This window comes from Garra rufa, chromosome 5, assembly GCF_049309525.1.
Source record: "Garra rufa chromosome 5, GarRuf1.0, whole genome shotgun sequence".
Classification (NCBI taxonomy): domain Eukaryota; kingdom Metazoa; phylum Chordata; class Actinopteri; order Cypriniformes; family Cyprinidae; genus Garra; species Garra rufa.
Window position 1 is genome coordinate 37,388,427 of NC_133365.1, and position 72,089 is coordinate 37,460,515.

A 72,089-nucleotide genomic window follows, 5' to 3' on the forward strand; every position below is an offset into this window, starting at 1 on the left:
GGTTTCTGTAAAAACGAAACCAACAGTGCATTCACTCTATGCAGGCGAACGTTGTTTGGAGTGTTAAATGTGCCCGCTTCACAGTGCTCACAGACACCTCATTATGCACGTCAACCGGTTTCTGTAAAAACGAAACCAAGAGTGCGCTGTTTGGAGTGTTAAACGCCGGTGCGCGAGTCCCGCGGCTGCCAGACTCCCACCGAAAGTATTTGCTCGCTCAGCTCCAAGAAATGTGGCTGTTCCAGCATTATCTGCAGTCATCAAGCCGGCGCTGCAGCCTGCTTGTCTGCACTCAAAAGCCGTTCTCACGGCTACCCAATTAAATCCTCAAAGGAGTGTATTTTCGGGTGTTCCGGCCATAGCCGAAGGTGTTTTGTGTGTAGCTCGCATGCCCACTGCCCAGTGCCCATCACTACACATAAGCACATCCTGTCATACAAACCCAGCGCACATAAAGTCGACCCGAATCGGCTGCGCTTCACATGTGATAAATGTGCCCACCCCAGAGTGCCCACACATATCACATCAGGCAGGTCTTACGGTTTCTGTAAAAACGAAACCGGACGACGCCCCGTCTACGCGGCTAAAGGCTGCGCTGAGTGTGTTGAATGTGCCCGTTACTACGCAACCACATATACACACAAAGATAGCAGTCCCCGCGGTCAGTGTACCCCGAGCCTCGAATGTCACAGACACTCGTGCGTCACTACGCACCGAAGCGACCCCGTTATTGACAGATCGGAGCGCGCTTCGCACCTACCCCCTTGCGTTACATGTAAATGCATGGGAAAAGCTCCCAGGGGTTTCACAATGGGTGCTGGACATTATTAAAGGAGGCTATTCGCTACAGTTTCACCGACGCCTGCGCCTCTATACAGCGCGCGTCGAGACCACAATGCAGACAGAGGCAGCACACCTGCTTCGAGCCGAAGTGGCGAAACTATTGAGCAAAGGGCTCATAGAGCCCCTTTCTCAAGCTCAAAGCGAAGGAGGGCTGTACAGCAGATAGTTCCTGGTACAGAAAAAAGGACGGTGGTCTCAGACCCATATTAGATCTAAGGCAGCTGAACAAAGCGCTGGTGAAGCGTCGGTTCAGGATGCTTACGACCAGAAAATTCCTCGCGCAGGTTCGCCAAGGAGACTGGTTCGTGTCAGTGGATCTGAAAGACGCGTATTTTCAAATACAGGCGATTTTTGAGATTCGCCTTCGTGGGCCAGGCATATCAGTACACAGTCCTGCCGTTCGGTTTGTCCCAGGCACCCCGTACATTTACGAAGTGCCTGGACGCAGCGCTCGTTCCTCTCAGACTGAAAGGCGTGCGCATACTGAACTATTTGGACGATTGGCTGATTCTAGCGCAGTCTTGCTCAATGCTTGTACAGCATACGACCATGTTACTCGATCACCTCGAGAATATGGGTCTCAGAGTCAATTGGGCGAAGAGCTCCCTGTCCCCCAGTCTGAAAACTTTCTTTCCTGGGCACAGAATTGGACTCGCTGTCAATGATAGCGCGGCTGTCACCACAGCGCGCAACAGACATTCAGCGCACAGCGGGCTCGTTCCGCTGCGGCGCGTCCGTTCCGCTCAAAAAAAAAAAAAAAAAAAATTCAGAAGATGCTGGGTCTCATGGCCTCAGCGTCATCAGTTCTTCAGCTGGGTCTGCTATGTATGCGCCCACTGCAGTTCTGGCTGAAAGCGCGCGTCCCGCGTCAAGCGTGGGCGCCCGGTCGGCTTCGTATCACGGTCAATCAGAAATGTGTCACAGCCCTGAAACCGTGGAGAGCAATCGACTGGTACCAGTTAGGTGTAAGCCTGGGGACTTCCTCGGGAATAAAAGTGGTGTCTACGGACGCGTCCACCTCGGGATGGGGGGCTCTGCTCGAGGGCAGACCGTTTTTTGGCCAGTGGTCAGAACGGGAAAAGCTCCTGCATATCAACTGCCTCGAAATGCTGGCAGTACAGAACGCGCTGATGCGCTTCTGTCCCCAAATAAAAAGAAAACCATGTACTAGTCCGCTCGGACAACATGTCAGTGGTTTCCTATATAAATCGCCAGGGCGGTCTCAGGTCCAAAAACCTATACAGACTTGCAGAACGCCTCCTGGTATGGGCTCAGCACAACCTGCACTCGCTGAAAGCAGCGCATGTGCCGGGGCTTCTAAACATAGGGCCAGACAGACTGTCCAGGAACGATGTTCCAGCAGGCGAATGGTCTCTACACCCACAGACAGTACAACTACTGTGAGAAAAAAAAAAAAAAAAAAAAAAAAAATCGGCAGAGCGGAAGTAGACCTGTTTGCGTCTCCGAACAACGCTCACTGTCTGGAATTTTACTCAAAAAGCAGAGACGCGCTGGCCCACGAATGGCCCAGCCGTCATCTCTATGCCTTTCCCCCCGTCTCTCTCCTACCTCAGGTGATAGAGAGGGTCAGGGAAAAAGGATGTTCAATACTGCTAATAGCGCCGTTTTGGGAAAACCAGCCCTGGTTCCCAGCGCTGATGCAGATGACGAGCATCGCACCGTGGCCAATACCAGTGAGGAGAGACCTCCTCTCGCAGGCGGGCGGCTCGATTTGGCACCCTCACCCCGAGCTGTGGTCCCTTCATGTATGGGTCACCGGGGAATATATGATGAACTCCCCACAGGAGTGATAACAACGATCACACAGGCTAGAGCTCCATCTACTAGACGGCTCTATTCCTCGAAATGGTCGATATTTTCGGGCTGGTGCACAGCCCGCGGATCTTCACCCACCGACTGTGGAGTGACAGATGTACTTTCCTTCCTACAAGAGCTACTGGACAAGGGCAGGTCCCCGTCCGCGCTCAAAGTTTATGTGGCGGCTATAGCAGCGTTCTCGAGGACAACGCTAGGTCAGTCAATAGGAAGGAACGATTTAATCATCCGCTTCCTTAGAGGAGCTAAGAGATTAAATCCACCCAGACCGCCTTCAGTCCCAACGTGGGACCTTTCTGTGGTGTTGGACGCTATGAAGAGCGGACCATTCGAACCACTACAGGCGGCTGACTTAAAATACCTGTCTTTTAAGACTATATTCCTCCTAGCGCTCGCTTCAGTGAAGCGCGTGGGAGACCTGCACGCACTCTCCGTGGGCGCGACGTGTGGAGTTTGGACCTAATGACTCTAAAGTTATACTCAAACCCAAGCATGGATATGTGCCAAAATCTATTAACACACCGTTTCGAGCACAGGTCATCGCCCTGTCAACTTTACCGGTTGTGAATGAAGAGGCTGACGCGAGACTCTTATGCCCAGTTAGAGCGCTAAGAGTCTATGTGTCTCGCTCGTCTGCTTTTAGGCAGACAGAGCAGCTGTTTGTCTCATTTTACGGGCATTCTAAAGGAATGGCTGCGTCAAAACAGAGTTTATCCAGATGGATAGTGGATGCTATTGCACTGGCATACGAGTCCAAGGGCATGCAATGCCCGCTGGGTGTCAGAGCACATTCCACGAGGGGCGTGGCCTCGTAGTGGGCCTGGTCGAGTGGGATCAACCTACAAGACATTTGTACGGCGGAGGGCTGGGCCTCTCCGTCTACATTTATAAGGTTTTACAACCTGGAGGTTCCCGCCTTGCAGGCCAGATTGCTGTCAGTCTAGATGTTCAGTGTTGTCTGACCTGATGTTATCAGCTCGGAATGCTGCGTCTACTGAGCACAGCTCTAGGGTCGACAGTGAAAGTAATAGCACAAGATGTGTCTGGGCAAACTGTGTGAAGACCCTTATTCTTACGTCAGCTCAGGCCGTAACCCCGCCCTGTATGTACGTTTAATTAGCGTTTGAGTGACGCTGCACTATGTGGAAGAGTGCGGCGTTGCCCCTCCCTCTTCCCCGGACTCCCTGTGAGTTCTTAGGTGATTATGAACTGTATGAACCCCGGGCTATTGCCCTTGGGTCTATGGTATCAGATCCTGGCATGCACGGCGTTTTACATGGGGTCCCCAAGCGTAAGATACTTACGCAGTACGAGAGACCTCTCGTAAGAGAACGTACTCGGTTACTAACGTAACCTCGGTTCTCTCAGAGAGGGAACGAGTACTGCGTATCTTGCCGTGCAAGCGCATGCTCTGGGCGCTTTTATGATGAAAAAACCAGTGTGTAGCTACCTTCGAGCGATATTTATAGGCTTGAGTCACGCCACTTTGGGCGGGAGATGACGTATTAGGCGCGAAATGCCCTCATTGGAGCTGGCACCGCGCCAAGCCTCACTCGATAGGTGCTGCAGTTGCAGCAGAGCAGCCAATAGGCACGCGAGCCGCCTCGCCTATGTCTGCACACTGCGGCAACGCGTTTTACATGAATACAAAATTAAGGATAATTTTTTGGCTTCAATATCTCTCGCGGAAAGGATTTTCCCCAAGCGTAAGATACTTACGCAGTACTCGTTCCCTCTCTGAGAGAACCGAGGTTACGTTAGTAACTGAGTACGTTTTTCAAACTGTTTAGAAACTGCTTAGAAACTTGAACTTACAAATCTTAAATTTTGGTGTCCATTTGACCAAGAATTTTCCTATCTAGACCAGGGGTGCCCAAGCTAGGTCCTGGAGGGCCGGTGTCCTGCAGAGTTTAGTTCCAACCCCAATTAAACTCACCTGAACCAGCTAATTAAGCTGTCAGGCATACTAGAAACTTCCCGGCAGGTGTGTTGAGGCAAGTTGGATCTAAACTCTGCAGGACACCGGCCCTCCAGGACCTAGTTTGGGCACCCCTGGTCTAGATAGAAAAATTATTTTTGAGACTGTGAGACGGCTGTGTGCCAAATGTCATAACTTTCCAGCAAGCAGTTCTATGAACCCCAACGGATACAATAGGTGCTTCGGTAATAAGAACACCACCTAATAAGAACACCATTTCCTGTAGATAAAAATATAAATCTATCGTAACTTAATAAATGTCTTTATAACTGTCACTTTTGATCAATTTAATGCTCCCTTGCTGAAAAAGCAGTATTATTTTCTTAAATAAAAAAACTTTTGAACGATAAATGCAATTAAATGCAACTTTTTTATGAAAAAGTACTATGGTGTCCAAAAATGTATCAGAAGTGTGTTTTTAATACAAGCCAACAGAGGTAAGCTGCATATTTTTATTAGCCAAAGCGGATAAATGTGGAGGGGGCTACAACCCTCCAATTTACAGCACCTCTGGCCAGCTATAAACAGACAGGGAAACCTTGAAATAACATAAAAGACACAATACAAAATCAACGACACATAACACTGAGTGCATGACATGAAATCAATTTGGTGCAAACATGGAGTCACGAGTATTAGCTCCCAGCCAAGTTTCAGCAGAGTAAATCAGACTTCAATATCACTATTCCCATTGGTTTACAGCAGCAAGAACTCATTCATTCTATTAGCCTGTGTGCTTGCATAGAACATAATGACTAAAGGAAGGCAAATCCATATCTAGTCCTTTTTTCTTTCTACAGTATGTGCTTTGAATAAGTAAAATTTATAAGAACATCAGAGTATTCAAGGTTATATGAGTGAACACTACAAAGTATAATTTGTACATTTCTACACTCCCAACAATTAGTAAAATGTGTAATTCTGTTTTTATAGCCGCCATTGGTGCTGATCAAGATTTGATTGCTTGAAAACGTTGCCCTTAATATTGCTATAAATAAGCCATCACATAAACCAACTTTTGCAGCCCTTATTTACAATGTAACTTGTCAAACCTGTGTCATCTGAATAAGTGCTGAGGATATGAAAACGTCAGTATGATTTCCCGTGGCTCTCTAATGTTAGACTCGTTCATTTCAAAAACTAACCTTGATCATCATAAGCCTTTAGAAATGCTTGTGGAATCTGGAATTTGTTTTGTGTTCCAGGGCCAAACATGAGTAGTTTTCTCTAGATCTACATATTGATTTATTTTAGTGGAGAGTGGGTTAATTAAATGTGAATTGTAAGCCTGAAACAAAATATTGAGCATGCTGGACAGAGGAGAGGAATCTGTCCTTTAGATGTTAAAACAGCAATCAATACAGCATAACCTGGGAATATCCGTCAACACACTGCAAACGAACGGTATTGAGAAAGATCTGGAGCAGGATTAAGTAGCTGGCTTCAGACACCGCAGCTCAATCTGAGGCACTGCTGAGCATTTTTAATGAGGTGTGTGTATCGTCTAAACATTCAGGGTGCAAATCAGATTCCCGATCAGGTGAGTGTACAGAGCATTTCAATAAAACACTAACAAAAATAGTACATTTCTTATTGATGAAATGCATTCTAGGAGGTTTCAGTCACTAGAATGATGCTTTCTGTAAATACAAAGTGCTTATAATTCTCAAATCTACATAGTTAGATGAGGCTAATTAAAGCAAAGCAGAGAAATGAGACTCATTATGAAGGTCACATAAAAATGGTGACATGGTGAGTGGAAATTTGTAAGGTTTCCCTGGTAACCTGAACTGAAAACTAACATAAAGTAATCACAAGATGTTTATCCCTATGCAAATACAGCGAAGCACACACTTAAAAAATACACTCTTTTAAGGACACTTATAACAGAGTACATCCCTTGGGCAATAAATTATGTTTATGTGTAATGACAAAACCAATACTGACATTTTTTTTCCTTTCATACAGCATCTATTATCCATGAAGGACATTCTGGGGAAAAACAACTCTAATTCAGACCGTGTCACTTTGAAACTTGCGCGCAGTTGCATGCTTACGGAAATTTACAAACCGAACACTGAGCTATATAGTGGCCTCCTGAGGATAGGAAATCAGTAGTGAAGGCGCTGAAAAACTACCATGTGACGTGTAATTTGCAAAATGTGGCATATCAACCAGCCGAGATGGTGTCTGTGGTAATGGAGAGATGCTGCCATGTCACCCAAGGCTATATATGACAAGACAAAATGCCACCATTCTGGCAGCTGGATTTAGCAATGGATTTGTGTCTCCAAAAGGTACAAGATCCTATAAGTCTTCCTCATTAGTTGCGGACATAGTCTTATTACTCCGGCGAGAAATATATTCGGTGTGATTCACCTGTGAAGATTCACTAGCAAATTCTATTGATCCTCATGCAAGTCTGATTTGTGCCTGATATAATTTCCTGCATCAAGAGTCTGTGAAGCAACTCAGGGGTGGCCAGACTACATTAAAGCAGGAATATTTTGATTACAAAAGAATAAACCTTTGAGACGGGAGGAATTACATTTTGATGGAAAGCGTGGTACCTTCAGTTCCAGGGAATTGAATGGTGCACCATTTTTTTAGACAAACATGGTATTTATTATGTTCAAACAAACCCAACGCCCTGGGCAGCTGTTGAATATTAAAAGACAGAAAGATGAAGCTGTGCTGTTTGCTTTGTGGTTGATCAGGGAAGAAAACACGTCCAGTTGCTTTAAGAAAAAAGTTAAATAACAGTAAATTAGGTTTCCTGCTGAATGAAAAAAAAATAAGTGTGTGACTGTTTTCCATCGCACAATATAATTTATGCCAAAGAAAACATGAAGACACAAAGAATGGATGCACATTTAGATATTCATTATGGATGCACAAAAATAAAACACTAAGACGAAAATCAATTGTTTAAAGTCGGCATGAAATCAAAATTGACAATTCTTACTTTTTAATGGAATACTGTAGTGTTTATTATGAATAATTTGTCTGTGCACTTCATTATTTTCTTACCTCATAATCAAAAATGTTAACCATCCCTCCCTCTCAAAACAACTCCTCTTGTCTTCCTGTCGTGAGCTATGGCTTGAGGGCGGAGCTATCTGGAACTGCCAGTTACGTGAGGGGTAAACAACAAGCCAATGCTTCACTTTATAGAGATCAATGCATTGACCTGCACTACATCAGTCATGGGGGATTATATTACCCTTAAACATTCAAAGAATATTAGCATATAACGACAACATTACTCTTAGGACATTGCAAGCTATTTTTTTTTTCCATGACTTAACCTGACGGAGGATACGTTCAGTCATTCAGGCACTCTCTCTCTCTGTGTACGCGCTGTTTAGGCATGTTTAGTGCCGTTGATCATCCTCGTCATCTTCAATAAAATAAAAAAAATCTTAATGCTAGGGTGTCGGCGGCGAGTCCGGTTAATGAGAAATCCCCCACAACTCACTGTGCAATACTGTCATTCAAATCTGCCTCCATTTTGTTAGCAACGCCCATCTTCCAACGATCCAATCAATCCCTGAAGGATGAAATCATGTGCACAACACACATACACTTGCAAATCGCTTTTTTAGTTTCACTTTCGCTTTCGAAAATGATTACGTTCAGCAAGGAGGAGAGAGGATGGAAAGGGGGTGCACAGTAAATCATCTGGGGGGCATGGTCCACAAATGCCCCCCTTGGCACCGGCCCTGCTCTCTAGAGAAGTGTTATGTCTTTGTTCTTGCAAAAATTTGTGGTGTAAATAGCGCAACTGGCTCTTAAAGGGAATGGGAGATGAGACTCTGATTAGTTTATTGCATGTTATGCCCAAAACACACCCATGAGTCATTAAGAGAAAAGGGACAACCCTTAGACTATGCGCCGGGGCCCATTATATTAGAAGTTTAAACTAATATGTTTTAAACAAATGATTTCAGCACGATAGACATGATAATCAAAACCAAACAGATGATTTATGGCAGAGTATCTGAGATACGATCTATAAAGGCACAGCTCTATTCTCGAAAAGTGGGCGGGGAGCAGCAGCTCATTTGCATTTAAAGAGGCATCCATGAAAACAGCATGTTTCTGCTTCCACTCAAAACAGGCATTTTCAAAATGATATAATAAGTAATCTGTGGGGTATTTGAGCTGAAACTTCACAGGCATATTTTGGGGACATCCGAGATGCATATTACATCTTAAAAAAGGAACATAATAGGTCTCCTTTAAAAGATTAATTTTAAAAAGAATCAGATAATCTAAATGTAAAAGTACCATTATATTGTGCATGCCTATTGTGCATTCATTGAACATAATGGTAAAAATGTAAACTTTAATGTAAAAATTTATACTGTATATACAACATGAGTCTTCTCTTTGAAGTTCCAAGAAAATGCTCTCACCTTTACAGAGTTAATTTGAACATAAGGCCTTTATTACTACCACATGCTGGTAAATTCTTCCTCAAGTGCAGCGAGTGGAGAAGAACAGCAGAGGAATTGAAGGTCAAGGGTAAATGCGGCAGGGTCCTTTAAGTACCCAGCTGTCTTTCAATGTTCTATTGATTGAGTTCAGTGAGGGATTCTTGGAAACAACTGGACTAAAATAAAAGAACAGTAAGGATGACAGTACAAAAGCCAACATATATCAGACATAAATATTTAAAAAACAAAATTGAACAGACGCGGATGTGAATTATCCTGCAACTAACATGTGAAGACTGTTTTATTTACTCTAACAAAAAAGTGAATTTGATTTGCAAAAATAATTATAATAGATTTTTTCACTGTTATGTTATGTCAAAGTGATCATCTTTGGAAATACAGAACAGGTGTGACATTAGGATACCCACATGCTTGTTAAAGCTTGTGATATTTTTTGTTGCAATTTTTTCTTTCCAAACATTTCACAAAAAAGTAAGGAAAACAATTACCTAGGGAAAAAAATAAGTACACCGTCAATTTGGTGAAAATAACATCTTGTAGGCATTGCTTATAATTGTCAATCAGTCTCCTTAACTGTATTTGGAGACATTTCTGTCCACTCTTATTTACAGAACTTCACTACATGTGTGATTTTTGAAAGCTTGTGTGTCTGTACAGCATGTTTTCCTTACAGCAATTTAGTGTCTAGGGTTATTCTTGTTACAAGGTCCACCTGGGACTCAACTTTCAGATTTTCCTTTAAAAAACACCCTCTAACGCTTTTGAACAGTGTGAAATTTCTAATTGAATACATTATGAAAGTTACAAAAAAGCCCTGAGGTTCTTTGGTCAAAGAGTTTTGGTTTTTTGTTAAATGTGATGCTGCTGTGGCCATTAGTTTTGTCTTTGTCTTATCCATCCTGAACAACACTGACAACAGCAACTTTTCTGAGCACATCCAAAAGCAACTTTTCCAACAGCATCTCAACATCTTACATTTTGTTAGAAGCTTCAAAAGGTGCCTTAGAACACACACCCTCAAATGTAAATCTCTGTGATTTACACACCACAAAAAAATAAAAATCTTTCACATTATTTTCTGTTCCTTCCTTTACTGTTCGTCACTCTTTTATATCTTTTATATCCAATCTTTTATATAATATAAGATATGCAGCACATCAGAGGTGAATATGCACAAAAGGGCCAAAACATGGAGCTAGTTAAAATGCCTTTTTTTAAATCCCTGTGGAGTAAAATTCAAAATGTTCAAAGCAAAACCACAGTCAGAAAAATTCCTCTTCAAGTTTTATTCCATTCATCTACAGCATACCAGAGAGCGGGATCATACTTTGGACGTTTGCACCCTTCGCTTCATAAAATATTAAAGCCTAAACACACCAGACAATAACTAGTATTCTATGCACTGTCCTTTTCAAAGTGCAACATCATAGACACGTCTCACAGGAAACCAAACACGCTATGACATGACAGAGTCACTAAAGCCATTTACATCCGATTAATGTCTTCATCACAGTAGAATAAAAATTAGATCAATATGCAATTACAGTTAAATGAGACAATAACACAGTTAGCTCTTACAAATGCCTCTTATACTAATTAAATTGATAGAAAGGGGCAGTTAAGACATTAATAATATTACAAAAGATTTCTTTTTTTAAATAAATGCTGTTTCTTTCAACTGTTACTCTATTCTTCTATCTGTTTTGAACACTGATAATAACAATGTTTCTTGAGCACCAAATCAGCATATAAGAATGATTTCTGAAGGAACACGTAACACTGAAGACTGGGGAGTAATGACTGCTAAAAATTCATTTGAATAAAAATAACATTTTAAAATATACAGTTGAAGTCAAAAGTTTACATACACTTTGCAGAATCTGTAAAATGTTAATTATCTGACCAAAATAAGAGGAATCATGCAAAATGCATCTTATTTTTTATTTGTTATTGACCTGAATAAGATATTTCACATAAAGAAAGTTAAATTTATAAAAATGACCCTGTTCAAAAGTTTACATACACTTGATTTTTAATACTTTGTTGTTACCTGAATGGTCCACAGTTATGTTTTTTTGTTTGTTTGTTTGTTTTGTGTTAGTCGTTCATGAGTCCCCCGTTTGTCCTGAACTGTTAAACTGCCTGCTGTTTTTCAGAAAAATCCTTCAGGTCCCACAAATTCTTTGGTTTTTCAGCATTTTTGTGTATATGAACCCTTTCTAAGAATAACACTATGGATTGAAATCCATCTTTTCACACTGAGGACAACTGAGAGACTCATATGCAACTATTAAAAACGCTCCCTGATGCTTCAGAAGGAAAAACGATGTCCCTCAGATGTCCTCAGTGTGAAAAGATGGATCTCAAAATCATACAGTCATTGTTAGAAAGGGTTAAAATAAAAAAGAAAAACAAAGAATCTTTGGGACCTCAATGACTTTTCTGAAGAACATCAGGCAGTTTAACGGTTCAGGACAAACAAGAGACTCATAAACAACTATCACTAAACAAGAAAAGACACAGCTGTGGATCATTCAGGTAAAAACACAGTATTAATAATCAAGTGTATGTAAACTTTTAAACGGGGTCATTTTTATAAATTCAACTATTATTTTCTCTTGTGAACTCTATGTAAACATCTTTTATGTGAAATATATTCAGGTCAGTACTAAATAAAAAATAACATGCATTTGGTATGATCCCTGTTATTTTGGTAAAATAATTAACATTTAGCAGATTCTGCAAAGTGTATGTAAACTTTTGACTTCAACTGTATATTAAAATACAAAATATATATAAAAAAAAAGATATTTTAAACTGTAATAATATTTCATAATATCAGAGTTTTAACTGTATTTTGACCAAATAAATGCAGCCTTGGTGAATTTAACAAGAACAAAAAATCTTTCCAACCCTTAACTTTTGAAAGATAGTGTATTAAAATAGTTTATGATTATTGCACTCATTGATCGTATCTTTAAATATATAATAATTCACATTTTATGATGCAATTTCATATTTTAAGACTGAATGTCTGGTTCTAAAATCTGTTAATTTTAATCAACCCCTGGGGCATAAAAGTGCCAGAAGTTAAAGAAACACCCATCAATAAGAATCCACATTCTGGCTATAAAAATCTATAATTCCTTGCCTGAATGGTCCAATTCAGCAGACCCACGCTTTGACTGAATGCCATAAGCACGTTCAGAGAAAACTACAGCAAATATTCCAAGGCACAGAGAAAGACATATGATGACTGTAAGATGGCTGTATTAAACTATCAGAGTCACTGTGCCAACCCGAACACATTTTTGCTTATCAGTCTAATTAACCTATCCTGAGTGAGCCACCAACTCCAAATCACTTCCCATCTGTCAACGCTATGAAAGTGTCATCTTTGCTCCCCCACCTCTGTTTCCACTGACATGCCAGCAATCAGTCTGATTCATGAATGTGTGCAAGTGACTGTCGCCGTTCGCATATTAGCACAGCCGAGCTGAAACCAAATAAGATCCCCGCGAGTGTGCACAGCCATTAGCATGATACACTTCCTGTTCTAGGTCTATTGTTGTCTTGTTTCATCACTCCAAGGAAGGTGAACCACAAAGTACTTTGTAAGGTCAGAATTGTTAAAGCTGAATTATGAATGTGCTGGAAGATGTTTCTAAGGGCAAAGATATTCATCAATAAAAAGTGTCTTTATGAGAACACTGTGAACAAAAAGAGATGACCCACAATCACCCTCTTGGCCCACTATGGCTGATAATTTGTTTTAAATGAGAGTTGGGTGGGCATTTCTTTATCTAACAGGAGCCAGAGCCAAGCTGTCCACACACACACCAGCCATGCTGGCCAACTGCACATGCTTAAACACACTAACACTGCTATGAGAACAGCACTGGAATTATATTATTTTAACGTATATTATTTTTAATAATAATTTAATTTTGGTACTTTTAGAAACTTTAGTGCAATGGAACACTCTTAGAAACAACAGTTCCAAAAGTTGTCAACAATGCCATAAAAGAACCATTTTTTGATTCCTGAGAGAACCTTTCAGTGAACAGTTCTTAAAGGGATAGTTCACCCAAAAATGAAAATTAACCCATTATTTGTGGGGCAGCCGTGGCCTAATGGTTAGAGAGTCGGACTTGTAACCCAAAGGTTGCGGGTTCGAGTCTCAGGTCCGGCAGGGATTGTAGGTGGAGGGAGTGAATGTACAGCACTCTCTCCACCCTCAATACCACGACTGAGGTGAGTCCCTTGAGCAAGGCACCGAACCCCCAACTGCTCCCCGGGCGCCGCAGCAATGGCTGCCCACTGCTCCGGGTGTGTGTGTTCACAACTGTGTGTGTGCACTTGGATGGGTTAAATGCAGAGCACAAGTTCCTAGTATGACAATGACTGTATAACAATGACTGTATGATTTTGAGATCCATCTTTTCACACTGAGGACATCTGAAGCATCAGGGAGCGTTTTTAATAGTTGCATATGAGTCTCTCAGTTGTCCTCAGTGTGAAAAGATGGATTTCAATCCATAGTCTTATTCTTAGGGTTCATATACACAAAAATGCTGAAAAACCAAAGAATTTGTGGGACCTGAACCATACTTGGCCTCACGTCTCCTCCTTTCCATTCCTTTCCTTGTGTATATGCTATTCTTCTTTCAGACAAATACAATTGGAGTTTTATTAAAAAATGTCCTGGCTATTCCAAGCTTTATAATGGAAGTGAATGGGTGTTTAAATTTTTAAGTCCAATAAAGTGCTCCATCCATCATAAAAAGTACTCCACCTGAATCTGGGGTGTTAATAAAGGCGTTCTGAAGGGAATCGATGCATATGTGTAGGGAAAATACCCATATTTAAAACCTTAAAATCAGTATAATAACTGTTAACTGTTATACGCATGTTCATGAGAGAGTGGCATTCAGGTGAGAATGTGCTAGAGAACCAAGTTTTGTTTACAGCAAAGGAAAACTAGTCTCCTCTTGGCTTATACTGAAATCCTCTAAGATCTTTCTTTGCATATCATCGATTTGTACTTCTAATTTGTTTTTGTTTCGCTAGAATGCCAATCTCTCATGAACATGAGTACAGCAGTTAGCGGAAGCTTGAATTTACGGTTTATAAAGGTTTAAATATTTAGATTTTTCTTACACAAATGCATCAATTCACCGTCGTTACATCGCTTGTGAGAAATGTCACAGTTAATCGCAAAGCAGCGCAAACAATAATAGCGCTGAGATGTAAGATGAGAGAGTTGGCGAAATAGAGTATGTGCTTTCTGTACATAAAACATCATTTTTTGACTAAAACACGGAAATAATTTTTATCCTATTGTTTACCGTATTTAGTTTGGCCAGTGTAGCTGTGGGTTTTTGGTTATTTTGCTTATTTAGGCTGTAAGGATCTTTAAAATAACTGAAATTATGTGGCAAAGTGATATGGACATGTTAATGCTGTCAAGACCTGCCTGGAACTACGTTTGCCATGCGCGTTACCCAGGAAATAATTGCACACCTTGGGCATAAACCCAATTTTGAAGGCATATTAAAATGTTTACTGTATAATGAGTGGTTTTTATTACTCTGTTTAGACAATAGTTACATTAAATTACATATATTACATAATTACTGTAAAAATGTAACAAAATATAACAAAAGCAACATCTATAGTAATACTTTATCTGTTGATCAGAGAGATTACATATCAGTTATATAAAGCTCAAAGCATCGAATCGGCAATGGTATTGGTAGATCACCATGACATGAAATCGGGACTCTGTATTGGATGCAAAAATCCTGATCGGAGTATTCCTACTTTTTATGATAGATGTATGCACTTTATTGGACTTCAAAATATCAACACCCATTCACTGCCATTACAAAGCTAGGAAGAGCCCGGACTTTTTTAATAGAACTCCAAATGTATTAGTCTAAAAGAACATATACACCTATATAGAATATATACCTAGGATGGCTTGAGGGTAAGTAAACTATGGGGGTAATTTTAATTTTAATTTTTGGGTGAACTATTTCTTTAAAAGAACCATTTTTTTTCTTAGTGTGAAGAACATTTTAAGAGATTTTAAGGAAGGGAACATGGATGCTGAATGTTCTTTATAGATACTAATATTTTTTTTAAGAAGTGTAATAAGAAGGATTCGTGTGGCAACTAAGAACATTATAGACTAAGCAACCATCTAAATGAACAACATTCATCAAATTCTAAACATATTTGCCAGATCCATCCAAAGGTTGAGATTTGAAAAAACCTGGATTGAAGGGTTGAACTCAAAAGAAGAAAAAAAAAAGCAGAGTGTGACAACAGATGTATATCTTTCAAATCCATCACACATAGGGACATACGCTGGCAAATCATGAAAAAGCAACATTCTGTCATGCCAGATTTGTGTTCCCCTTGCAGATGGTTTCGATGTTACAACTTGTACCCTTAGTCTTGAGTCCTGCTTACATCCTCATCCATATTCATCATGTACACAATGAAATGCAAAGCAATTAGAGCTGCACTTCCTTGCAAGATTATAAAAAATAATAATATTGCGTTTTCAGGAGTTTTAATTAATCTCCATAAAGGTGAATGTCATCCTTCATTTCAAGGGTGCTAAATAATAATTGGTTAAATCACAGAGGAAGGCGCTATTTGGGATTTAGGCTGCTGTTTCCTTACAAAGACTGGCCTTTGTGGCTAAGTCTCAGGTTCCATTGATATTGCACAGGGAAAGTGGGACACCCTTGTCCTTTAAACAGAGCACTTCGAGTGTTGTCAAGCAACTTCAGCTTCAGATCATTGTTGCTAGGAAAAAGATGATTCAATTAAACCATGACAACCAAACAAGCATCTAATACTGTCAATGATCTCTCCAAAGTTGCCATGTGCTATAAATAGAAACATCTGTATCCACTTCAGAAGTGCATCACCAACATCTGATCCCCAATTTCTATAACAAAATGTTCCAAAATAAAATCTGGAAGGCACCTCATTTTTTTTCTGGGATTATCAGAATGTATGACATACAGATTAAACCAGCACTGTTAGTAAAGTACATGACTCAGCTTGTTTCTCATAATGTCTCTTTTGACAGCTGATGCAAAGTGCACAAAAGTGCTTTACTTGTTTCCCACCACATTCCACAGCCACCTAATATCATCTCTATAACCCACCTTCCTACAATTTCATGTAACAAGCATCATGTGGATACCTCAGGGAACCAGTATGACAATAATGGCATTGGGTCAACTATATTTTCATGTTGACGCTTAAGGCGTCAGGTTGATCCTCTGAGGACCACCAACACAAGGTGATAAAGAACAAGGTAATATCAACAGCAGAGCACCGGTCTATGCTATTAACATACTGTAGGTGTATGCAGATACGAAACACTGTGCAGGGCGTCTCTCTATTACCAATGCGCTCATCTAATAGAGAGCACAGATCACCACTGCCCCCTATTGGTGCAATGGCAACACCAAGAGACACTGTGAACAGAGATTTTAAGGCTTCTCATGCATGCTTTCAAAATTCTGTTGTAGGACACAGCAAACTACTACAAAATATCATTAGTAGTAATAACGTGAAATTACATTACTACCCTGCTATTAAAAAAAATAGCCTGGTCGTAGCTAGTTTAAATGATAATCTGTCAAAAAATGGAAATTCTGTCATCAATTACTCACCTTCATGTCGTTCTAATCCTGCATGACTTTCTTTCTTCTGTGAAACACAAAAGAAGATTGCTAATAACTAAGTAGTTTCTGTTATCTTTGACTTCCATTGTATGGACAAAAATACAATGGAAATCAATTGGAACCAAAACTGGTTGGTTATTAACATTCTTCAAAATATCTTTTGTGTACAGCAGAAAAAAAATAACGCATATAGCTTTGGAATGACATGAGGAAGAGTAAATGATCACAGAATATACCTGGAGCAGGTATTCTTCATTTTACATTATTCTGCTAATGTTACTGAAATTTTTTTTTTTTTCACTGTAAATATATGCAATAGTTCTTTAACATGCCATCAGTATATACACAGACAACCTGCTAACTTATCCAGCCCTGTTGGACAAAAAAAAACAGCATATTCTGGTTAGGTATGTTTTGAAGCATGGCAGCTGGTTTAAGATGGTCTTTATGTGGTAATTAGATGGTTTAAGCTGGTCCTGAGCTGGATATGAGCGGATTCTGAGCAGGAGCTTGTTGCTTAGGACCAGCTTATAACCATTTTAAACTAGCTTAGGACTAGCTTAAACCATCTCAAACCAGCTGCCATGATTCAAAACATACCTAAACAACTTATGCTGTTTTTTTAATAGGGAGTTCACAGACCATCCTAGCACTTCTACTTTTTACAGTTTAAGAAAACCACACCAAAGCCATGAAGAAATCTGAACCAGAAAAAAAAAACTTTCTTTCAGACAGTTTGTGACTTCTAAAACGGTCACACTGCCAGTTAGAAAACTGACCCAAGGCTTATTTGCGGTCTTTCTAAAAGGCTTATGAATTATAAGTATTCCATTTAAAATGCTGTGGATTTGTACAAGGCAGAATGAAATAGTTCGAAGAATGAAAAAAAGACTGCCAGATTTATGATTAAAAAACGTGTCTGAAGTCAGTCAATCATTATCATTGTCAGGCTGATTTATTTGTATTAAATAAGATTCACATCTTAAAACCAGGTAGTTTAGATGTTACCCAGGAAGAATGTTTTAGCCTATGTGACTACCTTTTTCATAGTGTAAGATCATACCTGTATCTCTAAGGTTTTAGCGGACAGGTTCTCTGGAGACTGTCAGTATTCATGTGCAAAATTCTTTTGATGTATAAAACATTCACATCAAATCTGGAGTCAGCACAATTCACACACCCTTTCGACAGAGCAAGAGAGAGGCAAAGTGAAATGCTGCTGTAAACACAAGATCAGAGGCAGGAGTTTGTTGCTGCTGTAGGACACATCTCTCTGCGCTCATTTACAGTGCAGTTGTTTAGATGTCAGCAGGAGTTAAGCGAACACGCCAAAGTTTTCTTCAGGAATACTGCCAAAAAGAGGGTTCATGAAGAATAAACTTTCAGGTAGCACAGAAGGACGAAACAAGCACACCTATATGTCTGAATTATTTGCATATACAGAGTGGCATTACACAATCAATTCTGCTTGCTTTCTTCTATGAAAATAAATAAATAAATGTTTCACAGTTTCCACAAAAATTGCATGTTATAAGGTAAGAATTGCAAGATATAAAAGTCACAATTCTGACTTTTTTCTCAGAATTGCATTATATAATTGCTAGAAATAAAGTCATAATTGCAAGATAAAAACTTTATACCTCGCTTTTCTGGCTTTTTTTTTTTGCAATTCTGACTATTTTTCTCAGAACTGTAAAATATAAACTCACAATTGCGAGTTATTCGGTCAAAGTTGCGAGATATAAAGTCACAATTCTGACTTTTTTTCTACGAATTGCATGATATAAACTCAACTGTGAGAAATATAGTCAGAATTGCGAGAAAGAAACATATCTCTCAATTCTGTTGTTGTTTTTTAGAACTGTGGGATATAAACTAGCAATTGTGAGTTATGAAATCAGAATTGAGTGATATAAACTCGCAATTGCGAGTTATAAGGTCAGAATTGCAAGATATGAAGTAACAATTCTGACTTTTTTATCAGAATTGCATGAAATAAACTGAAAGAATTGCAAGATATTTTTATCTCACAATTCTGACTTTTTTCCTCGCAATTCTTTTTTTCTTGGAATTGTAAGATATAAACTCAAATTGTGAGGGGGGAAAAGACTGATATGTTTATATCTCACATTTCTGACTAAATAACTGAGAAATGAAGTCAGAATTGTGTGATATAAATTCGCAATTGTGAGTTTTAAAGTCAGAATTGCGAGATATTAACTTGCAATTTTGACTTTATAAATCGCAATTTGCGAATTTATATCATGCAATTCTAACTTTATAACTTGCAATTGCAATTCTGAGGAAAAAAAGTCACAACTGTGAGATAAACTCACAATTCTAAAAAAAAAAATCTGAATTGTTTATATCTCGGAATTGTGACTTTTTCTCGGAATTGCCAGTTTATATCTCACATTTCTTACTTTATAACAATTGTGGGTTTATCTCCCAATTCTGAGAAAAAAGTCAGAATTATGAGTTTGCATCATGCAATTCTGAGAAAAAAAAGTGAGAACTGTGAGACAAACTTTTACTTTTTTTTTATTTTATTCAGTGGCGGAAGCTTTTTGTTTTTGTTGAAGTAACAAGCAAGAGAGGTGAACTTTGAGCTCCTCCCTTAATTCCTCTCCTGAAGACCCCAAACTATACCCAAATGCAGAAGAGCTGCGTTCCAGCATGTTGTCTGTTCATAAAGAGGTGTTACGTACAACGAGCCACAACTTGAGCAATATTTAAGCAATATGCAAATCGTGTTTTTGAACTTGAAAATTTTCAGTGTGGAGTTAGACAAGGGGACATCTGTTGATATTGTCAAATCGAAGTTTACTTGAAATTTAATTCCATCCGTACTTACTATACATCGATTCGTGAGAGTGTTTTTCATCATGTGGAGACTGGTGGCCTGTGTTCTCATGGCCTCTGCATTGCAGGCGCGTGACCTCCGGACGAGACGAACTATATGCCCGAATGTGTGCGACCTGTCCCGCTGCTCATCTTCTCTAGAGTCTTGTTATTTCGGCGTGGTGAATGACAGATGTGACTGCTGCACGGTGTGTGCGGCGGGAGAGGGCGAGTATTGTGGCGAGCGCGGACATGGAGTTTGCGGTCAGGGGATGACCTGTGAATATCGCACTAGCGCGCGCGGCACGTGCGTGTGCGACTCCCATGAGCCAGTGTGCGGCAGCGATGGGAGAACTTATCCTAGTATCTGTCGACTGAAAGCTGAGAACAGACGGGCTGAGATGAAGGGCATACCTGCTGTCATTTTCATCCAGAGAGGCCCCTGCGAGACCGGTGAGAAAATAAAAACTTTGTTTTGGTGCTCAAAACACATTACAACTCTTAACACCAACTTGACAGAAGTTAATCACAATCTAAACGATGTTTTGTTTTTTGCAGCGTATGCAACAATTTATGAGCTGACATCAAGAGTCTTAAAACAATGCATACATACAGCTGGGTAGATTACTTACAAATTGTAATCCGTTACTAATTCCAAATTACATGACAAATTGCACAAATTGCATTACAAAGTGTAGTTAGTAATGTAATCCATTACACATTTTAGGTAATCTGACTACTTTTAGATTACTTTTGACCTAACTCAGTATCACTTTGATTTCAAATAGGATAATATTGTACCATATTGACATCAGTGTATTAATCAAATGTGACCCTGGACCACAAAACCAGTCATAAGGTTAAATTTTACAAAACTGAGATGTATGCATCATATGAAAGCTCAATAAATAAGCTTTCTGTTGATATATAGTTTGTTAGGATTGGACAATATTTGGCCGAGATACATCTATTTGAAAATCTGGAATCTGAGGGTGCAAAAAAATCAAAATATTGAGAAAATCACCTTTAAAGTTGTCCAAATTAAGTTCTTAAAAATGCATATTACTAATCAAAAATTACATTTTGATATATTTATAGTAGAAATCTTACAAAAAATCTTCATGTAACATGATTTTTACTTAATTTCCTAATGATTTTTGGCATAAAAGAAAAATCAATAATTTTGACCCATACAATGTATTTTTGGCTATTGCTACAAATATACCCCAGCGACTTAAGACTGGTTTTGTGGTCCAGGGTCACAAATGGGCACAATCATGTACTGCATCATTTACGTTATGCAGTACATTATGTCGCCATCATCGTGTTAATTTTTTCTTTCCCTACTCAAAATATCTGAAACAAATGATTGATTGCTCATAAATTCACTGTGGTCTCAGTTTCTAATTTCCTTACTGATATGATTAATTATTTACCAAAAGTCAGGTTTTTAAGATGTAACTCACAAATCCTCACAACACCAGAATATTTTGGGTTGCTGCTTTACAGAAATGACCCATTTTTATCCAGATTTTTGCATATTTTGCATATCTCATGTCTAGTACAGATATCACTGAAATACTCCAGTTACTTTTGCAAAACTGTGCTAAAAATCAAAAAGTCATTGAAGGGGCATATCATATCAGATATGAGTGAGTACAGCTTGACTTTAAAGCTTCATGCAAAATTCAACCCAATCCCCTCATAAAAAAGTAAGAAGAGGCATTTATGTGATAATAGATTTATGGTTTAAGCCACACACCTCTGCAGTAAAAGGGGTGCAGCGTTTCAATTCTATTTCAATGTGAAGGGAACGTTGATAGCATTCATTTTGGCACATGCCAGTGCTGGCATCCAGCAGTTTTGCACATTGCAAAAGCAGAGGAGTTGTTAATGTCAACTCTGTCTTTGTCACTTGTTGTTACAAGCCAAATCATGGAGCACCTTTTGAGCATCAGTATCGTTGTAGCATGTTGATTGTAAATGAACTGAAACCTTGGAATGGTATTGCTATAGCTACCGAAATGTTACCATATTAGTACAAGAGATTGCTATTGACATTTCTTAAATGCCTTCTTTATATCATGCCATAATACCTGCGGGGTGATTTCCGACACTTCTACATTTGTAGCACTAATGTAGGTTATGATATTGTGTTCTTCTCTCATTCTCACAGCTTGAGATAGGATTTGACACACAAATGTTTGTATCAAATGGTCCCCTTACAGTGTTTGTACAAATAGTCCAGCACTGAGAAACCATTTTTATTGTTTTCTATATGAAGGTGGTGCTAGCGGCAATGATCAATGTTTGATTTCTACACAATCCCACAATCCTACTGACACCAGAAGCTGATATGAGAACAGTGAGAGGAGAGAACTTTTTGTTTTGTTTTTCAGAGAAGGCAAGTAGTATATACATTACAGCCTGCTTTTTAAAGGGATAGTTCACCCAAAAATAAAAAGTCTGCTCTCATTTATGAAGCTGTCAAGCTTCATAAAGGACATGACTCATGCACCATATTGTTGAAGTCTTCAGAAGTCATATGATAGATGTAAAGGAAGAAGCTTAAATTTAAGTTATTCCTTCAAAAATTTACCTTAAAACTCTTCCTTGACAGCCATGGTCATTTTTAAAAAAACAACTTTGACTGTAAATAATTAATTTTATCTTACACAGACGAAATTAAATAATCTGAGTTATCCAAAGACATCAGTACATAATTTATAATGCAACACTGAACTATTGATTGAAAAATATTTAAATTATTGTTAGTTAAGCTGAGGTCAAAAGTTTACTTACACCTTGCAGAATCTGCAAAAAATTTATTTTTATTTAGTACTATTTTTTTATTTAGTTCCAACAATGACTGTATGATTTTGAGATCCATCTTTTACCACAACTAAGGGACTCATATGCAACTATTACAGAAGTTTCAAATGGGGAATGCTTCAGAGGGAAACACAATGCATTAAGATCCGGGGGGTGAAAACTTTTTGAATTTGAAGATCAGGGTAAATTTAACTTACTTTGTCTCCTGGGAAACTTGTAGTTTAAAAAGTATCCTCTGTAGCTTCTGATGGGCAGTACTAAATTAAAAAAAAAAATGATATTTAGGCAAAATAAGAAAAATGTGCACATTTTCATTCTGTTCAAAGGTTTACACTCCTGGCTCTTAATGCATTGTTTTTCATTCTGGAGCATCATTAGCGTTTGAACCTTCTGTAATAGGTGCATTTGAGTCCCTCAGTTGACCTCAGTGTGTAAAGATGGATCTTAAAATCATGTAGTCATTGTTGGAAAGGGTTCAAAAACACAAAAATGCTGAAACACCAAAGAAATTGTGGGATTTTTTCTGAGGAACAGTGGGCAGTTTAGGACAAACCAGGGGCTCGTGAACAACTAAAAACAAAACAAAACCACATCGGTGGATCATTCAGGCAACAACACAGTATTAAGAATCATAATTAAGAAACTTTCAAAAAGGGTAATTTTTCTCTTGTAGATTATATGTAAATGTCTGTTATGTGAAATATCTTATTCAGGTCAGTACTAAATAACTAAATAATATGCATTTTGTATGATACCTTTTATTGTAGTAAAATAATTACCATTTTGCAGATTTTGCAAGGTGTATGTAAACTTTTGACCTCTACTGTGTGTGTGTGTGTATATATACATATATACTCAGGTGAAATCTCTGCTTTTATGCATACAAATGTTCTCTGGCTTCTGGCCAAGAGGTTCAAATTTATTCTGTCTTGACAGTTATGCCTTGGGATATATGATTCATCTATGAAAACCATGTGGCATGTTCTGTCAGCTATGCCTTGCCAAAATCAAGGGTCCCCAAAGGGCTGGAAAACACAAAGTCACAAGCAATTCAGCTCTAAAGGTGGACTCGGCATGCAAAAATAGTCAAGGGAATGATGATTTCATCAAGTGGTAACATGCTATGTGGATTGCATAACTTTATCTGGTTATTTGTGTCCACATCCAGTGCAAATTTGCATATATGTAGTATCAGCTGATTCCGTGTTGGTTTCTTTGGCAGAAAAGTAAGAGAGATGATGATTTAAACAATGACGTCTTAATTTCTTAGGACGGGCCTTTAAGGTGCTGCATCTGTGGTTTATTGTCATGATTTGTCATATAAATAGTTTTGTGTTTACCTGTTGTGGTTCACCCCAGGGAAACCTGTACATGTAATGTCAGGACCTTGACTTTCTCTCAGAGGAGCACGGCTGCTGTCAGCTGCCAGAGACTTGGAGATAAGCATGTAACATCAATTTATGCAGAGACTGTGTGACAAGTTTTCAGTGCCTTCAGGTAGCAGGGTAAAAAAGGAGCTCCACAGGGCTGTTTGCTTTACTCATAGCTTGTGCCCACACGTTACTATTGTTGATGTGCAACATGTTGAAGAGCTACATTGTGACACTAGTAATGCACTTTAGATTTTAGTCTTGCAAAGTTGTCAAGCTCAGATGTTTTTTGCTTGGTCTCTATTTAAAATCAGGCAAGTATTACTTTCTAATCTAATTTGTGTCACTTTTGTCTGTTGTCTTTGTTCTCATAGGCTCTCGGAATCCGAGCAGCATGCGCTACAAGTTTAACTTCATAGCAGATGTGGTGGATAAGATCGCCCCTGCAGTGGTCCATCTAGAACTGTTTAGTAGGTAAGGACAGATGGTGTTGGTTGTTTAGATACTGAGCACAGAGTGACATGCTGGTTATAATGCTTGGTATACTTAGCTGGCGCAGAATGAACTCTCCATATGTGATTAAATTATGACAATATAATAGTTTTTGCTTGCTTGTTTAAACAGAGGTTCAAAAATGAGAGTGGAATAAGTATGTAAACACTGCTGTTCGTATTGGGATTCTTGTGTGTTACGAGAGAACTGATATTGCATTTTGCATAAATTAAACATTATATAATTATGTAAAAAAAATGCCAACACAGCTAAACATTTACAATAAACAGTTGTTGTGTTACATTTCATAGCCATGGAAGTCTGTTTCTGCCACTGAAGAAAAAATAAGAAAAGGTACTAGAAACTTTTTTTTATCTCACATTCTGACTTTTTTTTTTAGCAATTACGATTTTACATCTCACAATTCTGACTTTTTTTCTTAGAATTGTGAGACATAAACTTGCAATTCTGAGAAAGTCGCAATTCTAACCTTTTTTCTTGAAATTGTATCTTCCAATTCTTACTTTTTTTCTCAGAATTGTGAGATATAAGCTGTCAATTGTGTGTTATAAAGTCAGAATTGTGAGATATAAACTGAGATAGTTTCAATTCTGACATTTTTTCTCAGAATTGCATGATATAAACTCACAATTGCAAGAAATAAAGTTACAACTGCAAGATAAAAACTCACAATTCTGATATTTTTTCTCACAGTTGCGAATTTGTATCTCGCAATTCTGATTTTTCTTAAATGTGTAAGATATAAACTCACAATTTTGAGAAATAATTTTGCAAGATAAAAACGAATTCTGACTATTTTTCTCACAACTGAGATATAAACTCGCAATTCTGAGATATAAAGTCAAAATTCTGATATTTGTGATTTTATTTCTCAGAATTGCAAGATAAACTCCCAATTCTGACTTTTTTTTCCTCGCAAATTGTGAATTTATATATTGCAATTCTGACTTTTTTCTCGCAATTGCAAGTTTATATTTCACAATTTTGATTTAGTAACTCGCAATTACGTGTTATAAAGTCACAATTGCATGATACAAACTAAAAAGTCAGAACTGGGAGTTTATATCTCGTAATTCTGACTTTATTTCTCAGAATTTTGACTTTATTTCTGAGAATTTAAAAAAGTCAGAATTGCGAGATAAAAGTCAGAATTGTGAGATAAAAGTTACCTTTTTTATTCATGGCTGAAACGGGCTTCCATACATAGCAGTTTAAAATGATGTTATACACTCAATGGTTTGGAGCAAGGTTATTTTCATAAACAAAAAAATAAAACTAAGACGAAAACGATTGATCAGAACACATTTTTCGTGATCTGAAATAAAATAAAAACGTCAAAATAGATGAAAAACTAAAACGAAACTAAACACTTTTATTGAAAAACTAACTGAAATAAAATAATAATTATCAAAAATAAATAATCGTTTTTGTAATCATTACGTTCTCACCCCATGGCGGAAAAATAATAAAGACTGCAACCTGAACAGCACCCGCATTAAATCCAGGCTACTACATCAGTTTTAGGCAAAATTATTTATTTTTTTATGTAACACAATCAAACCAATATACTAGAGCTGATTCATCGTTAACAGACCGAGATTTGACCCATTCAATCTCATTTCTATTCTTATTTTATTTTGTCTCACATTACTTTGCTTAGTTTAGAATTGCAGGGAAATTGTGATCTCTATTTGAAACTAAACTATATAAAAACCAAATAGGACTGTGTTCACAAAATAAAACGAAACTAAAAATAATAAAAACGAAACTAAATTTTATTGCAATTTTGAAAACTATATTAAAATAAAACTAATTTTAAAAAAGCAAAACTATAATAACCTTGGTTTGGAGTTTTTTTTTTTTTTTTTTTAAGTATCTAATGCTCACCAAGGCTGCATTTATTTGATGAAAAATATTGTAAAATAGTAATATTGTAAAAATATAATTAAAATAACTCTTAAATTTTTATAAAGTTTAATTATTGTAATGTATTCCTATAACAAAAAAGTTTCAGCAGCTGCTACTCTAGTATTAAGTCACGTGATCCTTTTATGATTCTAATATCCTGATTTGGTGCTCAAGAAACATTTCTTATTGTTATTATGCTAAGAATAGTTTATTACCGTGATACATTTTTAGGATTCTTTTATGAACAGAAATTTCAAAATAACAGCATTTATACAAATATTTTGTAACAATATAAACAATACAACTTTATTGTCACTGTTGGCCAATTAATAAATCCTTGCTGAATAAAAGCATTTGTTTCTTTAAAAAAAAAATCTTACCTACTTCAAACTTTTGAACAGTAGTGTATTTAAAAAAAAAATAGTGCTATTTTAGTACAGACAAGATGTTGGAATTTGCCTGTGAAAATGTGCTTCAAACCTAGAAATCCCTCAATAAACATTTTTTATGAACTCATACACAAGGGAATATTTCCCCAATGTTTCCTTCCAGGCTACCATTTTCCAACCAAGATATCCCTGCGTCCAGTGGTTCAGGATTTATAGTGTCAGAAGATGGGTGGATCGTCACCAATGCACATGTACTGTCCAACAAGCAACATATCAAAGTGGAGCTGAAAAACGGCATGCTCTACGATGCCACAATCAAAGATGTGGATCAAAAAATAGACATTGCTCTCATTAAGATTGACTCAGAGGTAAGCAAGCCAAGATGTCCGAATTCTGGTAGGTGACATGGATAAATGACTTAATAAAAAATATATGTACTTCTGTTATCTTCAGTGAGATGTATTTACATTGTGACTGTGCCCCAACTAAAACTGTGTCTGTAAAAGTGTGTCCCTTAGATCAGCATCAGCTTAAAGGAGAAGTTCACTTTCAGAACAAAAATTTTCAGATAATGTACTCACCCCCTTGTCATACTAGATGTCATGTCTTTCTTTTTTTGAGCAAAACATTTTTCTCCATATAGTGGAATTCTATGGTGCCCCAAGTTTGAACTTCCAAAATGCAGTTTAAATGCGGCTTCAAACAATCCCAAATGCGATTGTAGGAAGAAGGAAGAAGGGTCTTAGCTAGCCAAATGATCTCTCTTTTAAAGTACTATTTATATACTTTTTAACCTCAAATGCTTGTCTTGTCTTTCTCTGCCTGAACTCTGTTTTTTTGGGGGGTTCAAGACAGTCAGAAAAACAAAATTGTCCTACATTGCTGTTTTATCTTTTTTGTTAAGGGTGTTTGATCTTCTTTGCATGCAAACACTGGGTCGGTACTTCTGCAGCGATGTAGGATGATTTTGAAATGATTTTTGAAGTTGAGGGAGAAAATAAAAGTTTTTTTTCAACCTACCCTAACTGTTTTGAACCAGAGACTACTAATGCAACATCACAGAGAGATGCAAGAACGAGCATCTGAGGTTAAAAAGTATATAAATAGTAATTTTTTAAAAATAACATCGTATGGATAAGACCTTTTTTTCTCAGCTGGGATCTATTACAGCCGTATTTGGGATCGTTTGAAGCTGCATTTAAACTGCATTTTGAAAGTTCAAACTCAGGGCACCATAGAAGTCGATTATATGGAGAAAAGTCCTGAAATGTTTTCCTCAAAAAACAATTTCTTTACGACTGAAGAAAAAAAGACATGAACATCTTGGATGACAAGGGGGTGAGTACATAATCTGTAAATTTTTGTTCTGAAAGTGAACTTCTCCTTTAATGTATCATGGGTTCTCCATGGGAGAGGTCCTATCAGGTCATTATCAGGTATCATTGGCTCCTTTGGATGTTATTGTATTGTTTGTGGCACATTTGTTACCAGGTATAAAGCTCTGGTCTTACACACAGTACCTTGGGTTAAGATTGTTTGAAAGAACTTTCTAACATTGCTGCTGAAGACTTGCGACACCTCAACCTTCAATAAGTTCTTCTCCCCCACAAGAACTTTGGTCAAGCTTACTTATTTTATGCGTTAGAGAAATCTAGTACATTGGTGAGCCACCCAAACGATTGTTCAGCAAGCAAAATCTAACACATATGACAAAAGCTAGCCAGAAAGTGGTTAAAATACCTTTTGTTGCTTGGTAAAAATGTTGTCTTTGCATTTTACTGCTCAGGTCCACTGGTTTATCATCAGCGACTAGCGTCACAGCTGCTGGAAGTAAATTAATCTTGGTGAGGCAGTCCAGCAGATGTTTCTGGAGTCAGCAAGGGCTTGTGCCACCAAAAATTAGATTCTGCTTCTTGACATGGTTAATTTGTTTTCTGATTCTCTCAGGAGAAAATTCGTCTCGCTCTTACAAATTCCAACTTTCCGCCTATTTTCGCGGCGCGCTTGTGACCATGCCAGATAACATGTCTATTTCCCACTGACAGTCTGCCTTTGTAAACAGGACTAGCACAAAGGCCTGAAATACCTCCTTACAGAAATACAAAACAGCCCAACCACTTAAAAAAATGTCCTTTCAGACTGATTTAGAACTACCGACCGTCTAAGGACTAACTTTGATCAGCAGCAGAGCATCCTCTGCCAACACCAATAATGTCTCGCCATAACCCAGACCATAGCAACAGCATGTAGCACAATGATTGGTAATCACTTTAATTCAGTCCCAGACTGTGTATGGCTGCCTGTGGTTTCAGAAAGGAGGAGAAAAGTGGAAGAAAAGTGCTTGGGGAGGCAGATGGCAATCTGTTATTTCGCAGTGCTCAGACCCCCAGCAATAGCCTGCGGAGTCAAGGTTGGGACAAGAGTGTAAAGGCGTCCTGCTCCAGAAGCCCCAGTAATCAAGCCTGGTGCATCAGCCTGAAGTCATAAAAATGCACCCTACAGAGTACAAGCAGGCAGGGGCAGGCTCAGGCCCAGACTGGCTGCTGGCTTCAAACATTTCAAGGAAACTTATTAGACTGTTCTAAAAAGGTGACAGCACAGAAGATAGTTGTTTTTCTCTGAAAAAGACTTGTCGTGGCTGTATGATTTTGAGTCCGAGATCACAATCACGAGTTGTTTGTTTTTGCCATTTGCCCGCTAACAAATGCCAGCACTGAGAGCATGTAAACTACAATGCTCTCAACTACAGCCTAAAAAGTGATGGGTGAACATCAGAATGTATATTAAAAGTTAAAAGAAACTTAACATACTGAAATGTATCTACTCTCATGTAATCGCCAGTCATTATTCATGTTAAGATAGATTGCTAAATAGATAGATAATGTCAAAAGTTTTTGAACAGTAAGATTTTTAATGTTTATAAAGAAGTCTCTTCTGCTCTTCAAGCCTGCATTTATTTGATCCAAAGTACAGCAAAAACAAACTAATATGCTGATTTGCTGTTCAAGAAACATTTATTATTATTATTACATCAATATTTAAAACGGTTATTTATTTAAATTTTAATATTTAAATTTTTTTCAGGATTCTTTGATGAATACAAAGATTCAAAGATCAGCATTTATCTGAAATAAAAAGCTTTTGTAACATTATACACTATTCCATTCAAAAGCTTGGAGTTATTTAGCAAGAACGCTTTAAATTGATCAAAATTGACAATAAAGACATTTATGATGTTACAAAAGATTAATAAATGCAGATAAATGCTGTTCTTCTGAACTTTCTATTCATCAAAGAAACTTGAAAAATTCTACTCAGCTGTTGTCAACATAATAATGTTTTTTGAGCAGCAAATCAGAATATTAGAATGATTTAGAAGGATCATGTGACTGGAGTAATGATGCTAAACATTCAGCTTTGAAATCACAGGAATAAATTACATTTTGAAATATATTCAAATAGAAAACAGTTATTTTAAATAGTAAAAATATTTCAGAATTTTACTGTTTTTGCTGTACTTTGAATTAAATAAATGCAGGTTTGGTGAGCAGAAGAGACTTTAAAAAACATTTTCTATATTTATATTTTCATTTTAATTTAAGTAATTTTGTTTTGTCATTTTTATTACTTTTTCTTAACATTTTGTAATTTTAGTACTTCAACTTAATTTTTCTAGTTAGTTGCCAAGGTCACATAAAATTAATATTTATATAATATTATAATAATTTTAATCGTTTTTAATTAACGATAACTGACTTAAATAAATGTCTTAATTTTGTCAAAAAGTCAACAAATTGTTTGAAACTGTTTCCTCTAAAGATTTTATGGCAGTCACCTTTTAAATGATTATATCTGGACTAGGGCTGGGCGATTAATCGAAAAGTAATCGAAATCGACATTCAGAACCTATAATCGATCAAATTTTTCCAGGTCAATTATTTCAATTACTTTCCCTTTAAAAACATTACTGCGTGTGGAGTCAGGTGACCCCGCTCCGTTACGTTACGTTATTCCTCCGACATGTCGATGGAGAGCTTAATTTATACAGTAAAAAGTATTTACAGGATATACAAGAGTAATTTTATTTAGAAGAGATACTGCTTATTTTCTACTTTTAATATTTATTATTATTTTATAAATAATTTATTTTGTTTCCAAAAGTGCAAGTTATTTATTTTCACTAATTTAAGAAAAATGTGACTTTTCGTTTTACGCAATGTGCGCTTTAATTTCAGTTGTTCAACACTGATGTTCAATAAATAATCATAGATAGTAGATAGTGTGTGCACCCTTCATTCAAAAATCTCTCACTTGTAATATGTGAGCATATTTACTGTACAAAACTTGTCAGTGAACTATGAGGGCAAAAAAATAAATATTATTTAAATATAATTAAATATAATTTTATTAATGAATAAAATAATCGTTCATTAATCGTAATCGGGTTAAAATGTTCAATTAATCGAGATTTTGATTTTAGGCCAAATCGCCCAGCCCTAATCTGGACATTGGTTTGGAGTGAAAACATTAATCACATTAAGGATTGTTTATTTGTGTTTTATTAGTCAAAACAACCTAAAAAGACAGCAGGTCATATTTGCGAAAGTTTGCAAGCTCGCAGAATATGTTTTACAGGAATTAATGAAATACAGTATGTCTCTCTCTTTCATACAGGCTCCCCTGCCTGTGCTTTTACTTGGCCGTTCTGCAGACCTGAGGCCAGGCGAGTTTGTAGTAGCCGTAGGAAGCCCGTTTTCCCTTCAAAACACAGTGACCACCGGTATCATCAGCACTACCCACCGAGGAGGTCATGAACTTGGCCTTCAGAACTCTGATATGGAGTATATTCAAACAGATGCCATTATAAACGTAACATTCTACATAAAGACACTATTATCAATTTAGACAATTAAGCTGTGTGCCCATGTACATGAACACAATGTCAATGTTTTCTTTCACAGTATGGAAACTCAGGAGGACCTCTTGTAAACTTGGTAAGAACCATTTATTCTCCTGTTTCTTATTTGGCATTAAGTATATTTTGAACAGAATTCTCACTCTCAGCTGCTGCTGATTTGTTTATCTCTATTTGTTTCCGGATAATGTCCCCCAAGGTTATAACTCTTGTTTTTATTTGTTCAACATTCAATTTTGGTATTCATGGTTTCTTATTGTGCAGCATCTACTGTTTCTATGTCTGCTTCCATCTGGAAGTTTAGTATACCCTGGGCAAATTACCTGCAGTGGTTTATATTATTCTATTGATCTTTGTAAAGGAAACACAACATGTGTCCTTGAAGGAGCCTCAGGCTCAAGCATGCATCAGGCTTTGCAATAAAAATATTTCCATTTATAGTGCACAATGGAATCTTGAAAATATGTAAAAAGCATTGCACAGATGCACCATAAATCTGGAATCAAACAATGCAACGGTATAAGCAAAATGCTCTTATCTTTTTTTATATGATATCTGTTTTATTATATATCATTATTATTTATTTTTAATAAACTATGTACTTGCAAAAATCTTTTACTTGTTCAATTAAATCGGTAAACCCAGAGACCAAAGTCCTTTGAGTGTCTCAAGGTAGTTGTTCATTACAGTGCATTTCAATATTATGCTCCCTGTTTGCGGTTTCAAGGATGGGGATGTCATTGGCATAAACACATTGAAGGTCACTCCAGGAATATCATTTGCCATTCCCTCAGACCGCATACGGCAGTTCCTTGCGGACTCTTATGACAGACAAAGAAAAGGTTTGCAAACTTCTCGTGAGCTTATGAGTTGATTTTATTTTGATTGAATTAAGTAACTGTTTTCTTACATTTTAGGAAAAATGCTGACTAAAAAGAGATATATGGGAGTGCGAATGCTTCAACTTTCAGCGGCGTAAGTTAGATATGTCAAATATGCTATATATATATATTTTTTTTTTTTACACATGCATACACTACCAATCAAAAGTTGTTTGAACAGCAAGATTTTTAATGTTTTTGAAAAAGTCTCTTCTGCTCACCAAGCCTACATTTATTTGATCCAAAATACAGCAAAAACAGTAACATTGTGAAAAATTTTTACTATTTAAAATAACTGCTTTATATTTGAATGCATTTTTTCAAATGTAATTTTCTTTCTGTGATCAAAGCTACATTTTCAGCATCATTACTCCAGACTCAGTGTCACATGATCCTTGAGAAATCATTCTAATATGCTGATTTGCTGTTCAAGAAACACTTATTATTATTATTATTTAAAACAGTTTTGGGATTCTTTGATTAATAAAAAGATCCAAAGATCAGCATTTATTTGGGAATTTTAGAAATTAATACTTTTAGCAAGGATGCTTTAAATTGATCAAAAGTGATGATAAAGACATTTATAATATACAAAAGATTTCTATTTCAGATATTTGCTGTTCTTCAGAACTTTCTATTCATCATAGAAACCTGAAAAAGTTCTACTCAGATGTTTTCAACATAATAATAATAAATGTTTTTGAGCAACAAATCAGAATATTAGAATGATTTCTGAAGGATCATGTAATGATGCTATAAATTCAGCTTTGAAATCACATAAATTATATTTTAAAATGTATTCAAATAGAAAACAGTAAAATATGACAGTTTTTTTTCTGTACTTAAATAAATGCAGCCTTGGTGAGCAGACGAGACTTCTTTAAAAAACATTAAAATATCTTACTGTTCAAAAACTTTTGACTGGTGGAGTATATGTATTTTTTAATCATGTTTGTTTAATCAGTTTGATTAGGGAGCTCAAAGAAAAGGAAAGCAATTTTCCAGATGTGAGCTCAGGGGTGTACGTGTATGAGGTTATTCCAGGGACAGCTGCCTTCAGGTAAAGGGATTTTGCCTACACCTCCCGATTAACCCCAACCACACCTCTTTCTTCACTCATCTAGGCCCAGAGGCTCCTTTCATTATATCATAACCTTCAGTTAGATCAAGATATATATCCTCATCGTATACCACAAGGGCTTTTACATATTTGCCCAATGAACAGATTTTTCCTATAGCACATCTGTCCTATGATGACAATCCTCCTATGGTATTTTGTTTTTGTATCCACCTTATTTTTCAATGCGGAAGTAAGCCTATGGACAAAACTTCGGGGTCAATAGCTTCTATATGGAAATAATGAAAAGAATAACAACGTGCAGTAAATGGACATACCAATTTGCAATATCAAGCAGCAAAATGAGCTGTTTTGTACAGCTAAAAATATCTGGACGCGAATGAGACTGGAAGTCAGACCCATAAAATTTACAAATAGCCGTGCCTGCTCTCATGGGGGATAAAGGACTGGCATTAGAAACCTAAAGGGATAGTTCACCCAAAAATGAAAATTGTCATCAATTACTTATTCTCATGTCATTCCAAACCGGCATAACTTTCTTTCTTCTGTGGAACATAACAGATTTTGAACAATGTTGGTAACCAGAAAGTTTAACCTGAAAATATGTGCCTCTGTATACATTCACTGTTGCATATTTCGCAGCATTTTCAAAATGAAATGTCCAGAGAGTGGTGCTAAAACACACGTTCAGTGCACGACCGTGACACATTTTTATTACGTTGGTACAGGCACGCATTGCTACGTTTTTATTACGCTGCTTGTGGTACGTATTGCGGCTGTTCAGAATTCAAATATCTGGGGAGTGTCGCTAAAGGTAATGCTCAATCGTTTTGGAAATATCCCCTACACCAAATCCAACCCTAAACCTACCCGATGGTGCAAAAATGCAATGCAAAAGTGATATACAAATGCATTTGTTGATGCACTATGCGGATTTGAGCTGCTTTGTCGAACTGTAGTTTCACAGGGTTCATCATTGAAGTGCAACGCCGTATCGTGTGAGCTACTGAGCAAACATACTGAATTAGAAAAATCATGCATATGAAGCTAGTCACCAACATTCTTTAAATAAGACGACAGCATTTTCATTTTTGGGTGAAGTTTGATTCAGCTGTCATCTTCAAGTGCATTGTCCACTTAAACAAACTACAGATGATTAAAGGAAAAACACCCTGGACTCTCTATTGCTTTCTTATTTTTCCCAAATCAATGGGACAGTTTACATCCGAAGCCTGAACATTTAGCTGTTGCAATTAACACTCACAATACAAGCTGTACTGTGTAGAATAACAAGTATCACAAACATTTCACATACTGCAATTTGTTTTGTAGTGCTGGCTTGCTCAACCAAGATGTGATAATCAGCATTAACGGACAACCAGTGAGTTCTACAGAGGACGTGAGTCAGGCTGTGCAGTCAAACGAAGTTCTTTCTTTGGTGGTGCGACGTGCTAATGAAGAAATCACACTAACAGTCGTTCCTGACCAAGTAGACTTGTAAAGCTTTCTGGTGCCACTTTTCATCAGATACCTCCAAATAATATATGTAAACCCTAGACCACAAAACCAGTCTTAAGCAGCATGGGTATATTTGTAGCAATAGCCAAAAATACAGTGTATGGGTCAAAATTATATATTTTTCTCTTATGCCAAAAATCATTAGGATATTAAGTAAAGATCATGTTCCATGAAGATGTGTTGTAAATTTCCTACCATAAACATATCAACACTTAATTTTTGATTCGTTTTTGCACCCTCAGATTCCAGATTTTCAAATAGTTCTTGTCCTATCCTAACAAACCATACATCAATGATGTAAAATTTACCCTTATGACTGGTTTTGTGGTCCAGGGTCAGATATTATATATAAGTATATATATTATATTATTATATATTAGATATAAACATGCATTACTTTAACAGGGCATTATATTAATAGCATACAGAATCATGAAGTGTCAAGGCCAAGTGATGCGTTTTGATATAAATATACAAGTCTTTTATTGTAAGATTGTACTGTTCTTCTGTATCCACCTTTTTCTTTAACGCGGAAGTAAGCCTATGGGTGAGACTTCCAGTTCATTATACATTATAGGGAAATAACGAGAAAAAAAACAATGTGCAGTAAACAGTAAAACAGTTTGTACTACAAAACAGTGTGTTTATAATTAAAGATAATACAGTAAAATACCATGGTAATACACCAATTTGCAATATCAAGCAACAAAACAAGCCGTTTTGTACAGCTAAAAATAGCTGGACACGGATGAGATTAGAAGCCAGACCCATACAATTTACAAATGGCAGTGCCCATTCTTACAGGGAAAAAAAGGTGGATATATATAGTGTCTGTTTTTTCATGTTGCCAAATATCATAAGTTACTGATATACACTACTGTTCAAATGTTGCAGAAGAATTATTTTATGCTCACTGAGTTTTTTGATAAAAAATACAGTAAAAACAAGAATATTGTGAAATAATATTACAATTTAAAGTAACTATTTTCTATTTTAATATATTTTAAATTGTAAGATATTGCTGTGATGGCAAAACTGAACTTTCAGCAGTCATTACTCCAGTCTTCAGTGTCACATGATTCTTCAAAAATCATTGTAATATGCTGATTTGGTGCTGAAGCACAAGCATTGTGTTTCGAATGAAAGAGACTTGTAGTGCATGAAAACATTAAATATCGCATGCACTTACTACCTGCTGCTTTCAATTGTTTTCAATTATAGGATCATTTTTAATGCCATGCACCAGTCAAACAAGTCTTTGTAGCCGTATGATTTTAACAAAGCTAATAATTGAGTAACTGCTTACTGAATTCTAAGCACATGTTGTTTTAAAGCAATGCTCTTGGATGTGTTGCAACATATCCCATAGTGCCTAGTTTTTTCAGCAGATCAACAGCTCATCTGTAAATAAATCACTTACAAAATGTACAAGAAACACGCAAGCCACGAATCATGAAAGGGAAATGAATAAAAAGAAAACTTTTTACAGTTTCTCACCAAATTGTGTTTTGAATGGTGTGTGATAAAAGCCATGGGAATTCTGCCAAAGGATGCATGTATAATGGAGTATATTATTGTATGTATTTTTAATTGCAAGCTGTTTCATAACATCTGTCCGTTGACAGCTCTTTGTAGGTATTCAGTCTAAAACAAGATCTGTAACATCTCTGCAGCTGTTTTGGCACAGTCTGCAATGCAGCCGACTTGATTTGATTTTAAACATTCTTTCGTAATTGGGAGCATGTTCAGAAAGACATATTTCCTAGATGACTTTATGCTGTTTGTCAATCATAAATATTGATATATCTATTAAGAGTTTTACTCTTTGAAGATGAGATTTATTTACAACACTGCTTCACATAAACACTTCACAAAACAAACAGAAGAAGAACAGTATTTTACAAATTATAAATGGCAAATAAGGCCCATGTAAGCCCACATGCATACAGTGTATTAAATGTAACTTGTGTGCATGAAAAGGTGAATCAGATACAGCCACCGTAAATCAGTAGAAAGTGCACCAGTTGCTGCTGTCGCTGGGGGTCAGGCCTCCTGTTATCAGGAGAATAAGGTCCACAAACCACCAGATGCCAAGACCGCCCAGGGTAAGCAGCTTTCCCACCGCAGTCCCAGTGTGTCCGAGACAGAACCGATCGACGCCAAAACATCCCAGGAAAAATGAGTACAGTAGGGTGGTGATGAAGTAGTGTCCTGTGTATCTTAATAAATTAGAGAGGAAAACATTTCCAATGCCTTAATAAGCTGTATAGTTTTAAAAAGGAAAGCAATTGCACCTATGCAAATAAAACTTGTGAACTGATATAGCTCTATTTACTGAAGGACAATCTTAAAGCAATAGTTCACCCAAAAAAGAAAATTCTTTCATTAATTACTCACTCTCATGTTCCAAACCTGTAAGACCTTTATTCGTCTTCGGAACACAAATTAAAATATTTTTGATAAAATCCGAGAGCTTTCTGACCCTCCATAGACAGCAAGATTCCTACCACGTTCAAGGTCAAGAAAGGTACCAAGAACATCGACAAAAAAAAAAAGTCCATGTGACATCAGTGGCTCAACTGTAATTTTATGAAGCTACGACAATACTTTTTGTGCACAAAGAAACCTGAAAATATCTTAATGTGTTTCAAATACAAATAAAGGTCTTATAGGTTTTGAATAACATGAGGGTGAGTAATTAACAACAGAATTTTCATTTTTGGGTGAACTATTCCTTTAAGATTTATACAGCATTATGGATTTATAGACCTTCAGTGAACAGGATCCACAATACTTTACTGCCCTCTTGTGGTAGCAAAATTAAAAATGATGTAACACTTTCTTATGAAGAAGAGATCAAACATCAGGAAATACTTTGTGTAACTGGCTGCCATCTTATGTTAGTGATGTTAGCAATTTAATTTTCTATGACCTTTCTAGTCAGATGTGATTACTGAATAAGGATTTTTAAGACCAGTTCACTCAATAATTGTTCAGACCATTTTGTAAACCAGTTTTATCAACATTTGTATGGCTAGCAGTCACATTTTACTCTACACAGGAAAAATAACTACCTGATGAAATACTTTATGTCTGATCATAACTAGAAATACATATATTCATTATACAGAGTGTTTTCACAACGTGCAGCAATCGGCCGTATTGGTGGCGCGGAATGTAAACAATGCCACTGAACTGAATGAAACTTGCATATTTTGCTGATTTTTGCTGCTGAAAATGGTAAATTTTCAGTTTTGGGCTGTACAAATCGATTGGACAGGGAAAAACATTTGGAGTATTATAGACTGCCAAAAGTTTTAACAAATCAACAAATCAAGGGGAAGAGTGAAAAAAAAACTGTCTGAGGGACAAAAGGTGTTTGTGGTTGGCCAACTGAACCAGGATTTCCAGAGCAAGAATCTTGACAACATTTGTGTTTGTTCTTATCAATTCAAGTCAGGTAGGTGAAATATTAGGCTATATACACCATCATTGGTCTGGTTAAGCCAGACAAAATTTCAAAATAAGCCATTTAGAGAGTAAACTGAAAATCTCAGATGCCATATCAGCTCAGAGAGAAGTTTATTTTTCAAAAATAAAAATAAAAGTGTAAATAAAGTGCCTGATGTGTATTTAATAGGGCTATAACTGAAATTTGATTTGATGTCCTCACGTTGATGAGGCACGTTGATTGCAAACCTAGACCTTCAAGGACACCTTTATTGATCAGCAGGTTCAATACAGTTATTGGTCAAAATTAAAATAAACCTCAAATCGTTGTTTTATAATGCACTACAACACACTGAGCTTGAATAGTACCTGCCACTTTTTGCGCCAAAATAATACTAGCATCTAACACTAGTTGCAATCTAGGTGCAAATAGCATCTAACTGCTTTTTTCACTTAGTGTACATAGCATTAACGCAATTTAACGTGCAGATAGCCTCGGTCTAATTTTATATATTAAATGATCCATTTTATATTTCTACATTATGTTGTGTTTCGCTTACTTGATGCATGGCTCATTGCCTCTGAGAAACTCCCGTGGTCCAGCACACTCTATGCCATCCAGTGCCGTGCATAACACCTGGGTATGGTTCACATCTTTGTACACTTGACCGCCAAACTACAACAAAATTTCAATTTTAAGTTTTTATCTTGGTTACACTTATATAAACATTGTTTACTGGTGCAACATATCATTCCAAAAACTGTTCTTGCCTTTACACATCCATAGCCCAGTTCCTGAAAGGCAGAGACATTTCCTCCGTGATCAACCGGATCTTGACAGAATATGAATTCCTCTGGTCTAAAAAAGACAAGAGCATGAACTACCATCAGGTAACTATAACAGTGACCTTTGGATTTTAGGTCATTGTTTTACATGAAACAGACCGCATGCAATATACACCATCACAAAATTTGTAATAGTTTTACTGGTTATATTCGAACTTGTATTGGTTTTAATGGAAACTGTAATATACCCGGTGGGTTTTTGATTGGTAATTGGTCACCTTGGTATTGGTGGCTTGTTAAAACCACTAAATCCTAATAGAATACGTCCGAAAACACTACAAATAAACATTTTTAATGGTTTCAATTTGGTAAAGGTTGATTGCTTGTAATGGTATTTGTACTGGAAACCATTAGACTTTCTGTGATGGTTTCAATTGTTTTGTTGTTGTTTTATCAGCAGGGATGAGATGTTTACTTACAGGTATCGACAGAGGACGACAGGTGATGGAGGGCTGTACTCATACTGCTCCGTGTGATTTGATGTTTCAGTAGGTATAACAGCCTCCGTCACATTTTCTTCTGGTTGTTGTTCGCTGGTCACAACTGTTTTGCTGGTCGTTACTCTGTTTCCGGGTGGCTCGGTTGAGTTTTGCGAGTGAATCCCTTCTAGACACTGTAAAAGCAGCACTGTGAAGAGCAGCAAAAACTGTCCGCATAATAAAATATAGTTGACTGAAATCTGCGGCATGATTTCTGAACAGCAGTTAGGCTGAACGGCTAAATAATCTTCCAGCTAATGAACGCGACAGCAGCTACGTAGCGGAGATTTTGCCAGTTGCATCTGTAAATGCCTGCTGACATATTACTGGCGGTTTTATTTCGTAATATGCTATTTAAGTACCATATTGTGGCCGAGAATGTACCATATTATTCTGCTACCAGTAAACACAAGCTAAAACTGAACTGTACAGCAGACAACATAGGCGGCGCGTTATGATGACGTTATTTTGTGTAGCATTACGTCATTTCATATTTATTTTCCAGTGCTCTTTTACATCAAGAAATACGTTGATATGCTATGAGTAAAAGTAATGTAATGTAATGTAATGGGATAATCATTGTTGACTCTTTTCATGTATTTGACTTAATACTATACTATTACGTTTAAAATATATTTTAATATATTTTATGGATTATTTGGCATACTGTATTTTTCAGTAGCCCAACAGTTCTGGATTCATCATACGGTCATGGGTGACCTCTTGTGGTGAAATAATGAGCGTCATAGAGGTGCAGATTTTGGCCATATGAAAAAGGTTTGAGGTAGTTTGTTGTATGTAAATAATGTAAATATGTACACTACCAGTTAAAAGCTTTTGAACAGTAAGATTTTTAATATATTTTTAAATTCCCTTCTGCTCACTAAGCCTGCATTTATTTGATCCAAAGAACAGCAAAAACAGTACAATTTTGAAATATTTTTACTATTTAAAATAGCAGTTTTTTTATTTTATTATATTTTAAAATGTAATTAATGCCTGTGATTTCAAAGCTGAATTTTTAGCATCATTACCCCAGTCACACAATCCTTCAGAAATCATTCTAATATTCCGATTTGCTGCTTAAAAATATTATGTTGAAAACATCTGAGTAGATTTCAGGTTTCTTTGATGAATAGAAAGTTCAGAATAACAGAATTTATCTAAAATAGAAAAGTATAATTGTAAATGTCTTTATCGTCACGTTTGATCAATTTAAAGAATCCTTGCTAAATAAAAGTATAATAAAAGTATTAATTTCTATGAATTAAATATACTGACTTCAAGCTTTTGAACGCTATAGTGTATAATGTTAAAAAAAAATGTACTTTGAATCAAATAAACGCAGGCTTGGTAAGCAGAAGAGACTTCTTGAAAAATATATGGTGGTGTATATATTTATGAACCTAATTTTAGGTTACAAAGTCCAAATTCATTTTACCTGATCTTCAGAGAAAAGAAATCATGAGGAATATGTTACAATAATAATAGTAAGATAGGAATAAAATAAGAAGAATAAAAGAAAATTTTAATTATAGGTTGACTGAAACAATATTGCTACAACTGTTAGATATTGCTACAGTCATATGACTACATTCAACAGTACAGAAAACAAAGAGAAAAACAGACAAATGGTATGAAATTTATTTAATGGTTGCTCTGCAACTTCATTTTATGCATTTTTCAAACTTTTACACAGCAGATAAAGACTAAAGAATAAATAGTATATATTAATTTTTAATCCAAATCTTCAATAGATACATAGACTTGAGACATACCATAATGCACATCATTATTGCTGAACTTGTTTTTGCTCCTGTACAGACATCTCTAGAGATCCTGGCACGGTGTGTTTTGATCCTGATTAGGTTTTGATCTATACTCAGTTGATCCAGGAGTTGTAATACCAGCATGCTCATTTGTTTCAGTTTCACCATACGGTATAAATACTGAGGTTTGTGGCATTTTTCGGCCATGCATCCACATTGGCACTGGGTAGGGTCTGTATCGGGATCGGTAGCTAACGTTAAAAATAGGGGGGCCTTGAACCTGGTATGATACAGCGGAAGAGGTGGCAGCAGATGTGGTCAAGTAACTCTGTGGATAAGATGAGACACTTCCATGGGCTGAGACAAGCACACCCTGTGAAAATCACATCAAATCATTATTTTTTTTAATCAAATTATTGCATGCAAGTTAAAGGCAATAGAATCACACGACATATTTTGTTTACAATGTTTTGTCTTTTTATATTTTTGTACATTATTATATATTCTTGTATTTTATTTTTAGTCCATGAACTATCAGCCTACCTGAGAAGTTGTTCTGTGCTGCTGAAAATCAGGCATGCCAATAAGTCTTCGTTGTGAGGATGAGACTGAAGTGGTGTAACCTTGACCCTCCCCTTCATTTGACCTTCTAGATAACCAAGAACCAGTTGCTTCAGATGCCAAAAGCGGAAGTGTTCCAACATAATTAAACTGGCATAAATTTGACAAGACATGTGGCGGCACACACAGAGAATTAATTAGGCCTGGAGTGGGGATGTAATAGTGCCGAGTGTGCGAACCCTTCTGAGAAACATCAGTCACATCATCTGCAAAATTGTGTTGTTCAGCATGTTTTTTATCCAAGGATAAATGGTCGGTACCCTCTTCACCATGCTTTTCTTTGCTGTTGACCCTTATGTTCTTTTCTCCTTGTATCTCCTCTTTCGAATCGTCCTTGGAGTCCTGCACCGTTGTTGAGATTTCTGTGGGATTTTGCTCATCTTGAGAAAATGAATGCTTTCCATTGTCATCCTTCTCATCTCCATATCCATCAGTGTCACTCTCATTCGTATCTGTAGAATAAATATATCATAAATGTGACTCTGGACCACAAAACCAATTGTAAGTAGCACAGAGATTTTTCTTTTATGCCAAAATCATTTGGATATTAAGTAGAGATCATGGTCCATGAAGATATTTTGTAAATTTCCTACCGTAAACATATCAAAACTTAATTTTTCGATTAGTAATATGCATTGCTAGGAACTTCATTTGGACAACTTTAAAGGCGATTTTCTCAATATTTGGATTTTTTTGCTCCCTTAGATTCCAGATTATCAAATAGTTGTATATCGGCCATATAACAAATCATACATCATTGGAAAGCTTAATTATTCCGATTATTTTAGAAATGTAACCCTTATGACTGGTTTTGTTGTCCAGGGTCAAGTAAGTATAAAATTGTTTACAATAACCAACCGTTTAACATCTATTATAAATTATTAAAAGGTATAAATATATATTTAGTATAAATCCCAAACGAACACCTGTTGAAGTTGATGTAACGACATTCGTTTCTTGAATTAGAGGATTTGATGAACTTTGGTCAAAAGACGAGTCGTCTGTGAACACATTGGCTTTTTTCGGTGCCACATCACACCTCTGATGCAACATCTGTTTCCTAATTATCAAAAAAAATACATATGTCAGTGGATATCAAAAAAAATTCAGACAGTGCTGATCTAAAGACCATTGAAAATCTTGAGATTTTTAAATCTAATTTAAACCTGGAAATAAAAAAAACAAGCATGATATAAATAAGAACACAAAGAAATATGATGTAAAGAAGAAGGATTTTGCATAAATCAAGTACATTTGTGATATTCATCATGTAAACTAATTTTTTTCCCAAAGGTTAGATTTGCTAAGTACAATGCACTCTTTGGATCAAAAATCATGCTGGAGAATATGATCATCAGGTTTTACACAAGTTTGTGTTCTTGCAGCTAGTACTGCTGTCATTAATATTAATTTCAGAGTCTGTCCTCTTTTATTTTAATGTTATTCAGTTCAACTTTTCACTTCAGTATGCTGATAATATTATAAATATTATAAAACGTGTTCTGAAAAATAAATAAATAAAAGGCAAAATAGATGCATTTTAGAAGTGGCCATTAAACATAATTTATAGGCATAAATCTGAAAGAAAAAAATATACCTTTTCTCTCGTCTCCCATTTCCGGTATCTCGGAATCCTTTCGCAAATGGGTTATTATCGATTTTCAGCTGAGTTATCTGTAAAGGCATGGTTAACATGTCAGTAAAGATACCACATTTCTTAAGTGTATAAAAATTGTTTACAACTTTATTAGGCTAATATGTGACCTTGGACCACAAAACCAGTTCAAATTGAGATTTATTCAACATCTGAAAGCTTTCCATTGATGTACGGTTTGTTAGGATAGGACAATATCTGGCAATATTTTGACTTTTTGAAAATCAGGAATCTGAGGGTGCAAAAAAATTCTAAATATTGAGAAAATCGCCTGGTAAGTTGTCCAAATTAAGTTCTTAGCAATACATGTTACTAATCAAAAATTAAGTTTTGATATATTTACAGTAGTAACTTTACAAAACATTTTCATGGAACATGATATTTACTTAATATCCTAATGATTATTTTGGCTATTGTTACAAATAAACCCGTGCTGCTGAAGACTGGTTTTGTGGTCCAGGGTCACAAATGTGGTTTGGGACACCAATAAAACGTTTAAATGTAACCTTTTCGTTCTGGTACGCCGTCACAGCGATAAATTCTGTCTCAGGAAACACGTAGGTTTTGAACGTGCTGTAAGGAAGCTTGAGGATGTCGTTGGCTCGAACGATATGAAACCTCGGCTGATATTTGTGCATGGAGTTTAATATGGTCTGCAAAACAAAAATCATATAATTTTGCTTAATTATTTCTTTTTTGTGTGCAACATTTCTTTTCAAATTCCACAAAATTACTTTTAGCACAGAAATAAAATGAGCTGCGCTATAGGCAACTTGTTGCATGTTGCGTATAGCGCTTGTTAACTTCTACACTTGCTTGGTGACAAAACCAAAATTATTCTTGAGGAATGAATCGCATCGGCGATATTAAATACTCACAAACCCATGTTTGTCAGATATATTGTTCGTCAGTTTGAGTTTATGAAAGGTCACAGCTTTGGACATCCATTGCTCCCCGGTAGCAGGACTGTCTGGGTGGATGTACATTCGCTTGGGCATTTCTGGATCGGCCTTTCCAGCCACTATCCATCGAGAGTTGTTAAACTTGTATCTGTAGTCATCAGCCGCGACTATATCCATAAGCAGGATGTACCTCGCCTTTCTGTCCAAGCCGCTGCAGCGCACTTTGAATGCTGGAAACATGCGCCTCGAAGAAGCAAAACACGTTTCACTTGTTTACAAGTGTTCCAAGTCAAAATACACAGAGAAATAAATAGCATGAACAGTAGCTTCTTACCTTCCAGACTTTGTTATGACCATCTCCGTGCCGCTTCTGTGAAACTGCCCCCACAGTTCCCTGCCTTCCAGGTGAACCACGGGGTCATCCTCAGGTGCCAGTCCGCGGTCTCTCGTCTCCACAGAGAGGTGCGCGGGAGACGCGGCTTCTTTGAGTGCCAAACGAAGCGAGTTATGGAGCACGTTCGCAAACTGCTGTTTCCCGAACCCAACAGGGAAAAGCTGGGACTGCTGTCCAAGCATCGAACTAATAGTGAGGTCAGTGGGACTGGCCGGTATAAAGTGGTGATAAGCCATTCTCTCAACTTGCGCTGCTTTGTGGGTTTATTTCATCACGTCATCGTCAGTAACCATCCTCACAGTGTAGGTAGCCTAATAGCTCCTCTCTGAAGTCTTCAGCATTCACTTCTTATGTGGACTCAAGTCTATCAGAAATTCTAGACAGTTTGTCAAAATGAATCTCGCGGTTTTGAGTGAGTCATCCATTCTCATGCTTTCATGGCTTTGTCCTGTTGAGTGAAAAACCCAACTGCAGAGACCGTAAAGGTTGGTTTATGGGGTCTCGTGTGCACAGATGATGAACCCTAGGGACCTTATGCCGGATCTCCACACAGCGTGGTGGTTTGTTGTCGGGACGGGTCAGTCAGGGGGTTCTGATTGGCTCCGTAGACACATCCAAACCAATTGTGCTTCATAAGGGCGTGGTTAATCGATTTTATAAAGAATCAACTGCAACAAAGTGATTTGATACAAACGGAGCGTCAGCTGTCTAGATTTTAGTGTTGCTCATGCTTGTGAATAAAGTAAAGAAAGTAGGGCAGACTGGGGCTAGCTGTCACTAACTATAAGGCTGTGAATCAAAGGCCAATTACACAGAATAATTTGTGTATTCAAAACGCTTTTTATAATTTTTTTTTTTTTAATTCTGAGACCTAAACGAAATTTATCTTATATTTTCCATATATTAAAAAATGAATAAATTAACTAAAATGCAGACTTTAGCAATAATAATAATTATTATTATTATTATTTATTTAATTGCAGTATAAACAAAGATTTTATATTTTGTATGTTACCATTTACATTTTGCTTTGTTTCATGATTCATGAATTGTTATTTTGTGTCATCATTGTTTAATTTTTCTGAAAATTCTAAAACAGGTTGTTAAATGGTGGGTTCCATTGTGACAACTTACCCCATGCAACACAGAAATTGACATTTAGAAATAAACATGCTTTTAAAAATATTCACTGACGTTTTTCTGATGTTAATGTACACTACCAGTCAAATGTTTTTGAACAGTAAGATTTATAATGTTTTTAAAGAAGTCTCTTCTGCTCACCAAGCCTGTAAAATGTGAAATATTTTTACTATTTAAAATAACAGTTTTCTATTTAAATATATTTTATTCATGTGATTTCAAAGCTAAATTTTAGCATCAATACTCCAGTCACATGATCCTTCAAAAATTATTATTATAATATCCTGCTCAGGTTTCTTTGATGAATAGAAAGTTCAGAAGAACAGCATTTATCTGAAACAGAAATCTTTTGTAACATAAATGTCTTTACCATCCCTTTTGATCAATTCAAAGCATCCTTGCTAAATAAAAGTATTAATTTCTGTCATTTCTTTCACAAAAAAAATACTGACTCCAAGCTTTTGAATGGTATAGTGTATAATGTTACAAAATGTTTTTTATTTCAGATAAATGCTGATCTTTGGAGCTTTCTATTCATCAAAGAATCCTGACAAAAAGTACTTGACTGTTTTAAATATTAATGATAATAATAATAAATGTTTCTTGAACAGCAAATCGGCCTATTAGAATGATTTCTTAAGGATCAAGTGACACTGAAGACTGGAGTAATGATGAGGAAAATTTAGCTTTGATCACAGGAATAAACTACATTTTAAAATATATTCAAATAGAAAGAAGTTATTTTAAACAAAAATATTTCACAATATTACTGCTCTTGCTGTATTTTGGATCAAATAAATGCAGGCTTGGTGATCAATAGATAATTTCTTTAAAAAAATTTCTTTAAAACCTTACTGTTCAAAAACTTTTCACTAGAAGTGTATATTAACCCTTTCATGCATGGTGTCCACATATGTGGACAGTTAATTTAACTCAATTTAGTGTTCATTAATTATGGTAATATTCTCCAAACCACTTCAGGGCAGTTTCAGTAGATGGACAACAATATTGTAACAGTGGCTACTATCTTGCATTCCAAATATTCATTGGTTTATGACATCATTAATCCAAGATGGCTGACAGAGATAGCAATGTGCTAAATGCCCCAGCCATATCTGTGAAAAACTTTTATACAAGGAGGTCAATTTGAGATCAAAAAAGTATCAGTGTGTAGTATTTTATAAACTAAAATTTAGAGTAAAATGTAGTTTTTATTCACCAAAAACCAACTGTCCATGTATGTGGACGTCATGCAACAGAGGAGTCAGATTGCATAAAGTCTGATTTCTGTAATCTGCTAGTATATCTATTCTATTTTTTCCAAAGATGTTATAAGTTGTCTTATATTGTAATAAAACAGACATTTAACAAATATATCAACATAAATAACCATTTAAAATGAATTATTACAGTATTAAATTGCAACTTTACACATATATATGGAGACAAATTTGCATTTTGCCTGCCAAACAGGTACAGCATAGGTCAAGGAGTCAGTACAGAAAAATAGAAAATGTCTCAGATGACAGTGGAAGTAAGACAAAGATGAAATTATAATAAATTCTTACAACCATCAGTTTTGAATTAGATTTTTATATTGCTAATAGGTTTCTGCATACATGTAACTACTGTTATTGTTCTTACAATATGTGTTTTATTGTTATTATATTGTAATATTATTGTTTTTAATAACTGAGCTGATATAAATAGCATAACATGCCATTAAAAAAAAAACACAATATTCCATATTGTCAGCTGTGGCTTTATGTCCCATTTTACTCCTTTGTTGCATGGTGTCCACATACGTGGACAGTTAAATAATTTTTTTATAAAAATGAAAATGGATTTCAATTTTAGCATCATATTAAAGTACTAAAAATAATCATAAAAAAATCTAGATAATGTTTTTCAGAATTCATGCATGAAAGGGTTAAATGTGGTCATGTACTAATGTCAGTATACTCTCTGTGGAAAAAAACAGCGTGACATAAAAAATATCACCCTATGCTGATGCTCTTTTTAGGACTGTGACATTAAATTACCCCTCCCACTCACCTCCCACACGACCTCCCATAATCAATCTCACATCTCTAATCTAGATGCTTGATACAAAAGCACCGAACAGCACATCCACAAAATACAGTTCAACATGGGAAACTCTTTCCCTCACACATCAATTCTCATACACAATTTTGAGTGGGTGCCCTTAAATATGCTCCCAGACCCCATCCCGTAATATCATGCTGTGACATGAGTGGAAAATGACTGAGTATTCAACTGATGTATGCTTTTGATTGTCCTGGCTGGATTAGTGAGTGTATTGAGTTACACGTTTTTATTGCAGAAGAGTTTTGGCTGCACATTCCATGACGGCTCAAAAACGCCGCAGTGGACGGAGTGAGACCAGCAGGACACAAGCCACTTGAAACCATCAGTTGTGTTACTTTGTTCTTTTCTTGATGTTTACAATCACATATTGAAAGCTTAACCACTCCTACCAGTCATTTAGATTTCAAGCTTTGATGCTTTTTTTGAAGAATGTGGCCAAATTATCACGGCGCCAATTTGACAGTCCATGTAACGGGGAAGCCCCATAAGACGCTCCATTGCAAGATTTTCAATGAGGGTCTATTTCTGTTTCTGCTCAAGGCATCAACACATTAGCAGTTTTTTTCTTAGCGGGAGGCTAACTGGCGTCACTTTTGTTGTTTAGTGTAAGTATAGTGTAAAATGCCTGACAGCACATTGCTTCAGTATCAGTGCTGGGTTACATGTACTGCCTGACATCTTTAATGCAGGTTCTTTGGTGCCATGTTTTCCTGTCTCATATCTCAGAGAGAAAAAAGTTTTATTATTCCATGTAGTTCAATATTTATATGCTTTTTATTTTCCTATATTTATGATAAACAACAATTAGCCTAGTATATGCTAATGTTTTTGAAAGGAGTCTCTTATACTTACCAAGGCTGCATTTATTAGAAGAAAAATACAGTAAAAACAGACTTATTTTACAGCCATTACTCCAGTCTTTAGTGCCTGATGCTTTAGAAATCATTCTAACATGCTGATTTATATACAGCCAAGCTCGAAATTATTCATACCCCTGGCAAATTCTGACTTAAAGTTACTTTTATTCAACCAGCAAGTTTTCTTTTTGACCGGAAATGACACAGGCTTCTCCCAAAAGATAATAAGACGATGTACAAGAGGCATCATTGTGGAAAAAAATATATATTTCTCAGCTTTTATTTACATTTGAACAAAAAGTGGCATGTCCAAAATTATTGCAAACTGTCACAGTCTATGGGAAAATCCAAAGTTCTATACCATTCCAAATAGTCCAAGCTGTTCTAAAGCATCCTAATTACCCTGATTCATTGGGAATAGCTGTTTTAATCAACTCAACAGGTGAAAAACAGAAGCTCTCTACTGTTTGTTTGTGGACAGTCATGGCTAAGACAAAGGAGCTCACTGAGGACCTGCGGCTGTGCATTGTGGCTGCTCACAAGTCAGGAAAGGGGTATAAGACCATATCTAAATGTTTTGAAGTTCCAGTGGCTACAGTGCAAAGTATTATTAAAAAAATACAAGACGTTCCGCACTGTGGAAAATTTCAGAGGACGTGGTCGGAAGCCAAAAGTGACACCTGTGCTGACCAGGAGGATAGTGAGAGAGGTAAAAAAGAATCCAAGGATCACCACCAAGGCCATCCTGATGAATCTGGGCTCTGCTGGTGGCAACATTACAAGGCATACAGTTCAATGGACACTGCACACCACTTCTCCAAATAAGGTACACAAAAGCCTGTTTGGCCTTTGCAAATGCTCATCTGGACAAAGAAGACGACTTCTGGTCTTCAGTTTTATGGTCAGATGAAACAAAAAATTCAATTGTTTGGCCACAATGATGGCCAAATTCTTAACAACAACATAAGGCAGTCTGCAGAGAAACTTGGCCTTGGGCACCAGTGGACATTTCAGCACGACAATGATCCAAAACACACAGCAAAAGTGGAGAAGAAATGGTTAGCAGACAAAACATTAACATTTTGCAGTGGCCCAGCCAGAGTCCTGACTTAAATCCAATTGAGAATCTGTGGAGGGAGCTAAAGATCAGGGTGATGGCAAGGAGACCCTCCAACCTGAAAGAGTTGGAGCTCATCGCTAAAGATAAATGGGAAAAAATACCAGTGGAGACATGCAAAAAGCTGGTCAGTGGTCAGCAATTATAGGAAGCGTTTGATTGCTGTAATAGCCAATAAAGGCTTTTCTGTTGATTATTGAGAAGGGTATGAATAATTTTGGACATGCCACTTTTTGTTCAAATGTAAATAAAAGATGAGTAATGGGAGAAGGGTATGAATCATTTCGGGACTTGACTGTATATATATATATATATATATATATATATATATATATATACTGACATCTTTTATGCTCACAAGGCTGCATTTATTAGAGAAAACATGCAAGCGAAAACATATTTTGAAATATTATTACAATTTAAAACAACAGTTTTCTATTGTAATATATTTTAAAATATAATTTATTTTTGTGATGGCAAAGCTGAATTTTCAACAGCCATTACTTCATTCTTCAGTGCATGATCCTTTAGAAATCATTTTAACATGCTGAGTTTCTGCTAAAATAAATAAATAATAATTATCAATGTTGAAAGCAGTGCTTAATATTTTTGCGGAAACCATGACTTTTTTTTTTTTTGATGAATATAAAGTTGGGAAAAAAACAGAACAGCATTTATTAAAAATATATTTTTTTAACATTAATATTTTTACTGCCACTTTTGATCAATTTAATCATTTTTTAATGTTTTGGACAGACATCTCTTATGCTTACCAAGGCTGCATTTATTAAAGGAAACTAACAGTAAAAACAAATATATTTTGAAATATAATTACAATTTAAAACAACAGCTATTTTAAAAAGTAACTTATTCCTGTGATGCTAAAGCTGACTTTTCAGCAGCTATTACTTCAATCTTCACTGCATGATCCTTCAGAAATTATTCTATTATGCAGATTTTCTGCTAAAAAAAAAATATATATATATTACCAATGTTGAAAACAGTTGTGGAAACCATTACCTTTTTTTCTGATGAATATTAAGTACAAAAAAAAAAAAACAGCATTGATTTGAAATAGAATTTTTATTAGCAATATCTTTACTGTCACTTTTGATCTGTTTAATTTAAACACTTGAATTGTATCAATATAAGGGTGGTGAAAACTCCCCTCACAGAGATACAGCTTTATTTCAAACATTGCCTACATTCTGAAGCATTTAAAGTATTTCACGCCCTACTCCAGTAATGGACAAATCTGTGAATTTATGATGACGCTGTTCTATGACAGCTTTATGTCCTGTGTTCAGCTGCGCTGCCATGGTGGCTGAAAGTACAGAGAAAGATCCACACACCGGATTATGAGATATATGCCATCTGCGGCCATCCACCACTGATGACCCAATCTTTATTGGACAAGAAGCAACCCTGGCTGTCAATCATCCATACTTCAAAGAGGCAGCAGGCAGAGAGCTGTGGGAGGGAGTGAGTGCTGATGCCAGTCTGATATTTGTGAGAACACTAACAGGCATTGTGTGCAACTTAACACCGAGGATAAATAGTTGCTTTAAACTGTTCCACTACCAGCCGGTACTAACCACCGAGGTGTGGATGGTTGGATGCTAAATTTGAACACAGGATGTTTTGTTTGTAATGTTATAGTTGCATTTATAGCTTTGTGCTATGTTTTAAAATAAAAACAAAATCTTTTACAGCATGAGTAGTCTATTTCATTTTTTTCTGTGTTTGTAGGATAACATTGAGCTCATAAATCTGTTGCTGAAGAGACAACCTGGGATAGAAGGATTTCAATAAAACATTACAACAGTAAAAATAAGTAGCATAATTCATTTTGAACTTGAGACGAACAATTTACAGACGTGAAGGTGAAGGGATTTAGATTTGTGAATATATCCAAGAGGAAAAATAAAGGAAGCAATTACTTAATGTGAGTAATTGGGGTTACTTTCCTTCAGTGAATAAGCAATGAGTGGCCTCAATGTGGCCATCTCTCAAACACCTCAGCTGTTTATTTAGAGGGCCTGTGATGAATAGTCGGCCGCTAACAGACTGGTGTGACTGGACATGTTTGGACTGTGGAGGTGGGAGGAATGTAGTTAAACAGTGGCACTGAGAAGGTGTGAAGAGAGAGAGACACTGAAACAGAGCAGAGGTTCAGAACACGTCATGCTGTCAAATATGGTACTTGTCAGAAACAAAAACAAGACAGGCAGGATTTTTTTAATGATCTACGTTCAAGATTAAGTAAACAGTAGAAATCAGCACATCACTTCAGACAGGTTTTCTGGGAGCAGATCCAGCAGCAGATGAATGAGCACTGAGGGAAATGAAAGTAAATGACTGATTGTCCAATGAGTCTGCAGTCATTAGTGTGATTCATTTTACACCTAATGAAGAACACCTCCTGAAATATTGTTTCATCATACATGCATTAAATACTATTATAAAAGAAATGTTGTTCTTTTGAACTTTCTATTCACTAACAGGACTCTACACTTTATTTCTTTTTAGGATCAAAAATTTGCCTTCCCAATACGAATTGATATTTCACTCCCTTAAAGTGATTTATAGGGAACTTTTGTTTCACCTTTGTAATGGCATTTTTGGCAAAATTATTAAAAGTATGTCATCTTTTATGTAATTTTTTAAGCTAAGAAAAGAAAATAGTAGAATAAGAAGTTACCAGTCAAATGAAATCAGTATAAACAAAATGTATTTGTACTACAGAGGTGGCATAGAAGAACACAAAAGTGCCTTTTAGGTGTATTTTCATATGTTTAATGAGGCTCAGAGGTGGCATCAAATTCATAAATTCATGTTGAGATTAATGTTTTAAATATAACATTTTGAAGACAGAAATATTAAATGATTTAAATAACTGAAAAGACACTAAATCTGCCAGTAGGTGGCGACAAGTCACTGATTTAATTACTGAATCATATCATTCATTTGATTTGTTCGAAATGCTGATTCATTCAGGAATAAAGCAATGGGAAATTGAATCGTTGACTCACTAGATTCGTTTAAAAACGCATGTACATTCATAAACAAAACAATGCTGTTTGAATGGTCAGTTGTGACTTGTTTCAGACCATTTTTGAAGACGAAATAGAGCAAAATCAGGCAATAGAGTTATAGTCAGACAATGTAAGTCACTTAATATTAACTTCTTGTTTATTTAAAGGTTGTATCAGCGATTTCTAGCCTGAAACATAAAGTGTCAAATTCAGCTGACCTTTCATCACGATCCGCTCGCTGCCTGCCCCATAAATTGTCTGTGAAAAAACCGCGTCTCTCTGGTCAGCCTAGGGTCCGAGATATGCCAAAAAAACAATCGGCACTACCAACCTTTCCACACAAAAACAAACAGTGTTCCAACCAATCAGCGTCAGGGGTTTGGTGTTGTGGACTTTCGCTCCGCCTCCCTCACATCCCTGCACCAGTAGGAAAGTCCACAACACCAAACCCCTGACGCTGATTGGTTGGAACACTGTTTGGTTATCTGTGGTGTGTTGATAGCGCCGATTGTTTTTTTGGCATATCTCGGACCCTAGGCTGACCAGAGAGACGCAGTTTTTTCACAGACAATTTATGGGGCAGGCAGCGAGTGGATCGTGAAGAAAGGTCAGCTGAAATTGACACTTTATGTTTTAGGCTAGAAATCGCTGATACAACCTTTAACTGTTGTATTAAATCAATATCTCATTTACAAACTCCCTTAAAAATCACTCATCTTAGTTCATCTTTCTACACTTTATGAAAGGATTTGTGAGATACGTCCGTGATACATTACTCAGTGTTACAAAAAAAAAACACCTAGAAATCTTTAAAGCTCCCCTCACAAATATGTTGATCAGGTCAATCGCATAAGGTGCTCCTAAATATTTTTTCATAGTCGCACGCAGTAGTTTTCTTCTTGTAAAAGTGGGCGCATTATTTTACATTTTATGAGTCTGACGTCCGGTTTCATCCACTTCCAGCTATTTTTAGCTGTACAAAACAGCTTGTTTTGCTGCTTGATATTGCAAATTGGTGTCTTACCATGTTATTTTAATGTATTATCTTAATTACAAACACACTGGTTAGTAGTTTTACCAATTAATGCACGTTATTTTTCTCAAATTTTCCCTAGCGGATTATGAACCGGAAGTCTCACCCATAGACTTACTTCCGTGTTAAAGAAAAAGGTCGATATTTAGTAGGAGATTGATTACCGGTATAGAACGCGCTGACGAATGAAGTCTGCTGTGGTCCAAATTGGCTAATCATATCATTCTTATGGAGATGAGGTGATTACTCTGAGCTGTTTACAAAGCTCTGCTGCTTTTTAGGGCCCGAGCCCAAAAGGGCGAAGGCCCTATTGTTTTTCTAAGGATTATTATTATTAGGGCCCGAGCCCAAAAGGGCGAAGGCCCTATTGTTCTTCTAAGGGTTCTTATTTTTTTTTTTTTTTTTTTTTTTTTTTACACCTTCCGGGCACTTTTGGGGGCCTTAACATACTCAAAAACTCTTGAAAATTTGCACACACGTCGGAACCTGCGGCCATCAGGACGCCACAGAGGCTGGGACCCGGGCGTGGTTCAGGGCCTCTACAGCGCCCCCTGGAACACAGTTTGAAAACTTGATGTACTGCGCACACATACTTGCACATATTGATATGAAACTCGGTACACATATAGAACTCATCAAGCTGAACAACTTTTGTACTCTATGTCATGGGCTCCACCTGACAGGAAGTGAGATATTTAGGGCTGTTTAAAAAGCGCATGCTCTGGAATTTAACGTACTCCTCCCAGGAATTCCACGGGATTGTCACCAAAGTCGGTCAGCATGATCTCAAGACATTGGGGACGCTAAATTGCGAGGAGATTTTTGATATCTCGAACGGTTTGGCCGTGGCAAGGCGACAAAGTTATGGCGAGAAATGAGAAACAGGAAGTGTCTAATAACTGTTGACCACATTGCCTGATTCTGATGAAACTTCACCAGTTTGTTCGTTGTATGATGCCGATTCCATAAATGTGACTATTATGAGTCAAAGTTATAGCGCCACCAACTGGCAGCAGGAAGTGTGTCATTTTCAAAATGCTTTGAAATCAGCCACTTAATTTTACTCGATTTTCTTTAAACTTCATCAAAATCATGTCAAAACACGGCCGATAAGAATATGTAAAGGGGTCGATGATAAATCGAATGCTGTTGCCATGGCAACATGTCAAACTTTAAAATTAGATTCCTGTCTTTTCGAGGCAGTTAACATGCTTAGAATTTCATGAAACTCAACACACACATCAATATTTATGATAGTTAGACACTGGCAAAAGGTCATAAATGGGCGTGGAGCAGGCACTCTATAGCGCCATCTTTTGACAAAAGTTGGGGGGTTAGTTTTTCCTACAGTCACCAAACTCTGTACATATATTAATCTCATCAATTTGGACAACTTTCTAAATCAAACTCATTAGCTGAGACCAACAGGAAGCCGGCTATTTTGATTTGAATGTGGATTTTTGGAAAAATCAGGCTGTAAACAAATGCACACTACTTCTAAGAACAACCAGCTGCTCACACCAAACTTTTTTAACATGAAGAGAATATTCTGAAGATGTTAAATTGCGAGCGGATTTTGGATATCTTGAACGGTGTGGACGTGGTGATTTTTTAAAGATATAGTAAAAAATATTTTTATATCTTTAAAGTGCAGCATCCAAACTCTTTAAAACTTTTTTCACACAGAGATCTAATCATTCTGAGCAAGTGCTGCAAATAAAAAATGTATACAAGCTTCTATGAATTAAAGAAAATTAAAAAAATAACTCAGAAACCTGCTGTCACTCTGGTGAATGTCTCTACAGTATGTGTGTGCGTTCAGTCAGGCACAGAGAAGCTCATTATTGCAGGGGGGAGGGGTGAGAGGCAGAGAGGGTGACAGAGTAGAGAGCCATCCTACAGACCATCTTTGAACAAAAAATGCACATATGTATTTTAATTACATAAATATATCTGATCTTTGAGAGTCTGATATTTTGAGAAAATATAAAGGGTCACTAAGTCTTTCATTGTTCGTATTTTGCAGTTGTTGTTTTTTATTTATTTTTTTACTTAACTGTACCATGAACTTGTCCTATTCAGTCACATAGCAAAAGATTTAAAAAAATACAACTTTTTAGCATGATCAATTTATCTTCATTGATAGACAATATTTACATAGTGTTATTTATTGAATATAAAATAATAATAATAAAAAATTATGACAAACTTTGACAACAAAACAAACGTTACTGTTATCTCTTCAAAACATCTGAAAACCATAATTTTAAGATCAGTTATAAATATATATATATCACCCCGTTAAAATACTCAACTTGATTTTTAAAGATGTTTTGAAAGAATGAAGCGTTTATAGAGCACTTTATTGTGTATTGCTGTACACCCACATGAACTGTGTTCATGTTCATGTTAATTCACAGTACATAAACTTTATATGAATACTTTTTTAGCTAAATATTAATTAACATTAATAAATGCTATTTATGTATTGGTCATGTTAACTAATATAGTTAATGCTAACAAATAAAACTGAATGGCAACATTTTATATTCTGTGTGTATGTGTCTGTGTGTTGATTTTAAAGTCTAACCCTTTCAATTCTGTAAACTTAAAATCCAAACTAGCAGAGGGTTACTGTGAATGCATGTGCCAACTGGGCACCGTCTTCCTTATTGATTCTTAGTTATGTAGCACTTAAGAGTGATGTCTTATAACAGGAGTCACCAGCAAAGCAATATCCACACAAAAATTGTACAGATAGGTAACAATGACATTTAAGCAGAAGTGGTGGATGTAAAGGAAGCAATAATAACATTTTGCTATCATCATGAATCATGTTCTTATCATCATTTGTAGCATACTGGTTCACAGTTGGCATTTGTCTGAAGTCCTTGCATTGATTGCATTTAGTTAAATCAACATTATATGTGGTCAGTCTGATCTTGAAGCCTTAGAGATGTTAAATTGTGAAGATCTTGAGTTTTCATTAAAGGGCATGTCCGTGGTGGCCTGACAAAGTTTGATGTTTCTGCATAGACATAGAAGTGGTTATAACTTAGCCTGAAACTGTCTGATCTGCCACAAAATTCACAGGTTTGGTAAGAGTCCTGGCCTGAAGACACCTAAAGACCAATATTCAGATATTATCATAGCGCCACCTGTTGGCAGCAGGATATATCATATATTTCACTAACTCAAACATACCAAGGTCAATTTGCACCAAACTTCATATGTTTGATAATAGTGCTGGCCTGAACACATCTACATGCCAATAATCAGTTATAGGCATAGCGCCACCAGCTGGCAGCGGCAAGTTTGGCACATTTAAGTGACTTTGACATATTTCTCCTACATTTACTGTATTAAAAGCATACTGCCCACCGTTTGCTGTTTTCCTGAAGCCACCGGTCGGCGGTGAGCCCGGGTGCGAGGGCCCGTTCATCGCTGCTCGCAGCTTTAATTAGGGCCCGAGCCCAAAAGGGCGAAGGCCCTATTGTTTTTCTAAGGATTATTATTATTATTATTATTTTTTTTTCAATGTTTTGGGGGATTTCGGGGGCCTTAACATACACGAAAACTCTTGAAACTTTGCACACACATTGGAACCTGCGGCCATCAGGGCCGGACAGACTTTGACATGGGGGGGTCACCTGGGGGGGGCATGGCACAGCGTTAAAAATTGCGACTTTTGAAGGGTTCTGGAGCGCACAACGGTTGACCTACAGTCACCAAAATTCATACACATATAGACCTCATCGGGCCGAACAAATTTCACACTCATAGTCCGTGCTTCGCCAAACAGGAAGTCGGCTATTCAGGGATGTCTAAAAAGTGCATGCAATGGAATTTGAAATACTCCTACTAGGCCTTTCCACCGATGGCCACCAAACTCGGTCAGCATGATCTCAAGACATTGGGGACGCAAAATTGCCAGGGGATTTTTGATATCTCAAACGGTTTGACCGTGACGGGGCGACAAATTTATGGCGAGAAATGAGAAACAGGAAGTGCCTAATAACTTTGACATACTTTGTCTGATTTTGACCAAACTTCAGCAGTTTGTTCATCGTCTGATGCCGATCACAGAGATGGGACTATTATGAGTCAAAGTTATAGCGCCACCAACTGGCAGCAGAAAGCGTGACGTTTTTGAAACGCTTTAATCTCAGCCTCTTAATTTTACTCAATTTGCTTCAAACTTCATCCCAATAATGTCAAAACACGACCGATAAGAATCTGTGAAGGGCGTTATCCATAACTTTTATCATGTTGCCATGGCAACGTGTCAAACTTTAACTTTAGTTTTTTGTGTTTTTTAGCCACTTAAAATGCTTAGAATTTCATGAAACTCAACACACACATCTGTATTAATGACAGTTAAACACTGATAAAAGCCCATAAATGGGCGTGGAGCAGGTGCTCCATAGCGCCACCTTTTGACAAAAGTTGGGGGGTTACTTTGTCCTACAGTCACCAAACTCGGTACATATATTGGACTCATCAAGCCGGACAACTTTCTAATTTACACCCATTAGCTACGACCAACAGGAAGTCAGCTATTTTTATTTGAATATGGATTTTTGGAAAAATCAAGCTGTGGAATTTGAAACACTCCTCCTAGACCTTTCCACCGATGGCCACCAAACTCGGTCAGCATGATCTCAAGATATTGGGAATGCAAAATTGCCAGGGGATTTTTGGTATCTCGAACGGTTTGGCCGTGGCAGGGCGACAAATTATGGCGAGAAATGAGAAACAGGAAATGTCTAATAATTTTGACACACTTTATCTGATTTTGACCAAACTTAAGCAGTTTGTTCGTCGTATGATACCGATCACAGAGATGTGACTATTATGAGTCAAAGTTATAGCGCCACCAACTGGCAGCAGGAAGTGTGTTGCTTGCAAAACGCTTTTAAATCAACCTCTTAATTTTACTCAATTTGCTTCAAACTTCATCAGAATAATATCTAAACACGGCCGATGAGAATCTGTGAAGGGGTCCTTGATACATCAAATGCTGTTGCCATGGCAACATGTCAAACTTTAACATTTGTTTCCTGTGTTTTTAAATATAGCTGTGAATAAATTCATATCACTCATAGCAGAATCAGACAGTTCACACCAAACTTTGTCAACATGATGCCAAGATACTGAAGATGTTAAATTGTGAACGGCTTTGGGACATCTTGAACGGTGTTGATGTGGTGATTTATGAAAGTAACAATAAAAAAGATGAAGAGTTATTTTCATATATCTTTAAATTGCATTATTCTAACTCATCAAAACTTTTTACATATAAAGAACAGGAAATTCTTAGGAAATACGTGTAGTTTCAAAATGTTATCATGCTCAGAGGCCCCAAAAACATTAAAAGTGTCACATAAATTTGTCAGATTAAAGCTCTAATACCAGGGATGAACACTAGAGGTCCTCATAAGATAAGGAATCGTTTGACCTCTAATGCTATTTAGCTCATTCTCAGTGTATAAGAATGAAAATAATCCATAGAATCAGTTGATATAGACTGTACTGTCAGTGTACTTTTACATGTATATTTTGTATAGGTGCTTAAAGAGCATTAAAATCTTTTTTTAATCTTTTAAGGAAAAATTATATGATTTATATACATATATACAATCTCACTGATAGAATAAAAAATCTTATAAGTATGACACTATACTGCTCAGTTCACTTAATTAGAATGAGAAACAAATACATCAACTAAGTTAATATGTATTTATTTTTAATATATTTGTTTATTATTATTTCACAGATGCTTATAGATCATTAAAATAGTATTTAAAAATGGATGTAGATCATAAAACATGGTAACTATTTAAAATAGGGTCTCTTTTGTTAACATTGGTTAATGAACTAACACACGAACGAACAACGAACAATATATTTGTACTCGATTTTCTTCAAACTTCATCAGAATGATGTAAAAACACGGCCGATGAGAGTCTGTAAAGGCGTCCCTGATGCATCAAATGCTGTTGCCATGGCAAATAAATAAAAATACAAAATACATTCTAATATTTGTTTCCTGTGTTTTTGAGGCAGATAGCGTGCCTAGAATTTCATTTTCCATTTTCAATTTTCAATGATTTATTATATATTTAAAGTGCAGCATCCTAACTCTTTGAAACTTTTTTCATACAAATAACTATTCATTATGATTAAACACAGTTTATTTCATAATTATGCAAAACTCCACGAATGAAAGAAAATTAAAAAACAAATCTGATCTCACTCTGCTCTGCACTCTATGTGTGTGTTTGTGTGGTAAGTGGCTGAGTGTAAGGAGGTGGGATGGGTGGTAAGAGAAAGAGTCAGACAGGAGGAGAGGCAGTTAGGGTTAGTCCAAAGGGTTATTGTGAATGCATGTGCCAACTGGGCACCGTTTTCCTGATGCTATCGTGATGGCGACTGCCAGACGGCGAGGGCCCGGTCAACGCTGCTTGCAGCTTTAATTATTATTATTATTATTTTTTTTTCAATGTTTTGGGGGATTTCGGGGGCCTTAACATACACGAAAACTCTTGAAACTTTGCACACACATTGGAACCTGCGGCCATCAGGGCCGGACAGACTTTGACATGGGGGGGTCACCTGGGGGGGGCATGGCACAGCGTTAAAAATTGCGACTTTTGAAGGGCTCTGGAGCGCACAACGGTTGACCTACAGTCACCAAAATTCATACACATATAGACCTCATCGGGCCGAACAAATTTCACACTCATAGTCCGTGCTTCGCCAAACAGGAAGTCGGCTATTCAGGGATGTCTAAAAAGTGCATGCAATGGAATTTGAAATACTCCTACTAGGCCTTTCCACTGATGGCCACCAAACTCGGTCAGCATGATCTCAAGACATTGGGGACGCAAAATTGCCAGGGGATTTTTGATATCTCGAACGGTTTGACCGTGACGGGGCGACAAATTTATGGCGAGAAATGAGAAACAGGAAGTGCCTAATAACTTTGACATACTTTGTCTGATTTTGACCAAACTTCAGCAGTTTGTTCATCGTCTGATGCCGATCACAGAGATGGGACTATTATGAGTCAAAGTTATAGCGCCACCAACTGGCAGCAGAAAGCGTGACGTTTTTGAAACGCTTTAAACTCAGCCTCTTAATTTTACTCAATTTGCTTCAAACTTCATCCCAATAATGTCAAAACACGACCGATAAGAATCTGTGAAGGGCGTTATCCATAACTTTTATCATGTTGCCATGGCAACGTGTCAAACTTTAACTTTAGTTTTTTGTGTTTTTGAGCCACTTAAAATGCTTAGAATTTCATGAAACTCAACACACACATCTGTATTAATGACAGTTAAACACTGATAAAAGCCCATAAATGGGCGTGGAGCAGGCGCTCCATAGCGCCACCTTTTGACAAAAGTTGGGGGGTTACTTTGTCCTACAGTCACCAAACTGGGTATATATATTGGACTCATCAAGCCGGACAACTTTCTAATTTACACCCATTAGCTACGACCAACAGGAAGTCAGCTATTTTTATTTAAATATGGATTTTTGGAAAAATCAAGCTGTGGAATTTGAAATACTCCTCCTAGACCTTTCCACCGATGGCCACCAAACTCGGTCAGCATGATCTCAAGATATTGGGAAAGCAAAATTGCCAGGGGATTTTTGGTATCTCGAACGGTTTGGCCGTGGCAGGGCGACAAATTATGGCGAGAAATGAGAAACAGGAAATGTCTAATAATTTTGACACACTTTATCTGATTTTGACCAAACTTAAGCAGTTTGTTCGTCGTATGATACCGATCACAGAGATGTGACTATTATGAGTCAAAGTTATAGCGCCACCAACTGGCAGCAGGAAGTGTGTTGCTTGCAAAACGCTTTTAAATCAACCTCTTAATTTTACTCAATTTGCTTCAAACTTCATCAGAATAATATCAAAACACGGCCGATGAGAATCTGTGAAGGGGTCCTTGATACATCAAATGCTGTTGCCATGGCAACATGTCAAACTTTAACATTTGTTTCCTGTGTTTTTAAATATAGCTGTGAATAAATTCATATCACTCATAGCAGAATCAGACAGTTCACACCAAACTTTGTCAACATGATGCCAAGATACTGAAGATGTTAAATTGTGAACGGCTTTGGGACATCTTGAACGGTGTTGATGTGGTGATTTATGAAAGTAACAATAAAAAAGATGAAGAGTTATTTTCATATATCTTTAAATTGCATTATTCTAACTCATCAAAACTTTTTACATATAAAGAACAAGAAATTCTTAGGAAATACGTGTAGTTTCAAAATGTTATCATGCTCAGAGGCCCCAAAAACATTAAAAGTGTCACATAAATTTGTCAGATTAAAGCTCTAATACCAGGGATGAACACTAGAGGTCCTCATAAGATAAGGAATCGTTTGACCTCTAATGCTATTTAGCTCATTCTCAGTGTATAAGAGTGAAAATAATCCATAGAATCAGTTGATATAGACTGTACTGTCAGTGTACTTTTACATAATTATTTTGTATAGGTGCTTAAAGAGCATTAAAATCTTTTTTTAATCTTTTAAGGAAAAATTATATGATTTATATACATATATACAATCTCACTGATAGAATAAAAAATCTTATAAGCATGACACTATACTGCTCAGTTCACTTAATTAGAATGAGAAACAAATACATCAACTAAGTTAATATGTATTTATTTTTAATATATTTGTTTATAATTATTTCACAGATGCTTATAGATCATTAAAATAATATTTAAAAATGGATGTAGATCATAAAACATGGTAACTATTTAAAATAGGGTCTCTTTTGTTAACATTGGTTAATGAACTAACACACGAACGAACAACGAACAATATATTTGTACTCGATTTTCTTCAAACTTCATCAGAATGATGTAAAAACACGGCCGATGAGAGTCTGTAAAGGCATCCCTGATGCATCAAATGCTGTTGCCATGGCAAATAAATAAAAATACAAAATACATTCAAATATTTGTTTCCTGTGTTTTTGAGGCAGATAGCGTGCCTAGAATTTTATTTTCCATTTTCAATTTTCAATGATTTATTATATATTTAAAGTGCAGCATCCTAACTCTTTGAAACTTTTTTCATACAAATAACTATTCATTATGATTAAACACAGTTCATTTCATAATTATACAAAACTCCACGAATGAAAGAAAATTAAAAAACAAATCTGATCTCACTCTGCTCTGCACTCTATGTGTGTGTTTGTGTGGTAAGTGGCTGAGTGTAAGGAGGTGGGATGGGTGGTAAGAGAAAGAGTCAGACAGGAGGAGAGACAGTTAGGGTTAGTCCAAAGGGTTATTGTGAATGCATGTGCCAACTGGGCACCGTTTTCCTGATGCTATCGTGATGGCAACTGCCAGACGGCGAGGGCCCGGTCAACGCTGCTTGCAGCTTTAATTTTATTAGTTTTTCTATATAAATATGAGCTAGATGGACATCTTTGACCATTTTGCCTTGTCTCACAGCTTTTTTAACGTGAGACCCAGCCTCCTTTTCCATTCACCAGCACTGCGACTCTGCAATTGGATACTATTAGGCATGTCTTGTGTTTATAAGAGCAAAAACGCGTTCTGTTTGATCATCCTCTTATGTCTGTCACTCAGACTTCATTGTCAAATGTTGTCAAATTGGACAGATTACTAAACTAAAGCGCTTTTCATGCAGGCAAATTAAAGTCCCCATGAAATCAAAATTGAAGTTTTTTGGCTTTTATTATGAATGTTAGCCTTAAGGTTATCTATAAGCTTGTGCTCCAAAACAATAAGAAAATTCACATTTACAAGATATACGCATTCAAAACTTACAATTTCTAACTTTTGCCAATATGAATCAATGATTTTGATGACATCACCCTGCACTTCAGCTTCTCATTAAACTTTCTGTCCAATCAAATGCTCTCTAGAATCCGAAGTGTCCCATCCCCTACACTATAAATGGATGTGGAAGCTGCAGCTGAAATCAGTCACTTCTTCACAGAATTAGTATTTTCTGTCCCACTTTACATTAGGTGGCTTTAACTACTATGTACTTACATTTAAATTAATCATTTGGTACAATGTACTTATTGTGTACATTAGGGATGTAACGATATTTCGTGGTACGATATTTCGCGATACAAAAATGTTACGATATGTATCGTAGAGTGATGACGATACATTTACGATATGACGACAGTCTATTCCTATTGGTTGAGCTGCCGACGTCTCCTACTCTGCTACAGCTGCTTGTGCTTGCAGAATCAGATGCAGAAATCATTTGAACTGGATATTAGTAGAGCAACATGAGTTCGGCTGAAATTGAAATTAAAGATACCCCGTTTTCACGTCCGACAGCATTTTGGTTTTACAGTCACGCGACAGTACGACGGTAGAAAAAAAAAATTACAAACAAAACATTATTACAGTCACGATGCATGTTAACACGGAGTGGGAAATGAAAAGTTTCGTGCTTCAGACTCACCCGCTTTTCGAGTCACACATTGGAACAAACATATTAAAGCTTTTATGGCTCTTAGCGACAGGAACCTCCGAAGATGTATTGTAATCGTTTTATAAGCAGCAGCCACGATTTAAGCAGTTACCGCACAGATTATTAACAACCAAAAGAACATTTCACTGAGCGCATGTCAGAGTGTTGAAAATATGATCAAGATAATTTAAAATAGCCTATAATGTAGCTGTATGATCCATAAAATACGGAGAAAGGCTATAAATAAAGGTGAAAAAAAATCCAGAAAATGCGTGTAGACTGTGTCTGATATGAAAACTACGCTAGTCATTGTCCCATAAAATGACAAATAGCAAATAACACAGTATTTTCATTAAGTTTCATTTATTTTGTTTTTGTAAAGTAAAATGAGACCTTGTTGTTTGCAACTACGTCTACCCCGAGCAGGGGCGGAGCGGGGGGGTGGCTAATTGGGCTTAAGCCCCGAATGTTTTGTCAAAAGCCCCGAATCTTTTAGGTTTTTAGCTAGTGGTGGGCCGTTATCGGCGTTAACGTGCTGCGTTAACGTGAGACTCTTATCGGGCGATATCACAAAAATATCACTGTTAATCTATTCTCAAAGTTGGGTTGGGAGCTGGGTCTAAACTACGCAAGATATGATGACTTTCACCTTGATATTTGAGCGCGGATGACGTATACCTAGTGGAATTGCACTGTAGGGGGCGAGAACAAGTCTTCAACTTCTGTGAAATTACCACATCAAATCAGACGTGCAAACATGGATGCAGTTATGAAGCCGCTTTAGGGCAGGTGCGTGCGTTGCTAGACCCTTTTTACTGGGGCATGTGCCCCAGTGAAAATCTGCTGTGCCCCAGTAAAATCTCAAGTTGAGTTATAATTTACTTTGATAATCCCGCAATAAAGACATTAAACTATATGCAACAACTGAATTGACGCTTCTAAAAGCAACGCACTTTAATGGAAGACTATGTACGCAGATAGGCTATCCATGCCCATACACAGATGCGCACGTCGTGCAGCCTTTTGCGCAGAAGTACTTGGTTACACAAGTTTGTATAGGTAATTATGTTGTAAATGCAATTGTCAAGCAGTTTGTGATGCATTTTGGAAACAGGAGATGAGTGCCTGGTCTAATGCGCCACCTGGCCCGTTCTTGAAGACTTACTTTTAGTCATTATTTGGGTAGCACACATATTCTGAAAATGCCTCCAGCTGAATTCAAATTAGCCATTTTAATCTAGATTAATCTAGATTAATTCCAAGATTTAATCTAGATTAATCTAGATTAAAAAAATTAATCTATGCCCACCCCTATTTTTAGCGCAATTTTCCACCGGACAAAATTGCGATTGTTAACTCATGATTTCTGTTCTGTCTGTGCGCACCAATCTTGCACTTCTATCTACTCCTCAACCAGACCACATACAGACTTCGCGTTTTCTGCATTATGTTAAGGAAGGTCTAATCTCGGGAACGCACAAAAAAAAATCCAGGAAAACATTTGCTATCTCTTAGTGTTGTGATCCCATGACGTGAGAAAATTGCGCTAAAACACTCACTGAGTTTTTATTCCTTGTTTAAAATAACTTCAACTTTGTTTCATTTCCTCTTGTAGGCTCTACTGGGTGAATTTTATTTTATTTTATTTTATTTATATATAACTATCATCATTTTCCCAGATAGTGTATAGATTTTTAGGCATTCTATTATCTCAAACAGCCTGAAAAATAGAGCATTTAGCTAACGTAATTGGGAAAAAATCTTCACCCGGAAAAGCATGCCCCCGGACCCCCCTAGGTTTGGGCTAAGCCCCGAATGTTTACATCGTCTGGCTCCGCCCCTGACCCCGAGACCGCGCGTCGCGAACACAGCTCGACCGCAAAACACTTTCACTATGAAAGAAAGCTGCAGCCGCGCAGCGAGTCCACCGCTAGACGCGTCCCATGTGAAAGGGCTTTTAAACTGTCTTCAGACAGAGCGTGAACACAAGAACGGGACCGTTTGAGAACAGCGTCAGCGTGTACCGGATTGAGTCCAAAGAGCAAATACCCGTGCCTGTCACCCGCACTGTACCTGACAGATAAACATTATTCCACCTGTTACGTCAATTTTAGCGGGTCACCCGTCGGGTAGGACTCTGTTTCGCACACACATAGAATCTTGCATCGCTAGCAGGTTTAAAGAATTCGACATCTTGACAATTTTATCATTATCATGTTACATTTAAAAAAAATAAATAATTCAGTGACAGACAGACCTATTCAGTTGTTAATTTTAATACAGAAGGTTTTTATTAAACCTTAAAATGTGACCTTGTATGTAAAACTAAGAATGCTATAGAAATTTGTTTATTTTTTAAAAATAAATCTGTTGTTTGATTTTCAGTTTCATGTTTTAATTTTTGTTCAAAATATCGTGATACGTATCGTATCGTGAAGCCAATATCGGGATACGTACCGTATCGTGACCTAGGCATATCGTTACACCCCTAGTGTACATACATGTTTTTACATTGTACTTATATATTTTAAAAACCTATATGTAATTACATTTGTAATTAATTTCTGTAATTACCACTGTTGACTCATCCCTTACACCCTAACCCACCCAAAGCTACTCATACCACCAAATCTGTCCCTAACCTTACCCATATCCCACCTTAATAGAAGCAAAAGTGTTTTGCAATGCAATATGACCACATTAAGTACACTGTACTTATTTTTTGATGTAAGTACATAATAGTTCAGGCCACCTAATATAAAGTGTGACCGTATTTTCTGTACAACTAATGGCACGTAGTGCATTATATAGGGGATAGGGAATGATTCAGACAATGTAAATATGCTTTCCATTGGGACGACAGAAGTCTGGTTTCACACTGTGTCATGCGAACCACCACAGCACACACACAGTCTGCTCCGGTCCAGAAAAACGCTAGCACAGAGCGGGTCACATGTGCGAGTCGACGCAGACAATAAAACATGTAGGACCCATTTGAATTCTACACAGAATGCTATATTTTATAGCGATATGGATGAGATTGTGGCTGTCATACGCTGTCAAATGTGGCTTTACTAAGGTCAACGGCTCTGGCCAAAGTTGTGATATAAATGAAACTCTATTGGCTATTTAAAAAAAGGAGTGTGGGACTGCTTGGCCCCGTCTTCTTGTTTCAGTTGAAATTACGTCAACACATAGAATAATACTGCATGTTTTAAAGCTCTACAGTGAACCTTTCAAGATCATTTCCAGTGACTGACATCAGAATTTAACACATATTTGAAGATGATTAGTTTCTGACTAAATGAAACATTGTAAAACATTATGATCTGTCAGTAAGGGTTGGAGCCTTTGAGAATCAATATCAGTACATTCAGGTTAATTGCAAATCTTCTTAAAGGATACTTGAATTTGAAAAGCTATTTTTTATATTGTGATCTCATGATATTCTTATACAACTGGATATATTATTGTTACATCGATCTATGATGGTTCAAGTTCTTATTCCCTCTTTTAAAGAATAAAATAATTTATTAAAAACAAATTAGAGCCAGCAGAGCCCAGGTGAATGATGTTTTATTATTATTTTATTTTTTATTTGATTATTTCCGTATCCATATCCGTATTTTTGAACAACAAAAAACACAACAACAAATTCTGAAGGTTATTTCTGTGAGATATGCTTCATAGAAACATACTGTATGAACAGTTGTTTGGCTCATTGTTTGAGGCGATGAGAGAAACATGTTACGTGTTTGTACTTGATAGAAAAAGAAATCAATTTCAAATGCCACATCTGTACTTTGGGAATCAAATACAACATTTTTGCGCAAACATTGATCGATGTCAGGAGGTCAATGATAATTGGCGAGGTTAAATGTACTTTCATTCAGATGAAGGTCGGTCCTCAAGAACCATTGAAACCATTCATGTTTTGCTCAGATACGGCAACCATAATCTGCTTCATATTAAGCACAAATATAGAACTGTGTTTTTGCTTATTTATTTGATGTATGCAAATTATGCACTTTGCTGGCCACCCATTCCAGATTGGCTTTTAGGAATACCAGGCACTATGTGTAATCACTATAAATAAAACTAAAGTGAAATCAAAAAAGATTACACAGGAGTTACTCGGTAGCTGATCTGGTATCATTGTTGAAGTATAATTTAAAAAGGTAAACGTTTAGACTTTCTCTTTGGGGAAAACTGGCTTTGAATCTGCTCATTGGGGGCCGTTGTGTGAGGCTCAGGGGATCCGGCTCATTGAAACACAACTAATCCCATGAACGCCCGCGCCAAAAAGACAGTATTGATGTTTTTGAGCAGTGAAAACCTACTCTGGTAGATTAGGAAAGGTCTGCCAGGCTCAGTAAACCTGTGATTAAAAGCTGTAGTAGTCCTTAGAGTATTAAACATGAATCTGGGTAATGAACACAGAGGGAAGGGTAAATAAATGAAGCTTTTCGGTAAATTAAACTAGACGTAAACATTTGTTTACTTTGGGGGTCATTCGGCATCTGAAATTAAAGAATTTGAACGTTTCTAGATTACAAAGAATAACTAGACTTTTGATTTGAAATAAATTTAGATTTGCTTAAAATCCCCAAAAGTATGAACTGTGTCCTGAAGATTATTGCAGTGAGCAGAATAGCAGTAAGTTTTTTACAGTTTTTTTTTACAGTATACCAAAGGTAAAGTCAGCAGAGGTTTTTACATTGTGAGTTTACTAGTTCTGAGAAGGACAATCTGAAGAAAGGTGTTAGCACAGCATCTGAATGGCTGAATCAATAAGCAGCTGAACACGTATATATACATTTATAGCACACTCTTACATTATTATTTGATATTTCCTTGAATTAAATCTCTTTGTAAAGGCTGTATTGTCAGGTATAAATTGATATATCCCTTCTGTATCTGCAGCAAAATCCTTCTTGCTAGGTAAAACTCTGTATTTCCTAGAAAATGTATATGTGAGATCATTTTTAATATCCTTTTTTATATATTATTTTAAATAATATTTGTTTTAAAAAATATATGTGTTCTATATTTAAATAATTGTTCTGTTAACACTGAATGTATTTTAAGACATGTTTTAAGATTATGGATATATATTTTACTCATTTCGTACAATCTAAACCTTTTTTTCAGTGGAGATTGTTCCATGTCATACTATGGAAGGACCTTGAGGCTTCTGTCATCCATTTCCTAATAATATAATAGTTCTAATGTGTGAAAATTGATTCCCTTCCCCTTTGCCTCTTGTATTTTTTTTCTGTTTCTGTTTGCTTCAGGCAAGTGATTTACTCCCTTTATATTAAAATGCCTGGATTGATTTTGCAATGCAATAAAGCCAATAAAACTATGTTTATTTAAGCTTTGCAAAGGCTTTGGTGTGTTTATTTGCCAAAGTGTATGGGTCAGGACAAAGTACATTGTGAAAGGAGAATCAAAAGGCAGAAAGGGAGAAGCTAAACTAGCATACTGTCACGTAGAGAAGGAGGAGATCTGGGTCCAAATGCAGGTAAGTAGAATTTAATAAAACAAAACACAAACAAGGCCAACACGGCACACACAACTTGAATACAAACTAAATAAACAGAACTGAAAACAAGGTCTAGGCAACAAGGTCCGGGAACACTGAAGACAGCAAACAGAGACAAGAAACAAACCATACGGAAGACAATGCAGCCAGAAAGAGCAGTGAGACATGAGAGTTCTTATAGACCAGATAATAGTGAGCAGGTGTGAGTGTAATCAGTGCTAATGACAAGACAGGAGTGAACAATCAGGGAAGTGCAGTGCAAGGGGAACAGCGACCTCAGGTGGCTGAGGGAAACCCCACAGCCCAGATCATGACAGTACCCCCTCCCCACGGAACGGCTTCCAGATGTTCCACAAGTCTGGAGGGAGGAGGAACGGGGGAAGGCGAATCAGGGGGAGGGATGGCGGGCCAGGTCCGTGCAGCGGAGAACCGTGAGTGGACCCCGCCGCCAGAGGAACATCCGCAGTCACCGCCGCGTCCGGAACAGAGAGCCCAGTCACCGCCGCGTCGGGAACAGAGGGCGCGGTCACCGCCGCGTCGGGAACAGAGGGCGCGGTCACTGCCGCGTCGGGAACAGAAAGCGCGGTCAGGGCCGCGTCAGGAACAGAGAGCGCGGTCACCTCCGCGTCAGGATCAGAGAGCGCGGTCACCTCCGCGTCAGGATCAGAGAGCGCGGTCACCGTCGCGTCAGGATCAGAGAGCGCGGTCACCTCCGCGTCAGGATCAGAGAGAGCGGTCACCGCCGCGTCAGGAACAGAGAGCGCGGTCACCTCCGCGTCAGGATCAGAGAGTGCGGTCACCTCCGCGTCAGGAACAGAGAGCGCGGTCACCGCCGCGTCAGGATCAGAGAGTGCGGTCACCTCCGCGTCAGGAACAGAGAGCGCGGTCACCGCCGCGTCAGGATCAGAGAGCGCGGTCACCTCCGCGTCAGGATCAGAGAGTGCGGTCACCTCCGCGTCAGGAACAGAGAGCGCGGTCACCGCCGCGTCAGGATCAGAGAGCACGGTCACCTCCGCGTCAGGATCAGAGAGCGCGGTCACCTCCGCGTCAGGATCAGAGAGCGCGGTCACCTCCGCGTCAGGATCAGAGAGGGCGGTCACCTCCGCGTCAGGATCAGAGAGCGCGGTCACCTCCGCGTCAGGATCAGAGAGCGCGGTCACCTCCGCGTCAGGATCAGAGAGGGCGGTCACCTCCGCGTCAGGAACAGAGAGCGCGGTCACCTCCGCGTCAGGATCAGAGAGCGCGGTCACCTCCGCGTCAGGATCAGAGAGGGCGGTCACCTCCGCGTCAGGAACAGAGAGCGCGGTCACCGCCGCGTCAGGATCAGAGAGCGCGGTCACCTCCGCGTCAGGATCAGAGAGCGCGGTCACCTCCGCGTCAGGATCAGAGAGCGCGGTCACCTCCGCGTCAGGAACAGAGAGCGCGGTCACCTCCGCGTCAGGATCAGAGAGCGCGGTCACCTCCGCGTCAGGAACAGAGAGCGCGGTCACCGCCGCGTCAGGATCAGAGAGCGCGGTCACCTCCGCGTCAGGATCAGAGAGTGCGGTCACCT

General features: G+C 37.3%; 3 protein-coding genes across 3 annotated transcripts; 1 reads left to right on the top strand and 2 right to left on the bottom strand.

Annotated features, from left to right (window-relative positions):
• The first annotated feature begins 19,550 nt into the window (after positions 1-19,550).
• htra4 (HtrA serine peptidase 4) lies at positions 19,551-36,565 on the top strand. The gene is made up of 9 exons (XM_073839987.1): positions 19,551-20,123; positions 24,247-24,346; positions 26,846-27,050; positions 31,357-31,551; positions 31,644-31,676; positions 32,325-32,439; positions 32,515-32,572; positions 33,443-33,538; positions 34,889-36,565. The coding sequence occupies exons 1-9, from the start codon at positions 19,715-19,717 to the stop codon at positions 35,055-35,057; spliced, it is 1,380 nt and encodes a 459-aa protein (XP_073696088.1). The 5' UTR covers positions 19,551-19,714; the 3' UTR covers positions 35,058-36,565.
• Positions 36,566-36,883: 318 nt separating this feature from the next.
• tm2d2 (TM2 domain containing 2) lies at positions 36,884-40,288 on the bottom strand. The gene is made up of 4 exons (XM_073839986.1): positions 39,790-40,288; positions 39,296-39,383; positions 39,085-39,200; positions 36,884-37,293 (listed from the first exon to the last, which is right to left on the bottom strand). The coding sequence occupies exons 1-4, from the start codon at positions 40,056-40,058 to the stop codon at positions 37,080-37,082; spliced, it is 687 nt and encodes a 228-aa protein (XP_073696087.1). The 5' UTR covers positions 40,059-40,288; the 3' UTR covers positions 36,884-37,079.
• Positions 40,289-41,679: 1,391 nt separating this feature from the next.
• tbx3b (T-box transcription factor 3b) lies at positions 41,680-45,425 on the bottom strand. The gene is made up of 7 exons (XM_073839334.1): positions 45,130-45,425; positions 44,772-45,039; positions 44,400-44,546; positions 43,837-43,913; positions 43,166-43,299; positions 42,162-42,691; positions 41,680-41,991 (listed from the first exon to the last, which is right to left on the bottom strand). Exons 1-7 carry the CDS (start codon positions 45,423-45,425, stop codon positions 41,680-41,682), a joined length of 1,764 nt encoding a protein of 587 aa, XP_073695435.1.
• Positions 45,426-72,089: the final 26,664 nt, after the last annotated feature.

Coding starts and splice junctions, on each gene's coding strand:
- htra4 (XM_073839987.1), top strand. CDS start 19,715: ATGTGGAGACTGGTGGCCTGTGTTCTCATGGCCTCTGCATTGCAGGCG. Junction 32,440..32,514: donor TTATGACAGACAAAGAAAAG/GTTTGCAAACTT, acceptor CTTACATTTTAG/GAAAAATGCTGACTAAAAAG. Junction 33,539..34,888: donor CCAGGGACAGCTGCCTTCAG/GTAAAGGGATTT, acceptor TTTGTTTTGTAG/TGCTGGCTTGCTCAACCAAG.
- tm2d2 (XM_073839986.1), bottom strand. CDS start 40,058: ATGCCGCAGATTTCAGTCAACTATATTTTATTATGCGGACAGTTTTTG. Junction 39,384..39,789: donor GTCGTCCTCTGTCGATACCT/GTAAGTAAACAT, acceptor TGTCTTTTTTAG/ACCAGAGGAATTCATATTCT. Junction 39,201..39,295: donor TGGGCTATGGATGTGTAAAG/GCAAGAACAGTT, acceptor ATTTTGTTGTAG/TTTGGCGGTCAAGTGTACAA.
- tbx3b (XM_073839334.1), bottom strand. CDS start 45,425: ATGGCTTATCACCACTTTATACCGGCCAGTCCCACTGACCTCACTATT. Junction 44,547..44,771: donor TATCTGACAAACATGGGTTT/GTGAGTATTTAA, acceptor TTTGTTTTGCAG/ACCATATTAAACTCCATGCA. Junction 41,992..42,161: donor AGCACAGAACAACTTCTCAG/GTAGGCTGATAG, acceptor TGATTTTCACAG/GGTGTGCTTGTCTCAGCCCA.